This window comes from Homarus americanus, unplaced genomic scaffold, assembly GCF_018991925.1.
Source record: "Homarus americanus isolate GMGI-L3 unplaced genomic scaffold, GMGI_Hamer_2.0 scaffold57980, whole genome shotgun sequence".
In the NCBI taxonomy this organism is placed as follows: Eukaryota; Metazoa; Arthropoda; class Malacostraca; order Decapoda; family Nephropidae; genus Homarus; species Homarus americanus.
The window spans coordinates 3,282,699-3,353,058 of record NW_024716703.1 but is presented as its reverse complement, the minus strand read 5'-3'; the positions used below and the strand labels follow the sequence as shown (position 1 = coordinate 3,353,058).

The window sequence follows — 70,360 nt, the reverse complement described above, 5'->3', positions numbered from 1 at the left end:
ACTCAAAGACATTCAACTTCATTATCTCATCAGAATTAAAGTCAATGGTCACACACAAGGTCCATTACAGACCCTAGCTACCAGCGTCTTGATGCTTATCTGATGTAGGTGATAGTCTCAATCACTTGATGGGTTTAACATGTTCCTGACTTTCATTTGCAAAGTAATGAAACCATAACCAATTGGCAACAGTGGTACCAGAAATAATGGGGTGATTTATCTTTCTGTCTGTCTGTCTCTCTGTCTGTCTGTTTCTCTCTGTTAACCTCTACAGCGCACCTCTCTCTCTGTCTGTAGGCAGCCACGACACACGGGCTATGGCGGGGACTTGCACTCATGATAGAAACATTAACATAATCAACATAATGAGCAGATCCTCTACACCTCAGAGCAAGAGATAAGCCTTATCAGCGAGAGACGATAACAACAAGAGAAAAATGGTGGCCAACTCTTGTATAACAAACTTAGGGCTAGAGAAAATTATCACCACCGTCTTAATGAGGTGTGTGTGTGTGTGTGTGTGTGTGTGTGTGTGTGTGTGTGTGTGACCAACAGGTAGTTCTTGCTAGGGTTTATAATTACCGGCAGCTCACCTTCCATTAACGACACATCGTAAAGTTACACCAGGTTTTTTTTTTTGTGAGAGAATATGACACTTAATTTTTATGATTGGCTTATAAGGGTAACGTAGATGGTGAGAGTCATTTATTGACATCACTTCTAACTCACTTCTTAGTTGGTGAAAAAAAAAACCCACACATGTGATTAAATTCCACTTCATTGGGTAAATACACACACACACACACACACACACACACACACACACACACACACACATATACACATACACATACATACGTACATACATACATACATTCATACATACATACATACACGGAGAACAAAATATTAACGTCCAATCATCATAATTCTTCACGCACGAGAAGGACACAAGGCTGAATTTTTACACCTGAATTTCAATTAGTAGTAAAACACAGGTAAGTATTAATTTTTTTATATTGATAACTATATTTTAATCACCTGAAGATAAGACACCCCAGTTTAATTTGCATGGAGTTTAAGTTTCCTAAGGCTAACCTAACCCAATCTAACCTAATCTAACCTAACCTAACCTAATCTAACCCTCTCGTCTTAAGTACTGTTAGGTTGGTTAATCATCAAGTGACCACAACAAACTGGGGGGCCTATTCTTCAGGTGATTCGATTTAAGGATTTAATTTATGTTTCAAGTGACGAAGAATCTTGATCTAGGAGGGTGGGTAAGGGAGGGGGTTATTTAGGTCCTCAGGTGAGTAGTAGTAGTGAAGGTGTTTGTGTGTTTGGTTCTACCTATTGGCTTTTATCATCCACCTCCTCTGTTTTCCCACACTATCATCCATCCTCTCATCCTTCCTCACTTTCATCCATTCTTTCCCTCACACCCTAACCACACACACAGAGAGAGAGAGAGAGAGAGAGAGAGAGAGAGAGCCTGGAGGTGGGAGCCGGTGTAAGGCACATTAGCATTAGTCAGTCAGCAAACAAATTAACCTTTCCTGGCTTCTACCTCGCCACATATGTCCCCGTCAGGTGTGTGGTGAGTGTGTGACAGGTGTGTGGTGAGTGTGTGTGTGAAGGGTGTGTGGTGAGTGTATGATGGCTGTGTGAGTGTATGTTAAGGGTGTGTGGTTAGTGTGTGAAAGGTGTGGGAGAGTTTGTTTATGCTATGTAAGTGAGTGTGTGACAGCTGTGTAAGTGAGTGTGTGACAGCTGTGTAAGTGAGTGTGTGACAGCTGTGTAAGTGAGTGTGTTAAAGGCGTATGATTAGTGTGGTAAAAATAAAGGTATATGGTTTGTATGTATACTGTATATATGTTTTCCTCTGTAATTCCTGTCTCCATTCTTATCACCTTTCTCTCTTTCTACAGGTAAATTATCACCTTTCTTCCTTTATACAGGTAAATTATCACTTTTCTTCCTTTCTACAGGTAAATTATCACCTTTCTTCCTTTATACAGGTAAATTATCACTTTTCTTTCCACAGGTAAATTATCACTTTTTTTTTTCTATAGGTGAATTATTTATGTATTTATTCCACCATTCCCTTATATCCTCCTCTATACATTATCTTTTTACTCCTATTACCCAAATTATCACTTCTTTGTCTCTTCTCTACATCGCCACAATTATTCCCTCTACACTTAGCATCGTAAATTATTGTTCATTTTTCTTATTCCTTGTTTCATTTTCTCTCCATGTTGTTTTCTTTCCCTGTGTTTAGGGTGGATGAGGGTGGCTGAGGGAGGCTGAGTGTGGATGAGGGTGGATGAGGGAGGCTGAGTGTGGATGAGGAAGGCTGAGGGAGGCTGAGTGTGGATGAGGGAGGCTGAGTGTGGATGAGGGTGGCCGAGGGAGGATAGGGGTGGCCGAGGGAGGAGGGAGGCCAAAAGAGCCTGAGGTAGGCCGAGATAGGCTGAGGGTGGCTGAGGGAAACTGACGGAGACTGAGGTAGGCTGAAGGAGGTCGAGATAAGCTGAGGGAGGCTGAGGAAGGCCGAGGGAAGCTGTAGGAGACTGAGGGGTGGACGAGGGATGCTGACTTAGGCCGAGGGAGGCCGAGGGAGGCTGAGTGAAGCCGAGGGAGGCTTATAAGTCAGTGTCGTATCAGCATAGATATCAAGATTTTATTGACACGTTTTGCCCAAAGGTGAAACATAAACGTGAAGATGTCGAAGAGAGAGAGAGAGAGAGAGAGAGAGAGAGAGAGAGAGAGAGAGAGAGAGAGAGATAATAGTAATTGTTTTAACACGAGAACAGATTAGAGAGAGAGAGAGAGAGAGAGAGAGAGAGAGAGAGAGAGAGAGAGAGAGAGAGAGAGAGAGATGTAACGACTGGGGTATTCTAAGTATCAATTATCAACCAACAACACTTCAATGGCCACCACCACCACCACCACCACCACCACCACCACCACAGTACTACCACATTACCACCACACTAATGCCACACCACCACAGTGCTACCACACCATCACCACCACCACCACAAACCACAACACCACTACCATCACCACCACCTCTTGGTTCAGAGAAACACAACACAACACAACACAACGTAACACAACACAAAACCACATCACAATAATGTGTACACCACAACACCATTATCACTGTGCTTCTTTACATCCTCTCTTCCTCCTCCTCCCTCTCCTCTCCTCCCTCCTCCTTCCTCCCCCTCCTCCTCCCTCCTCCTCCTGGTCCTTCAGTACCCCCCACCCGTTCCACCCCCAGCAGGAGCCATGGCGTGCAACCAAAACCATCATATCCCAGGGTTGTTGGAGAGAGATCTCTAATTACGAGGTGCAGCTGAGGATTCTTAAAGACCACGATGCATCTGGTAGTCCCCGACCTCTTAAGAGTTCTGTGGCCACGGCGAGGAAGGAGTATGTCCAGGCACTATAATTCAGCTGGACGCCTGTGATGGAGTGGTCAGTTCCAGCTTTTTGCGGGGTGTCAGAGGCTGGTAGTGGTGGAGGAGGTGGGCGGTCACACACACACACACACACACACACACACACACACACACACACACATACACACACATTGACCATCCAACCCTCTGCTATGTTGTTGAGTTTGAAAGTTTCTAGGATTGGTGAGTGTTTTTTTTAGTGTTTTTTTTTCTATTTGTTTCTTGTTTTGTTTTGTTTTTATCTTAGTGAGTTTATATTTTCTCTTATCCTGTCTGTTTTATATCTTTTATCATCTTCTTTATTTCTGTATTATTATTTTTGATGGTATTGATGGCTGTATTACCTATGTCTTATTGCTTCTACTTCACACCTTATCTCTTATGACAGGTATACACGGGGGACAAACATTTAATGATAAAGACGAGACAAAGGTTTAATGAAATCATCTGAAGATTCACCCCCCTAAACACACACACACACACACACCACAACCAACTTGCCCTCTGAAGCATCGTTCTTATCTCCGATGATGAATGTCACAAGAATGTCAACAAACATCATTCACATCTACCACACGTACCCGCGAACGACACTCTCAAGCGACCAGACCGTTCGTGAGGGCTTCGTTAACATCCTCTAAGACACGCCCTACTTCTGAATCCAATAGTGACCTCTTTCGTTAGTGAGCACCATGGTAGGTAAGATAATGTTACCATTTAATGAGATACAGTCCTATGGTAGATAAAATAAGGTTACCATGTAGTGTCTAGGTAGGTCGTAGCTAAAGAAAGAAACATTATGACTACAGTACTTGTTCGAAGGTATAAGGAGAGAGGAGAGAGAGAGAGGAAGCATAGTATGGTCCAGTTGATGGTAAGAATAACACTGAGAAATGAAGAATTATCCACGGCTACGTTCAACAATACACAACACACACTATCTCCGTGTGTTACAACAACCACCACCACCACCAACAACAGATAAATTAACGAGTAAGAAAACAACAGACAATCGCGTGTTTCTAACTTAAAATCAACGATATTTCTCCTTGATAACAATATTGTCGACATAACAGATGCATTTATATCCCATGAGTGCTGGTCATTACATCAACTGCTGCTTCCACGTATCATCAACAGAGATCTCCAAACCCGCTAGACTGTGAACACTGAAAGAAACTACGGAAAAAAACCCTATTATAATTCAAGATCAAAGACTTATACATGAATACCAGAGTGAGTACAGACTGAAGTTACAAGCATAGGCATCATAATAAGCCACGCCTTTACCTAGATACGCCACAATACACCTAAAACACCATAAAGGTCCTATACACACATCATAATCATCTCACATATGGCTTACACACCACACAGCAGTATGGGGAGTCTCTTCCTATTAGAATATGTATAATTAAATGGTGGTTGAGGTAACTTTGGTCAACATTATGGTGTAGGTGTTGGTATCGTCTGTCTCCTGCACACAGAGACTAAGTCAGGAACCATATAATGGTTGTGTTAAGGAACGTGTTTGTTTATAGCTGATTGGAATTAGATGATTAATAATAATATTAATGATAGTAATTTTAATAATAATAATAAGAAGAGGAAGAATAAGAAGAAGAAGAAGAAGAAGAAGGAGGAGAAGAAGAAGAAGAAGAAGAAGAAGAAGAAGAAGAAGAAGAAGAAGAAGAAGAAGAAGAAGAAGAAGAAGAAGAATAATAAGAAGAAACCCTATTAGATAAGTTAGCTGGCCAATGGAGAAAGAGTTTGGTATTAGTGAAATCAATTATGCAGTCTACAGTCCATTATTCAACAATACACGTCATGTTATATCAAGGTGTAACTGAAGATAACAGAACAGATTAGATATTTGCACTATGAAGTCTAGAATATGTAAGTATATACATATAAATGCTCTTGCGTGTTAAGTAGAGCTCTAAAGATGCCGAGATTAACTTAATGCAGCTCCTCGCCATCAATTCAGAAGCTGTTGCATGAGCCATTGTCTGTGGCTGACAAGATCTTCACTCAGCCATCTGTCTAGTTAGTCACTAGCAGATGTCAACTGGCGCTGATTGTGGTAACATGGTAGTAGTGCTGGCGAGGTGTTGATAAGCCAATACTAACCTGGATACCTTCCAGGACCTCGCTCACTCCTACACCTTCGGCTCAGAGTTAATCCGCGGATTCTTTGGGTTTGTCGGCCTCTGTTGTTTATAGGTGAGCCACAGATGCTTTCATTTTGGTACTTTACCTTATGGACAGAACTGACTCAGGACTCAACTAGGTATATCATTTTTAGACGTCGGTACTACTACTACTACTACTACTGCTACTACTACAACAACTACTACTACTACTGCTAATAATAGTAACAAAAAGACCTGTCTGTGAGCCTGTCTGTCTGTTCCAGCTATAGCTCCATAACGGAAGCAGTTAGAGACCTGAAACCTTACACACACATTACATGCGTCCCAAGGCTGTGGTCTGGGCAAGAACCAAAAATCTTCCCCGACCGAGATATCATCAAGGTGATTGTGGGAGGTGGTTACCCGTGTCAAGGAGGACAAACTGTGACAGTCAAGGTTATACAGTATATTACCTAACCTGAGTGAAACTGGATAATTTTGCTAGTAGTACAGTATATAAAATGAATCAAACGCCTACTGGCCAAATTTAATTCACAATTCATCAGATTCTAGCGTCTCTGAACACTTAGATCTCATGACTTGATTTCGTTCAATATCATTTTACTCATGGCGTTCTTGGTCTCTGATTGGTAAGTTCCTCTCTTTTCATTGTCATACCTTGGTCTCTGATTGGTTCACCTCTAGTATCAAGCTACCAATGACAGGTCCCTCTCATGAATCCAGCTACCAATGCCATTCAAGGCCTGCCACTCCATTTGCGCCAGTAATTCGATTTTTATTCCAGGAACACCGTAAACCCGTTTGTTCATTGTCATTCATTTTATCTACGACGATGAGAATATTCAGACGACGCAGAAAGCTTATGGACGCGGGGTCGTCTAATTAGAGGTTCTGATGACGCATATCTTAGCGGTGTGCGGCCGTGTTCTCTTCGTCAAATGAAGTGACAACAGCAAACACAAAAGGTGGACTCTCAGGTGCGGTGCTGGTGTGTAAGGGAGAGGACAAGGTGAAGGGGGAGGGAGATGGGTAGGAGGGGAGGGAGGAAGGGAGCGAGGGATGGAGGGAGGGAGGGAGAGGGAGGAAGGGAGAGGAAGGAAGGGGGAAAGATGGGAGAGGAGGAAGGGGAAAAGAGGGCGGAAGAGGGAGAAGGGAAGGAGCGAGTGAAGGAGAGAGGGGGGGAGGAAGAGGGAAAGAGGGAGGGAAAGAGGGATGGCGAGAGGGAAGGAGGGAGGGGGGGAGGGAAGAAGGGGGAAAGAGGGATGGAGAGAGGGAAGGGAAGGGGCGAGTGAAGGGGGGAGGAAGGGAGGGAGGGAGGCAATGTTTAGGATATTATTCAGAATTCGTCCCTCACTCTCAAGTTGAGGGATGGAAACACTCCTCCTCCGTCCCCTGATACGGTTAACAACCGACCACACTTCAAAGGAAGGCGTGTTCTTATTGAATGTAGAGACGAACTCTTGCCAGGACCTGCGTTTGCTTTCCTTATCGATTCTTCACGCTTAAGCCCTGACCTTATACTCTACCTCAACCAGATTACTCTGGGTAGGGGCTCGGTTGAAGATTTTGTACCTTCTATTGTGTTCCCGAATTTCTTGTTGGCAATCTGTGGTCATGGAAGTCCAGGCTTGTCATGCATTGCAAAAATCTTCGGAATGGATTTTGTTGTCGCATTAATGATTGTATCTTCAATGTGTTTAATTTTAGTGTTTATGTCTGCGTCGGGAAAGTCCACTACGGCTCCCCTGGTGAATGACCTCCAATCTGTCGTCTTCAAATTAAATCGACTCACCGGAGCGGCATCCTGCACGCCGATTTCGTAAGAAATACAAATAAGGAAATGGTCACCTCCGTGTGGTCGTCGTAAACTTCCCATTTTGTGTCAGGGTGTAAACTCCCATCGACTAAAGATAAATCTATAGCTTATAGGGTGCCGTATCTGTCGTCTAGTCTAGTTGCATTACCGTCATTCAACATTAATAAGTTGTAATTTATGATAAAGTTCGCTATTTGCTCTCCTCTCCTAACCCCTTTCACTCCCCCAGGTGTGGTGGTCAGCGTTAAAATCCTCCATAATGAAGCCTTAGCGAGGCAATTGCCTCACTAGGGATTCCAGCTCCTCCACACCCAGGGATGTATGAGGATGGACATAAATGGAACAAATAGCTAAGTATGTTGTGCAAAACTTCACCCTGCATGCTACCGCACACAGAGGACTGAACACAATCTTTATCTGAGGAAGTCGCTCTTGGATATAAAAAGCGACTCCTGTAAGACGTATAGTTCCTGCAGAAGAGAGGGTCGTCCTCCCCCCCAGGACCGTCTCTTGTAGACAGTAGACGTCTGGCGCGTGTATCGAATTCAAAAGCGCAAATTTTACGTGTTTATTCCGAGCACTTCTACACTTACACTGTAAAATGGTGAATGTTACGGTTTAAGATCGGCTACGGGAAGCGTCTTTCCCCAGGGTACGAGGTTTCGTCTGTTGTTTATGTTGTCTGGGGAGGCGGCAGGTCGGCTGTCCCCTAGTGAGGCTGACCCCCATGGTGTCCGTAGACCCCATGGAGGAACAGCTGTGGGATGAAGTATCTCTCTCACGTGAGAGATGCTCGACCTTTTGGGTTTTTAGGTTGGGGCCCAGGTGACGGGCTGGCCTGGGCAGTGACCTATTTATCCGGGCGCGAACTTCCGGCGACTTAGGCACGCACTACCTTGGCCCCTCGATAAGGTTCCCGAGCCTTGGGGAGATGGGGGCTGGAGAGGGATGTTTTGTGATATATTTATTAAATTCAGTATAAGGTTTTGTCACAGAGTTCTTAGTGTTCTTCTCTTTGGAAGTAGTTGAGACTGAGGGCGTCTTATTTATGTTTCGTGATCTTGCTACTAATATTTTGTCGGTTTGTACTGGTCGTCCTTGGTCAGCATTTGCCTGGGGAGAGCTGCTGGTCATCTGAACCTTAGATTTGGCCATCTGAGCAAACAAGACCCCAGGTGTAGGGCTTGAAACCCCTTCATCTGCTTTCTAGCTTCCTTATAGTGCAACAACCTTGTAGCTCTCATACTCCTTCATCCAAACCTCACATGTCCGGCCAGAAGTAGCATGATCTGCCTTGCAGTTGTTGCACATCAAGATACCAGACTTACAATCCTCCTCGTGTTCACTGTGATAGGAACAACGGGAACAAACTGCAGTGTTCCTACAGCCCTTAGCGCTGTGCCCATAAGTCTGACACCTGAAACAACGGACTGGGAAGAGAATGTAGGGTGGTGCAGAAACCCTCTCAACCACTACGTGTTCAGGTAGAATCGTTTCCGAAAGATAAAGTTGCAGTCCAGGTATTCCGTCGAGTACCGTTAAGCATCTTAGTAAAGAATCCAGCAGCAATACATCTGATCCTGCATTAACCGTTTAGAAGGCAAAGTAGCCCTTAGGTGTTTCATTCTGGCTGATACCTGACGACGATGTTATTCAACTGAGGGAAGCCCCTGCCCACTAAACTGTTAAGTCTACTATATCCTCTTCACTCAATTGCTGAAGTTCAGGGCTGGTTACAACCCCTTTGCAGGTATTGAGGAAGTTGGGTACGTAGGTCTTTACGTCATGTGAAAGAAAGCATTTCAGTTTCATGGCGTCTTTGACCTGGCTAGTATTTGTCAATTCAAGCTGTAAATCAGCGTTCCTAAGTCGCCGAATGTTTGCCACTTCTCCAATGGCGTCCTTAATGTATTTATTCATAATGAAACCACGAATTCCGTCACAGGAGCGCTGGCCAACTCTCTGATACCTTAAGATACGAGTATTTTCTGGTTTTACGTTCTAGTAATTTCGTCTATCTGCTATTGGCCGTGCATAATCGGGTCCCTGTCCTCCCCGAGAGGAGGTACTACCATAGTTATGGTCTTTTTGGTTGTCCCCCATCTCTCTATGAGGGATGGAGGTTTATAGCCCCCATGAGGCTGGTGAGACACCCCCTAATAATTAGTAAACAGCCTAAGGGAAAAACAGGACTTCTTGTTTATTAACAGGATCTCCGAAAAGGCCGGCAATCGGACCCTTTCCGGGGCTGTTAACTCACGTGAATTTTGTCCAGCGTTTGCGACTCGCAAACACTGGCCTCTGTTGTGCAGTCAGGGGATCACCACCACTCTGAGCTAGCTCCACCACGTCTTCTAAAGACGCCCCTTTGTGGCACTGCCCGCAGGGTTCGGCTTGCACTAATATGCTTGAGTGGGTCACTAGGTGCTACGGAGAGAAGGAGAGGTGTTGTCGGTCCGCTGTTGCCGTCACAAGTGGCAAAATGCCGAGGTCGTCTGGAGTGGGGTGACAGGTTGTGCGGTGGTGGCAGTGTCTGACCAGGTCGGGCAAATTCTTCATTTTTAGTCAAACACAAAATCTATCTAGCCTTGTAACATCGTTGTAATTGTGCTTCTTGCTAAAGTTTCTTTGTTCATAATGAATTTCAGAGTTATTAGAGCAATATTAAAGGCATCACAGCTACATTCCTTTCCAGCAAGTGTCCTGTTTTTGTAGTGACAATAATTTTCTTTGGAATGGACACTTAAAAACCACTTTAGACTCTAGACGATCACCACACCCTGAAGTTAACTTATTTCTGTTTTTTCATTGTTCTTACGGCTGGTAGTTGTCCTGGAGGGAGGGGGAGGGGGTCCCGCCATTACCCCCATACAGTGGGGGGCAGCAGTGTTGTTCGTGGGTGTCGAGTCACGAGTTGATTCCCCGACAAGAGTGTTCTATCCGGAGCTTCGGACTGAATGGATCCACCACGAGGCCGAGGAGGCGAGCAGAACACCAGCAGCAGTTAAGGGCAGCACTGCTCGCTACACTCTGTACTGTAGTCATCAGAGCGCTGTCAAACAAAACACACTCGTCTCTGTTTTACCAAGAAGGAAATGTTTATATCAAGAGTGTTGTTGAAATTAAAGCGGCAAATTTATTAAAAAAAATGTTGATAAAATAAGATAGTATTAGACATAACTACAATAAGTGTTAGTTGTAAATAAACTTCGTATGAGGAAAATTTCTGACCTCAAAATATTAGTGATTAGTACTTCTCCTTATCGTTATTCCTTCTCTTCCTCCTCATTCCTTCTCCTAGTCCTTATTCCTTCTCCTCCTAGGCTTATTCCTTCCTTTTTTCCTACTCCTCTTTTTATTGGCTAAAGACAATTATATTTTTATTTTATTTTCTTATTACCATTTTCTATTGTCAATTTTTTTTCGTATTTTCATACATTTCATGTTTTTTTTACCATATTAATTTTCACTTACAATGGGAATTATTTTGTGATGGATATATGATCCATTTTCTCATGATTTTTTTTATTGTTTATTATTATTCATTGTTTACTTTTAGGGTTAAGAAAATACATTTATAAAAACAGTCTTTATTTCCTGTTGGCAAGACAGTATAGAGAAACATGTGAGAGCCGAGGTAATAAACCATGATAACAAAAGGTAAATAATAAAAAAAACAATAAAAAATAATTATAGAAGAAAATAATACAATATACAGAATACAGTAAAGATAATGAATAAACTAAATAGAAAATACATAGGAAATATCTAAAATAAATACTTTTTTAATCTTATAAATTTTAAATAATGAAATCGATAAAAAAAAATATTAAGACAAAGAATAAATTACTGAATAATAAAATGAAATGGAGAAAGTTATGTGAGAGAGAGAGAGAGAGAGAGAGAGAGAGAGAGTCAGTCGTGTTCATTACATATAATTAATGACCCTTAATTCATGGTGAAACTCTTCCACCAAACTTCTGTGACGTGAAGTACAGATTGCGTAATACATAGTGCGTAGTACAGAGTGCGTAGTACAGAGTAAAGTGCGTAGTATGGAATAGAGATAGTGCGTAGTAGAAAATAATGAGAGTGCGTAATAAGGAGTACAGAGATTAGATAGTATGGGATAAGAGTGTGTGTCGTAATAAGAGTGTGTGTCGCAATAAGAGTGTGTGTGGTAATAAGAGTGTGTGTGGTAATAAGAGTGTGTGTGGTAGTAAGAGTGTGTGTGGTAATAAGAGTGTGTGTGGTAATAAGAGTGTGTGTATGGTAATACGAGAGTGTGTGTGGTAATACGAGAGTGTGTAGTGTGATGACAGGATCCTACCTGCCTTGAACACGACTGACTAATATAGAGGAGTCCTACAGCGTGAGAGGGATAGGATGAAGGACACCAGGAGGACTTAGGTGAGGAAGAATCTAAAGGTAGAGAGAATAAATCGTTCATGGTATATTCCTAGAAATAAATCAAGAGAATAAAGAGCGTTTAATATAACAGAGAGAGAGTAAACAGTAGGAAATAATGAGGAGGGGAAGGAAGGTCAGGAAAAAGGGGTTACACAGCCCATAAGTTTTTGATTAAGGAAGAAATAACTTGGCGGTGGACAGGCAGGGAGGCGAGGCCGGGGGGGATGGGGGAGGAGGGGTTACTCCCCCCCTCCCAATGCATGGTTAGGGTGGGGGCGCTCCTACTGATCACATCTATGGGGTAAGGGGGTTGTGGACAGAAGGGGAGGAGGGGGAGGGAGGGTTAAGGTTCAGTAAAACACAATAAATAAAGCTGGTGTGTTTGATAGAGTGCCCGCGGCCGTCACCACCACCCTCGCTCACCCCCGCCTGCGTCACCTCACTAAAGACAAACACTACTTTTGATTTTCTGTCATTTCCCCATCGGGGAAAATATTATTATTAATAATAATATGAGGCGTCTTCTCTTACACATCTAAGAAAACATATCTAAGTAGTCTTTGGCATATCATCTACAAGGCATTAGAGAACATTGCTTCATCACAAGTGTTACTAGAGGAGCTACGTGGACACAACCTCACTTTGAGCCTTAAGTATGAGGATCATAAAGACCATATTTGATATTTTCCTTTAGCCTCCCTCAGTTAAGGCTCGCCGCGACTTTGTCTCTAGTTGCTCATTTTTTCACCGTCCCCACATCACCGGGTTCTGAGGAGGCGTCAGCTGATGACAGGATCGTCAGCCGATGACAGGATCGTCAGCTGATGATAGGGCCGTCAGCTGATGACAGGGTCGTCAGCTGATTACAGGATAGCCAACTGATCTTCAACTGATACAGTGATGAAATCTGACAACAATAACATCAGCTGATTTTGCGGCGTCAACTGACAACAATATATTCTGCTGATACTAAACACCAGCTGATAACACAATAACATCAACTGATGCAGTTGACGTCAGTTGACAACCATAACATCAACTGATGCAGCTGACGTCAGCTAATGACGTCATCTGGTAAGGGTACCGTCACCTCACAGGAAACAATCCAAATATTGCACGTTCACATATTATAATTCTACAACATGAAGCTGTTCACGTCTGACTAAAACTTATATAAAGAAAAAATGACATCCAATTTTTGTGGTATACTTAAATAATTTAGAGGATTTGTTGTTGTTGTTGTTGTTGTTGTTGTTTTTTGCACACAACATTGTTGGTCAGAAAGACTAAATGTGTTTAATTTTTCTGTTTCACTTCTTTGGCGGATGTTGCTGTTTTGTTTTCCTGAATATTGTTTCTACTAAATGTTGTTTCATTTTTCCTGAATGCTGTTTTTTCTGTATGTTGTTTTATATTTTTTTTCACCAAGACTACTGATGACCAGCTGTCTACACCAGCTGTCCTGGGCTGTTACTGCTTCACCTACACCATCTGTCAACCCTCATTACTTCGTCTATATATTTTTCTTATTTAAAAAATCATAACTAATTTCACACATATTAATTACAATTTCAATAGAACCCAAATAAATGGATAACAGTATTTATTTTTACCCTAAACTCTCCTTTCGGGATTATAAATAACACAGAGGTGATAATCTACCAGTGGTCAACCCAAGACGACTAGCTCAACAGTGCGGCCAGATAAAAGAGGCTCGGCACGTCCAATCCTCCCAGAGGCTCCTCACGCGGTTCTGGTCACGCTGGTGAGGACACACTGATGACTAATTCTGTCTAGCTATCACATATTAACAGCGGTCGTTGAGGCTTCATATCTAATTAAGACTGTTTTGGGGACGAACATCTGGTTGGTCTATCCCTCTATGACGTCACAACCACGTCATTAATCCTCGCCAGTTGCCAGTTAGGGATTATTATGAATTACACCAGAACACACCGCGTCGTGTTTGCCTCAGACGGGAGGAGAGGGACGTCCGGTCCTGTTTGTATGATCACAGTTTATAGTTCTAAAATAATACTCAACACTGATCTGAATACATAGATGAAAATTACAATGAGAGGAGAGGAAGGAGGGGGGGGAGTAGGAAGGGAAGGGAGAGGAGGGAGAGGAGGTGGGGAAGGAAGGGGGGCCAGAGGGAGGTGGGGGGAAGGAAGGGGGGGAGGGGGTAGAGGAGGTTGGAAGAGAGAGGCTGATCTGTACTGATCGAGCAATGGTTCAGTTTCTAGCATCACTTACATTCTGGACTCTCTAGTATGAAATCCTATAAAAGTTAATAATGCTACTAACTAAATAAAAAACAACAACAATTATATTAGATTCGTACATGAAACATAATGTAATTAGTATTATTTCCCTGGTAAGGCTGACACAACAAACTTAGCGGAGAGTTGAAGTGAAAAAAAAAGATAATTAAGATTCTTTAACATGATATAAAGTCAAAAGAAAAGTAACGTTTATAGTAAGTCAGTACTATGTAAGTGCTAGTTGTAAGTGATACTGGTACAGATGTCCACAACAACAGGTGAACTAACGACAGGTGTTGTGGGGAGGAAGTGGATGAATTCTCCAGACCGAGTCACTTAGTCACTCGAGCGTCGGTCGGTGTCTTTCGATACAACGAATAAATAAAAGGAATAATATCACTAAATACATCGCAGATAAAAAGAGGAGCAAACAGCACAATATACATACATGGCTGTGAACATATACACGTGTGTACCACTTGGATGATGTGTACATATATGCATAACAGTAATGACATGTTTGTAACACTGTAAACAAACATATATGTACAACTGTGAAATAACTATATGTGTAACAATGGCAAAGTGTGTGTGTGCACCACTTGAGCGTGTACACACAATATGTATGCGATACAACTGTGAAACCATACACATATAAACTACTGTTACGTCATATAATTACATGTAATGGTGAAGGTACACATGCAGCACATATTTCCTCCAGTTACATAAAGACCATACACACAGATTTGTTTGATAACTCACACAGACTCGCATGATCACACAGGCTCGTAAGATCATTACTGGGAAGAGCTAAAATAACCAACTATTGAGGAACATGCATGGATACGATTGACTTATGAAGAAAAAAAGTTTGAATAATTGTTAACTAAACTTGTATATATTTTCATAACATTATTCTATAAGAAATGGAAATAAAAAATCACCACTAATATGACTGATGGATACGGTTTGTAAAAAGAAGACTTTGATTATTTCTACATCATCAATATGACTCACTGAAGGAAACGAGACTTCTGGGAATATCCTGGACAGAAAACGGATTTGAGACGAATGGGTAACTATAGAATCATGGGTTTGAGGAGAAACTCATATAGAATGGGTTGAAAGCATGCAAGTGAAATAATAAACAGAAAAATGGGTACAATTAATTTCTGAGGTGTTTTGAATAGGAAAATTGATAACATGTCTCAGGACTGAGCTGAGGAGGTATGAGAGGAGCTGTTTATAAGACATGATCCTGGGAGATTTTTTTCTTCTACTTTTGGCACAATTTGTGTCCTGATATGAACTGTGTTTGGCACTGTGGTCATCTTGAAGTTCCTTAATAATTCTGGAAGCTAACCATTGTGATCTGAAAAGTCTTCTGTACTCTAAATATATAAAAATGGGGATTTTAAATAACAATATAATAATTATAGTACAACCTGGACTATGTATAATGTGCTCCGAAGCTGTGGTATTATCGCTAAGGAACACAAGGCGACTCCCGACAGGCAGAAGCGTGTAGCCTTCACTCACAACCGGGGCTCCACGCCTCACCAAAATAGTCTTCTTGGCGCTCCATCCTACGCAGAATGTGTTAAGGTGATTAAGGTCAACACACGACGTAGTTCGAACAGGAAAAAAATAATTTTTCTCTTTCTTTCACTCATACACTAAAAGGCGTTAAGAAAAATAAATTCAGGCCATAACACAATATAGTGGATTCAGACATTCATAAAAAAGCAGTTTCGTCTATAAGACTTATAATAACGCTGTCTGTTCATAAGACTTTCCTAGTATCCAGACGCCCCAGGAGCAGTCGGGAGCCGTGGCAGCCACCCACAGGTCCTCTAATATAAAAGGCACTTATGGGATCTTCAGACACTCGAACCGCCGAGCGCCTATTGTTGTCTGCCGGATAGTCTCTCCTTTCTCTCTCTAAGGTTGTAACTAAATCAGCTATTATGATCCAGAGTTGGCGTCTCACTAAGGTTCATTCTCGCTGTACAGTGAGTACAAGAACGACCACTGGTAAGCCGCCGGCCGAGGTTCATAGCTACTATCTTCTCACTGGGCTGTTGTAGTGCTGAACCGCAGACGGAGGACGACTCGTGGACGAGGAAGAACTTGAGCATTCTGTTTTGGTGAGCTACGTGGTGGATGTCTCCCAAGGTGGAGTGAGCGGCCCTCCAGCGGCCCGCCTGTCTCTGGCCCTCCCAGATCACTGTTGGCACAAAGTGGAGGTTGAGAAGCAGAGATCACAGTCGTCCCTCCCGTACACACACAAACCACCTATGAGGCGCCCTGCTTGGGGGGTAACTATTGCAGGAGACGCCCCAAGCACAGGGCAATCCCGTGGAACACGCCCCGAAGACACGATTTCCGGGACATACCTCTGGAATATACTCCAAAGACACGCCCTTAAAGACACAACCTTAGGACATGCTACTGGGACACGATGCTCCATAGCCTCACACGTCGAGGGCTCCGTGTTATCTGGAGGGACTGATGCCCTTCTTGGCCAACAAGTGTCTCAGTTTCTGCAGGTTGGTTCTGGTGATGGAGTCGTCGGGCTTGAGCCGCAGCGCCTCCAGGTAGCTTGACTCGGCCTCCAGCAGCTTGCCGTTTACGTGCAGCATGGCGCCCAGGTTCATATGTGAAGTCGCCTCCTAGGAGAAACCAAGAGTCCTGATATTACCAATTTCAGGCAGTGATTAAACATAAACTTAAAGAGGCATTTAACTGTAGGTGATAAATACATTAACAGGTAAACTATCTTTACACAAGGACCAAAATTCATTCTTGAGGATTTTGCCTCATGGGAACTGTCTAATTATGTCTATGGCTAACATAAATTCAGGTTAGTTCAAAGTTAAAATAAATGCTCAGTATTAGGTCCTATAAATGCTCACTAAGTAACTCTATCGCCTACCTGAGGTCTAAGGTTGACAGCGAGGCGGTAGTACTCTTCGGCCTGTTTGTTCCTGCCCGCCTGACGGAGGGTGTTGGCCGCGTTGAAGATAATTTCGTACTCTGACGGCGCCAGCTGGGCCGCCTTCACGTAGTGGTCAGCCGCGTCTTCATGGCGTTCCACCTCCGAGAGAAACTGACCTGTGGGAGAGGAGAGGCACCGGTTAGAGGAGGTCACCTGGCAGTAGAGTAGGTCAACGTTTGTAGCATAGGTCAACATAAGGAGAATGGACTGTAGCTGAGGAAATATACAAGTCACACACACACACACAAGCCAGGAACGTCTTATATAACTCCTTGATAATTATAAACGTTGTGACACAGAGATAATGTTCATGTTTCGTTTATACTTTTATACTTATTGATTCGTATTTTCTTAAGGTTGTGTTATCTTGTGCTGAGTATAGAGTTGGAGTTATGTATTACTGTATTATGTTGGATGAGTATAATGAAAGGAATAGTATTATTTTACTTACTTGTATTATTTGTATTATTATTATTAATTTTAAACTCGTGAGAATTTTTTACCACATTGATAATTCTGTTTACAATTTCTGTATTTATAATAGTGTTTTGTTCAGCGTTAGTGCAATAAATTATTACAGTGGTATATGGCGTCAATACTGCCTGGTGAACATATGAACAACAGTGTTACCTGGAGCTGAACAAACGGTAAATGGGAACAAACGGAGCGTGGATGAGGCAGGTCTTAAGAAAGGCAATAAACAGAGTGAACTAATTCCCACCACTTCTCCGGAGGTCTGGGCGAGGAGCCAGTGTTCTCAACTCGACGGCGGCGCCACTGCTTGGATGAACCCAGTGATGCCAGACAAGACAACACCCCCTTCAGCTGATTCAGTGGAGGGAGGGAAGGGGACGGGTGGAGGGAGGATTTTAAATGATCCAGCAAACTAACTGGTTGACTGACTGACCGACTGACTGATGATTGCACTGGTGGTATGATTTTAAGATCCGCTGGAATTCTGAAACCCTGAGAGATTGTTCATATCCTCACACAACGATGGCGGGTAATTGTTCCCAAGCAGAGACTTTAACTTCCTCCACAATTCTTCATTATGACTGAGGATCTCGGAGTGTTAAAACGAGTCCCTGGCGAGGAGACTGTGGTAGGTAAGGTTTCCTGAAGGTTAAAACTAGCTAAAACACGACAAACCACCGCCTGGAGGGGGGGATTAGAGGAGATATATCAATAACTGAGCGAGGAACTTAGACGAAAAGTCGGGGAAGTGCTGGAAGAGAAGTGCAACAAGACTGTGGTGGTGGTGGAGTGGGCGGGTGGTGGCGGTGGTAGGGGGGTAATGCCTGCCACTCCACTCACCCCCGGCCCAGCCAACTCCTCGATCCATCACTCAAATTACTGTCATTTGCCGGGCCCTCCCTCCTCCAGGGGGGAGGGGAGGGCCGGGCAGAGGTAGGGAGGAAACGTACAGACGTACAATTGGGTGAGATTGTTTACATCAGCTGGCCAAGCAGCGACGCATCATCTTACCTCTGACACATTGTGGACACATACACACGCATTCAATAATGTGAGCGTGGGTACTACACGCTTCTGTCATTAATTTACATATAAATAGAAGCTTATATTGATTTATCTGTGTACATTATAGGCATATATATATATATATATATATATATATATATATATATATATATATATATATATATATATATATATATATATATATATATATATATATATATATATATATATATATATATATATATATATAATACTCCGCGAGTTAACAGTTTAACAGCAGTCCACTAAATTACCTCACTTAAGTTTTTCCTTGACACAACTTGTATAATTCCAGGTTTACAAATATTAAGATTATTGAGATGACGGAGGTTTAGTGAAGCTCAGGTGACGACGCTGTTCATACGGCCCAGCTGTTATTTATCTATTTATAATTTCTAGCCATTATCACAATGTTCTGGGTAAATTTAGTGGTTATATGAACATTCGCTGTTATAATAAATATCTAAAACACGAAGGATAATAGAAAAGTAAATAAATATGAAGAAAAAAACTTCGACGAAAAGTATTTGTGTCTTAGGCCTGTAGACCTACAGGTCATACCGTGTATACAATAACTGCATACAGAATATGTATTAATAACGGGAACTACAGAAGTATGAACGACTTGCTGTGTAACAATAGCTAAACAAGAGCCTGGGTCACTGTGGTACAATACGTGTGGTGGTAAATAGCTCCTGACCTTACAACCAATTGTCTGTACATGCTTAGTGAAAAGTCAACTTAGAAAAACAATTTGACATTTATTAAAGCTATATACAAGACTTAAGATCAAATGTTTACCCGCTCTTGTCCATTACTGAGTTATCCCAACAACATAACTAAGTTTATCAATTCGAAATAACATTATCTTAATACACCAAATTATAGGAAGTGGGTGGGTAGTGATGAGGGTAGGTTAGGTGTGGCGTGGGTGGTGGTGATGTGGAGAGTAGGTGGTGATGATGTAGAGTGGGTGGTGACGTAAGGAGAGGGTGGTGGTGAAGGAGAGAGTGGGTGGTGATGGAATGAGAGGGTGGTGGTGAAGGACAGAGTGGGTGGTGATGGAAGGAGAGGGTGGTGGTGAAGGAGAGAGTGGGTGGTGATGGAAGGAGAGGGTGGTGGTGAAGGACAGAGTGGGTGGTGATGGAAGGAGAGGGTGGTGGTGAAGGACAGAGTGGGTGGTGATGAGGTAGTGGGCGGTGTGGAGGCCGCCTCAGGATGCCGCCGTCAGGAGGTAGAAGGGCAACACCCGCCATAATTACGCACCTTAACGACATTTCCCCGAAAGTCAACGACAGGTGATTAGGGCTAAGGACAAGTCGCCATGTCTCTCTCTCATAACCTATTACGCAGAACAGGAAGAGGAAATGATATTAATACCAAATTGGTTTATAATTACCACCCGGCCAGAGGTAAATTTCTTTTAAATTACACCAATTTCCAGCCCAAAAACTGACGGCTGGGACTCGGCCATTCTAGAAATGATTTAAATATAGGTACCCGCAGGTGGTATTGGGTGTGTGGGCAGTCGGGAGGAAATACCCAACACGCGAGGCTGCTCCGCTGGTCTTGTATAACTGTGGATGTTGAAACCTGACGTGTACACACCAACACTCATCTGTGCATAAGATACACAAGCTTAAAGTAGGACAACATTGTATATCAGCGGCAACAAAATCGTGCCCGAGGACACTAATAAAACACAAGTGTGGAAGGTTTACAATATATCCAGTATTACTACCAACTGAGTTAACCTAAACCAACACGTCAACAATGTTTGCTCCTACAATAAGGCCAACAGCGATACATCAGTGAAGGAACAACCAAGAATGACTAAAAAAAAAAAAAAAGTCAGGGGTTGAGGAATTCCGATAGCGTGTGAGAGGTGTGTGTGTCTGTTTCTGAGCGGCGGGTCACACCTCTCTAAATGTTCTGTTGCGGTTGTGGGGTGGCACTCAGGCTAGGGAGGGGGAGGAGGGGGTGAAGGGGAGGAGATAGGTGGGGTTAGGGGGCACTTAGGCTGGGGACCTCAGGTTGTTTGGTGGAACAGATGAACTTTTGGAGACATATATTAGAAGGGTCTTCAACACAACTCTTTATGTGATTTATGTATTTCTCCATATATCTAGTTATCTATTTAGTTTCCTCTCTGCTTATTCAATTATCACTTTATTATCCATGTATCTTTCTATATTTGGTTTAGAAGAGATACATTCACTTATTTTCTAACCAAAATAAGATGACGGCGCCATCTACAATCTGTTATCTTCACTATGGAACCTGAGTCGACTTCCCAAGGACCTGGTGTAAATAATCTCCCTGTGAAGCTCTCAGGAAGAAGGAGAGTTGAATAAAGCATCATCCATAAGCTCAGAAAATGACGATGCTAATGAGAAACAGCTAAAAGGTTAATATGTAACTGGGGATGAACCCTGGGCATAACCTGAGGGAGATAGTACCAGTTTTTCTACCCGTACAGGTGTGAATCCCTTGAGTGAGGAGTGACAGTACAAGGCTGACAAAGATCTCTTCCTCTACGTCTGTCTTATGATGGAGAACTGTAATTTATTTTCCTTCACACCTGTATCAAGAAAAGTGTGACTGTTTGTTCTTCACACTTGTACTACGAAAATCAGCTGTAATATACTGCCCTTCACATGTGTACAGAAATAAAAAAAAAACTTTCTAAGCGTATTTCCTTTTCAATATTTCTCTCTCCATTGTTCTGTCGATGAGTACTGTTAGCGAGCTGACTTCCCAGACCAGAGGGGAACTAAAAGAGATGCTCCTGTAGGCTGACTTTTGTATTTTCTTCTGTTTATTAGATAGAAACCTTATTCACAACATACATCTGATACAACCTAGCTTCGTTTATTGTCATATGTTGTCTATTGTCTTTTCAACGCTTGCGATCTTATATACAGTATATATATATATTTTTAATGTAATATTTTTATTAAGAAATTCATTGTTCTTGATTCATGTCATTGCCCCGAAGAAGAAATAATCATCTAGGTTTACTTATCCTTCTCACGGAACGTTTTATTATGAAGACTCGTAGTTGTTAGGTAATAAGCAACATCCTTACGAGATTTACAATAAAAAAAATCGTAATATTCGAATAACGAAGACAGAAACATCCTGGCGTATTAGTAAACAACAAAGAAAATTCAACTTCTCAAAACAATTACAGAAAGGTCTCAAGATTGACGAGAAGACGAGAAATAAATTGACATCGTGATACTTCTAGGACCCAGATCATGAACTCCCTTGTGTTTTTTTATCATAGTTCCCCCATGTGTTATTCAGGTCCTAAACGTTTTCTTTGTGTTGGTGTCCTCCTCGACAAAGGGACCCTTAGACCTCGAACTCGAATTTAAGTAGAAGATTGACATGGCCGCTGGTAGGCTAAATAACCGCAACATAAATGACACGTAAAGTCGAAACTCCCAGCCGTTTGCTCTCGTATTGCAACATTATGCCACGTAGGGTTGAGACAGACTGCCACTGACACGACTACGGTTGTTCACAATGATGTAAAAGACAGACTTGTGATTAGCCTGGGATTTGTATGATTGGAAACGGTTAATTGGACCTTTGAGCGGGTATATGGTTTCTTTGATCTCCAGAAAGGTATTGTTGTAGGTTTAGCCCTTACGTGATGCTAAACTGAGGGAAGTAATTGTTATGAGAGAGAGAGAGAGAGAGAGAGAGAGAGAGAGAGAGAGAGAGAGAGAGAGAGAGAGAGAGGAAGCAATTTCTATCACGTTAGACAAAAAAAACCCATACCACCAAGAGTGAGACAAAAAGACATACAAAGACGTAGACAGACATACAGGAAACACAAGAAACAAACAGACATAAACAAAACAAATTGTGACTGAAAGGATTACTATCTGTCTCAGCGTTGAAGTCATCATAGGCAATAGCAGCAGCACCACCACCACTACTACCACAACCACCACCACCACCACCACTACCACCACAACCACCACTACTAGTACCTCCGACACTAAAACCACCACGATACTAAGGTGGTGGCTTTATAAACATTACCACTACTCACTGTTCAACATATTCAATAATTTTATTTGTAATTAAGGACAAATCGATGTTAAATTGCTATTGAGTATTACTGGAACTAGGAATTGAATTTAACAAGACTCGGTTGTTGGTTTGTGTAGCTCAGAGATTGACGAACGAAATAATTTATATCCGGATTATTTTTTATACTGAATATTTTACAAGATAATTCACGATAAACATATAGTGTTCTCGTAACTGAAAGGTTAAGCTTGAAGGCTAAAATCGTAGAAAATAATTTGTTACGAATTTATAATAATCTGAGAATATCGAGGAAGCAGGAAAAAATACTAAAAACAAGTAAACTTAAAAAAAAAGTGAAGATCTCAATATTGTACAGAATGAAATATTTAAAACACTTAAAAAATATCTAGATATTTTTGTATCGTATTTACAATGTTGATATTTGTCGCTACAGAGAGACACCACATGTTCCTTTGTATAAAAATTCCCTGAGTTTGAAAGACAATCTCCTATCAAATACCCATTGATATACAGATCAATTAAACTAGCACAACATTGAAAATAGAAAATAAACATAATAGATATATACAAAATAGTCGATATAAATTTGGTTTCTGCTATTGGCTAGTATAATGAACGAGTCAACTACGAACGAGTGACGACAGGAGGACATAAAATTCGTATAAAAATTCCTTCATTGACGGCAAATAGGAGACAGTGTCCTTAAGCTGTCCACTTTTGTCATTGGTCAATATCCTCTCTGTGGCCGACTACTTCTTACACATATTTATGAAGGTCTTGTTGAGGTTTTATCTAATGATATAAAATTAGTGTTTATAATGTCGTGGTTGTCTGGTGGGGTGGTTGTTGTTTGGTGGGATAGTGGTTGTTGTTTGGTGGGGTGGTGGATATTGTTTGGTGGGTGGTGGTTGTTGTTGGTGGTTGTTGTTTGGTAGGATGGTGGTTGTTGTTTGGTGGGGTGGTGGTTGTCGTTTGGTGGGGTTGTGGTTGTTGTTTGGTGGGGTGGTGGATGTTGTTTGGTGGGTGGTGGTTGTTGTTGGTGGTTGTTGTTTGGTAGGATGGTGGTTGTGATTTGGTGGAGTGGTGGTTGTTGTTGGTGGGGTAGTGGTTGTTGTTTGGTGGGGTGGTGGTTGTTGTTTGGGGGTGGTGGTTGTTGTTGGTGGGGTGGTGGTGGTTGTTTGGTAGGATGGTGGTTGTTGTTTGGTGGGGTGGTGGTGGTTGTTTGATGTGGTGGTGGTTGTGATTTGGTGGAGTGGTGGTTGTTGTTTGATGTGGTGGTGGTTGTGATTTGGTGGAGTGGTGGTTGTTGTTTAGTGGGGTGGTGGTTGTTGTTTGGTGGAGTGGTGGTTGTTGTTTAGTGGGGTGGTGGTTGTTTGTGGTTCTTTGGTGGGATGGTGGTGGTGGTTGTGCTTTGGTGAGGTGGTTATGTATACACACTTATGTATATATGTTCTGAACAGTACAGGCCACCAAAGAACATCACACTCCACTAAAAACCCGTTGACCTTGACGGGTAGCGACTCGCTCCACAAAAACAAACTCTCTACTACAACCAGATGAAGAAGGAACAACAATAACATTAATAACAATAACAATAACAATAATGGCTGAGGAACCAGTTCTTTACATAGTTCCCAACGTCTCGACGAGTGGGAAACTTATGCTCTCTCTTCCCGCTTTATTATCATCCAGGCTGACAATATTGATCAAGATGATAGATCAGATGTTCTCGTAGGTGTTGGGGGACGGGCATTATCATTACTTTTAGGGATTAGAGGAGATAACTGTCTTAGAAGAGGTGTGAATGTGTTGATGGTGACAGTGGGCGAGTTGTGCTTCACGAGAGGTGCTGCCATCTGTTGAACAAGTTGTAGAGGTAGAGTGGGCGGGTCCTCTCTGAGCCCTCCTCTTCCTCCCACCTCTCCATCTGAGCTACTTCTTAAAACTGTTTCTTTTTCGTTCTAATTTCATTTTGATTGACTTTTTTATTTCTGTATAAACATAGTAATATATTCTGGCACGTTATTGTCTTGGGGTAATATTGTAATACGGGTGATATTCGTAGTAGGATAATGTGTATGATTGTTCAACGAAATATTGTTAAGAACGATCGAAGAAAAACGGAGATAGCTATCATGTCACCTCATTGTTATTAAAGAAATAATATTAATTTAGTTTTTACAGTTCATGTTTTTAAAGGTATCTGCCAGCGATATTTTGACCATTATTTCTTATTTAGTGAGACGAGAATTGCGTATCTTCGTCCCGTTGGGAGAAAGATAGTGCTATGTTACGTCGTCTCGTTGACTTTATTATTACTGACGTCTACAAGTAATCAAAACACGACAGTCTTAGTTAGACCTCTGACGCAGCGAGACGAGTCTGATGGGAAGATTCACTGAGCCGAATCACTGTGAATCGAATCGTGTTTTACTTAACGGTTGAATGAATCCACAAATTTTAATTAAGCTCATGCGGTGAATTATTGAAATCTGTGTTGAATTTATTTTTCGAACCTTGCCCTACTCGTTTGTTGAATCATCGAATCACTGGAGTTCATTAGTTGATAGCGTTTTTGCTTGATGGCTGAATCACCCAATTATATCTGAACAAATTAATTTGTACTATTAAAGTTAACGTTTAAGAATGGAATCATTTTACACGAGGGATGATTCGGTAGTGAGGCGAATCATTAAAGTCTTTGAGTCGAATCGTTTTCTACTTGGTGATTGAATCACCGAATCATGGTTGAGGTTAATATAGCCAGAGCTGCACTAACTTGAAGGGTCATTAGTCGTACCGAATCGTCTGACAAATCTTGAATCACCGTGAGTTCGAATCATGAAAATATTTTTTAATTATTTTGTTGAGTCGTATCACAGCCGAAATAACTGTTGGATATGGAATAAGAGAGAGAGAGAGAGAGAGAGAGAGAGAGTCTGCCAGCTAGTGAACCAGTCAGCTAGTAAGTCAACTAGTCAGTCAGTCAACTAGTAACATAGTTAGCTTGTAAGAAAATCACCCAACCAGCCCCTTAAGAAGTCAGGGAGGGAAGCTGACAGACACACAGTCACACAGCATGATGGTAGAAGCTGCTTAAAACCAAGTAATACAACAGGTTTATGCTGACGGTGCTACTTACAGGTAAAATGTTGCTTTTATTGAGTGCGAACTACGTGACCGGGATATAAGACTCAGGTGTTGTGTTGACTGGGGCAATCACGCTTTTAATTGCCTGGCAATTAACCAAGGACGATGTTTTTGTTAGGTTAATGAGTACAGTATACACATGGTTTACTCGTATATAATTTACGTATGGTATTGGCATCGTACAGTAAACCTGAATTAGCAGTACAAGGGGGAGAGTTTTTAATCGGAATTAGTCTAGTTGAGTGTTGGATGGTGTGGCATTAGTGGTGGTGGGTGTTGTCCTACCCGGAATTATTGGTTGAGAGTGATGGATCGCAGGGCAGGATTGGTGCTGGTCGTCGTCTAGCGGTGGAGGTGGTGGTGCGGGACCTCATGCATATTCAGAGAGCGGAGGAGCGAGTCAACCTCCTTCTTATCAGTGGTCTAATTATTAAGGACACACTCAAGACACACACTGCATGATTTAGCGCCGCCACCAGCACCACTACCACCACCGGCAGCACACACATCCACCTGGCCCACAGACGCGACATCCTTAACTCTTCCTGGGGGGTTTTGACCCTTACTTAAGACTTCTGTGGGGGTGATTTAGCGGTACGGATCATCGTCCCCTACCCACCCCATCCTCCCCTACCCACCCTCTCCTCCCCCTACCTTCCCCTACCCCCCCCCCAGAGCTCCGGGTCGACTACTGGGGAACCTCTCGTGACGGGTAAGGTCGACGCTCAGGTATCGGAGACTCGCTGACACTTCTACTTGATGACAGTGGCTCTAATTATTGAAGATTTCGAGGCAACACAGTGCTATCCATCTTCCTGACGGTAGGGTCGATGGTCTCAATGGACGAGGAAGGAGGACCCGACCTTATGTTCGTGGGGTCGGTAATGTCCCTGTTGTTCTAGGGTGGGTCTCTGAGGCCGTGGGTGTCTCCCAACCATTATATTGAGATCATCAAATTAACTCTGCCAGTCCCAGGAGTGTGGCTTAAATAAGGTGGTGGTAATAGTGGTGGTAGTGGTGGTGGTGGTAGAGATGGTGGTGATGATGGTGGTGGTGGTGGTGGTGTTGAAAGTGACGGTAGTAGTAGTGATGGTGGTGGTAGTGGTAGTATGGATGGATAGTGGTTGGGGGAGTTGGTGGTTAAAGTGATGGTAAAAACATGAGTAAATGGGGTAATGTTTCTGAAATGAATGGTGGTAATGGTGGTCGCAGTAATAATGATGATGGTGATAGTTATGATGGTGGTGATGATGATGATGATGATGGTAATGATGGTTTTACAGTTTGTAGTGATGGTGACGTAATGTAGCTCGCAAGAGGTGTGTGTGTGTGTATGTGTGTGTGTCCGGTTAGGAGTTAGACAAATATAGAACAGGATCCAGGTTTATGTGTATATTATAATACATGGTGCTGGCCGAATGACTAGACAATGTAATACTCGTGTACATATACATTAGACAAGGCCACGCACATATACACACCTAAATGATATTACCAAGCATATATTTCATCTATTCACGAACGGCCAGATAAAGAGGTATACTCATGCAAACATACAGACATACAGACAGACTGAAACACAAAGAAATAGGTTTGTTTATTTCTTATACTTGGAGGTGATACACGCGACCCCACAGTGAAGGTAAAAGTCTAGTTTAGTGGACAATCCCACCAGTGTTTGTGAGATCATGTCCGTTTGTTTGTCCTTGTGTCATTCTCTCTGTCTCCTTCGCCTCTCACACAGACACAGACACACAGACAGAGAAACAGAAGTCAGTGTTGAGGCAGGTGTGTTGGCCCCAGAGAGCTGTGGAAGGTGTCCTCAGCTCGAGTCGATTTTGATTGCAAATGAGGAGAGTCGCGAAGACCTGTCAGGTGATAGCATCGTTGCCGCCGCCACCCTATTCCTCCTTCTCCACTTCTTCCTCCTCCAGGTATCGTTACCATCGACAACCTCCTCCTCCTCCTCCTACTCCTTCGGGTTATTTTTACCGCCGCGATCCACCGCCGTCTCCTTCATTTCCTCTCCCCCCCCCGCTTACTTTTCCTCTTTTTTTCTCCTCCTTCTTCTCTTTATCATTCTCCTCCTCCTCCTCCTCCTCCTTCTCCGGGTAAAAAAAATCCCTCAGGTGAAAACTTGGAATTACAAAATTTAAGGAATGGGAATTGGAATGTACTACTTTTAAGGGTGGGGACATGACAGGGTAGCTCGATTTTAGGAACGTGAAGATTATGTGAAGATCCTGAAGTGTTGAAGGACGAGGCATTTAATTTACGAAGACAAGATTTACAATTCGAAAAAAAAAATTCCTCTTCAAGCAAAAAAACCAAACAGATTTTTATAGGAATTGATAACTAGAACGCACACACACACACACACACACACACACACACACACACACACACAGGGGTACTCACCAAAATGCTGATGGACGGTCGAGTCGTTGGGTGCCAGAGATTTCGCTCGCTGGAACCACTCCTCAGCCTCACCCAGGCGGTGCTGTAGAAGGGGAGAGAAGAAGGGTGTTACTGGGGAGGTACTGGAGGAGCTTAACTGGGGTGTACTGGGGAGAGAGATAGAAGTTCGAGGGGTAAGAAGTTACTGGGGGAGGGTGGGGAGGATAAGAGGAGGAGATTACTGGGGAGGGGGAGAAGGGGAGGTTGGTGGGGGAAGCATTTGTTATGGTAGTCAAGAGATTACAGTAAAACACAGAACAGACTCTCTCAAAATATAAGAATAAATGATAAAAAATAATGCATAAAATTCATATATAACCTATGTATAACCTATGTATAGCCTATGTATATGTATATATCTGTAGGTAAACACAACTAAATCACAAAAAAATATTGAGTGTTGTCATTTGTTTATAACTTAGAGGGAAGAAATACTGTTGGGTTAATAATAGTTTAGTTTCCCTTAAAATTACAGTTCAATGAAAGAAAACGATCCTGTCATGAAAGAAAATTGAATTAGTTTGATGATTTTGACCCACGAGAAGATTAGGTTAGGTTAGATTAGGTCAATGTTAAGTTAGGTTGTGTTAGGTCAGGTTGGGTTACATAAGGTTAGGTCAGGTTTCTGGTGTAAAGTCTCAACAGTAGCGTGTAAGCTGGTCTCGTGGTGTGGGGTTACGACAAGTTCCTCGAGTGTGACGCTTCATAAAACGAGTCTTTGAAGGCAATGTTCACCTGTCGACACGGCGGAAAGAATTTCTTAATTTACTCCTTCAAGCAAGTGTCATTTACCATCCCAGTCTTGTACCTTCAGTGGGAGCTCGTGGCGTGGCTTCAAAACATCTAAACTTTTCTTGAATATCTAATACTTGTCTCCTATATTAGGACACCAGGAACTCCTTAATCCTTCCGAATGTGTCCTGTTAAAAGATCCTTCGTCCTAATATTTCATTCCCTGGCTGGAGCTCCTGTCCGCTCATCCTTATATTAAACCAACTTAAGGATTTTCTCAAAACATTATTGTGTTTTAGGATACTCTACTGTACATGCATGTGATAGATCCCCATTTTAGGATATCCGAAGGATCTCCTCAGCACCTTCATCCTCGTCTCGTTGGGGGTCCTGCGTCAATATACTTAATGTTTATGTTACGACACCCGAAGGACTCCATTAAAAAATTCAAGATTCATTTGGTCGAATATCCTACTCGATATTGGACTTGATCCCTATGTAGGAACACCCGAAAGGTTCCTTCCTTGGGCCGTGTGTAAGAACTCGCCCGGGTAATATGATCAACAGCAGCAAGGGCGGCAGCGTCAGCAGAGGCGGTGGAGGGCTTGGGACCCGTGTCTCCAGGCCTGGGATAAAGATCTACAAGAAACAGCAATTTAAAGCTCTGGTTCACGACAGTCCGAGTGTCGTGTGGCGCCAGACGGATCAATTATGAAACTATTTGTTATTACCAGGCTTCGTGGCTGCTACCTGAGGGCTGCTACCTGAGGGCTATTACCTGAGGGCTGCTAACTGAGTTCTGTTACCTGAGATTGTGAATGAGTGAGTGATGGAGAGTGTGAGTGAGTGAGTGAGTGAGGAGAAAGAGAGAGAGAGTGAATGTGTGAGAGTGAAAGTGAGTGAATGAGTGAGTGAGAGAGTGAATAAGTGCGTGAATTTGTGTGAGTGAGTGAGTGAGTGAGTGAATGACCTGGACATATGACCTACTAATCACCTTAAATGATGGTTGTACTCTCGTGCATAAGAGGTCAACGCCATTGGGTTAGAATGATTCGTACTCAGGAGGATATAAGTCATCGTACTCACTAAACTACATTATCATACTCAACCGGTTACGTCAGTTTGCGTCATTGTACTCAACCGGTTATTTTATTCCACATCATGAATTACGTCATCATACTCAAGCGATTGCGTCAGTTTGCGTCATTGTACTCAACCGATTATTTTTATTCGACTTTATGGATTACGATTACGTCATTGTACTCAGCGATTACTTTAGTTTGCGTCACTGTACTCAAACGGTAATATGTGTACACTGAAAAAAAATAACGTAGATAACTCAAAGTAGTGTTAAGTATATGCAAATTTGTGTATGTTTTTATACGCTATGAACTCTTTCGGTTTTAATGAGTGGATGTAACGTGGATGATTGTGTGGGGGAAAAAAGGAAAAATATGGCAATACTATGATGTTGCCATATTGGAATATTTGGGTTAATTATTTCCCAACGTTTGTGTATAAGTGATGAACCTCCTGTATAAACTAAGAAATAAACAATAATAAATAAATAAATAAATAATTAAATAAATAAATCAAACAAAAATAAATATATAAAAAATAAATAAATAAAACTAAAATTGTAAATGAATAAAAAAAATAAAAAATAAATAAAAAATGAAAAAAACTAATTAGAAAAAATCCGTTCCTCAACATTTCCTTGATTCATTAATTTTCTTTCTACCGGATAGACAGAGAGACAGACAGACAGACGGAAAGATACCAACGCCCTGGCTGGGATTCTATCAAAACGAGTTTTCTCAGAGCAAGAAAAAATAAGATCACATCAAATAAGTCCGTGGTGGAGTATGTTGGTGGTGGAGTATGTTGGTGGTGGAGTATGTCGGTGGTGGAGTATGTTGGTGGTGGAGTATGTTGGTGGTGGAGTATGTTGGTGGTGGAGTATGTTGGTGGTGGAGTATGTTGGTGGTGGAGTATGTTGGTGGTGGAGTATGTTGGTGGTGGAGTATGCTGATGGTGGAGTATGTCGGTGGTGGAGTATGTTGGTGGTGGAGTATGTTGGTGGTGGAGTATGTTGGTGGTGGAGTATGTTGGTGGTGGAGTATGTTGGTGGTGGAGTATGTTGGTGGTGGAGTATGTTGGTGGTGGAGTATGCTGATGGTGGAGTATGTCGGTGGTGGAGTATGTTGGTGGTGGAGTATGTTGGTGGTGGAGTATGTTGGTGGTGGAGTATGTTGGTGGTGGAGTATGTTGATGGTGGAGTATGTTGGTGGTGGAGTATGCTGATGGAGAATATGATGAATATATGTGTGTGCGTGTGTGTGTGTACTCCCTCCCCTCCTTCCTCTTATGATAAACTAACACATTTTACTCACCATCTTAGCCAGGAGTTTCCCGTAGGTGAGGTGGGCGGGGACGTGGTCAGACTTCACCCTCAGAGCCTCCAGATACCATCGTTCAGCCTCCTCGAACTTTTCCAACTTGAAGAACGCCTCTCCCAGCATATTATACAGACTCTGGTCAAGGAATAATAATAATAATTCTCATTAGTTAGGAAAATAATACCATAATTTGGTTTCCTCTTGAAAACAAATTTCCTCTACCACAGTCTGACTCTAAATTTGAATTCTGGATTTTAGATTTTAATTCTAATTCTGAATTCAAATGTCATGAGTGAATTCATCATCTCTCTGCCAACTAGATCTGTCAGGGTGATTTACACAATTGATTATTAAATTTATCATCACTGGGGAAAAAAATACCCAATATTTACTGAATAATCTACCATTAACTTACACATTCACTGATACTTAAAAAATAAAATAAAAATACTACAGAATTTAAAAAAAAAACTTTTATCTACAAAAAGTAAAACAAAAATCAATTCAGTCAAGATTTAAGTCAATGAAGAATTAAGTCAATGGAGATTTAAAAGTTCGTCTAATGGTTTTGGGAATCATTTAACCATCCTCTGGCAAATTGGTACGAGTCATCCTCATGCTCATTATCCAGGCGTTGAATATGTTGAGTAATCATCATGTTGTGAGGTATACCGACAGAATTTAGTTATGTTGTGAATTATACCGACAGAATTTAGTTATGTTGGGAGTTGTGCCGACAGAATTTAGTTATGTTGTGAGGTATACCGACAGAATTTAGTTATGTTGTGAGGTATATCGACAGAATTTAGTTATGTTGTGAGGTATATCGACAGAATTTAGTTATGTTGTGAGGTATACCGACAGAATTTAGTTATGTTGTGAGGTATATCGACAGAATTTAGTTATGTTGTGAGGTATACCGACAGAATTAGTATATAATATTTTAACCCTAATTGTTTCTCCTGTGGTAAAGTAATCAGAGGTGGAACATAAAGGGAAGAAGAAGAAGAAGAAAAAGAAGAAAGTGGCAGGTGTGTCAGATCGACTAGCTGAGTTTCAGAGTGAATGGAGTCAGTTGGCCCATATCGTGTCAATAAATAAAAGCAAACAAAACAAAACTAAACAAAACGAATAAGTAATTAGAATCTCTCTCTCTCTCTCTCTCTCTCTCTCTCTCTCTCTTGGGGTGAGGAACGAGTCAAGGAGGAACGCCCCTAGAGCCAATCACTGTTATATCAAGATCCAACCAGGGGGGGGTTATATGTAGGGGGGGGAAAGAGTGACCAAACACACAGGGAATGGAGACGAAGCGACGGAATTAGTTTGTTTACCAGCTGAAGATACGAAGCATATTTTTAAACGTTATTGTAGTGATTTTCATTCTTTTCGTTTCTCTTAATTCTACTCTACCAAATAGGAAGAAGGAGAGAGAGAGAAGGAGAGATAACAGGTATAGAAATAGGCATCGGGGCGTTAAATATGTAGATAATTACGTCTCGTTATCTATAGGTCAAGATATCATAGTAATTAAGAACTGTTATGCTATCTCAGATCACGATTAATGAATGTTTACTGACAGCCGGAAATGCAGAATAGCCGGTCATACCAGTTTGATAGTGAGGGAGAGGGAGGGAGAGAGGGAGTGAGGGAGGGAGGGAGGGAAGGAGAGAGGGAAGTAGAGATAACCATTCTTCCCTATACGTCGTCTAGAAGGTTCTACAGAGATATATAGTGACGTGTTATCTCTGCATATATGTCCGATACGACGTAGATATAACATTGTTCCTTGCTATATCATCCATCTATCCATCTATCCACCACCCACCTTCCTAACACACACACACACATCCCAAAGTAAACAACCCCTCCTCCTTCCCTCTCCCTCTATTCCATCTATCCTCCCTCCCATCTATCCTCCAACCCTCCTATCTATCCTCCATCCATCCCTCTATCCCTCCATCCTTAAATCTCTCACTCACCGGCATTCTTTACCACACAATGAGTCCAGCCAGTAGTTAGGATGGACACCAAACCTCGACCAATGAGCGAGCCCGGTGATATGATAATGAGTGATTAAGCACTTGTTTAAGTGATGAGACAAGCAACCATCTGATTGTGGTCAATTTATTCTTTTAATCAAATGTTCGCTTCGTTAAGGCGATATTTTGGTACAAGGTTTAGTTCAGGATTTTTTTTCTTTTCTATTTTTTTTAATCTCGGTGAAAATATTAGTTTTTTCTTTTGTTTTTATTAAGATTATTTAGTTTTTGATAAGTTTATTTTATTTATTTTTATTTTTTTCATTGATTTTTTATTTTTCAGTTTATGAATTTTTTTTTCCTGAATGAATGTCTGGTCGTGAAGGATGAATGAACATCCTTCCTTCAGCTCCACTTAAGTGAAAGAATTAAAACATCTACAGAACACCATTACTTAAACACTTATCAGGTATAATCACTTAACTTGTTCTGCCATTTAATGTAAGTAAGTTAAGTGAGTAGGTTATATATACTGAGTGAAGTGGTTATCCGGTTAAAAGTACAAGATTCGGATAACCTGAAACTTGATGTTAATAATTGTGGTTATTATATCACCGGATAATAAAATAAATATCCGGAGTATATATATAATCATTTTAGAGAGAAAGGATTTGTTCGATACTAATAAGTCGGTTGACAGTAAAAGTTCCGGATAACTGGGGGACTCCTCATGCTAATAATCCGGTTCAGGGAGATGATGGAGATAGGTCATGAATAATAGAGGAGGGAAGAGGCGACACTCTCCTATCTGATAACTACGAAGAATAAGTCCGGATACCTGGTGAACTATGATCAGTTACCGGATGAATAATCTCGGGATAATGATGAGGACACCTGAATACGATTGAATTATTTACGGATATCATGTTTATGGGCACCAATAACTCGCGTTCGGATACGGGTGGAGTATATTCGGATTCCTAAGGTATATAAGTTCGGATAACGGGTAACCAGATAAACTATGAATAGTATTAGACTAATGCTGACCACCCAAGCTCACTCGTGGGCGGATACCGTTAATTTCTGAGACGATACAAGTGGAGTTTAGTCGGATAAGGATGAAAATATTCGGATAAAGGTGGAAAGTTTTCGGATGGAGGTAAATATGGTCAATTAATTATGGATAAGGCTGGATAAGGTCTAGTAACAAAACAACGATAACCATATGAAACAATTGCTGGTGAGAATTATCCGTAGTCCGGTAAAGGATGATGTTCGGATATGTATAAAAACATGACCTGGATTAAGGCTAGTTAAGGGACTATGTTGAGTTACAGAGGAGTCTTGTTGGCCGGATATCAGTGAATACTATGTTAATGTGGTTGAGTGACGGATGAGTGCTCAGGTGGGTGAGTGACGGGTGAGTGTCTAGGTGGGTGAGTGCCCAGATGAGTGAATGACGGGTGAGTGTCCGAGAGTGTAAGTGACGGATGAGTGTCCGGGCGTGTTGGTGATGGTGGTGGTGACGTTTGCTCCACCATTGGCGAGGTTGCTGGCCAGCTCAGAGACCCGCTATTATTTCCATTCTGGACAGACACGACAGTCCTATACACCCTCCCCAGCTCATGCTAAATTCACTCATTGATTTGTAAGTCCCAGGTGTCAATTTTGCTTGTCTTGGGGCGCGGGATAAGGTGTTATGAATTAATCATATGTAATCATCAACAATGTTAGCTAGTAGGGAGGAGAGACGTAAGCCCGAGACAGGTAGAAGAGGGTGAGTTTGGGTCTTGTGTGTGGGTGGAGGATGGGCGTGGGGGGCGTGTGGTGGCGCGGGTGTGGGTTGCGTGCGTGAGGAGCCGCCGCGACGTGTCACTTGATGGCGTGGACTGGGACCAAGCCAGGCTATCATTAAGCACTGTCACCAGACGAAGATAAGAGCAGCCAGCCCAGCCCACACTCACAAGGTCATATGTGTGTGCGTCCCCTCCTCTCCTCTCTCTCCTCCCTCCCCTTACCCTCTTCCTCCTCCTCCTCCTCTTCCTCCTTCGACCTCCCATCCCCCGGCCCTCCCCCCACTAACCACCTAGTCCCCTCCTTGCGCTGTGCTGGCGTGAGAGTGGTGGGGATGAGACAGAGGATAGGGGGAGTGGAGGATAGGGAGGAGGGGGGGGGAGAGGGATTTTTGTTGTTGCTGATATCCCGCTGTCGTGAAGACCACCTCCCACCCTCCTCTAGAGTGACGCGTTCCTCTGATCTTTCTCTCTCTCTCTGTCTTTACTCCTGTATCCACCCAACACACCCACCCACACACCCACATTACCTTGTTCCAATCCCTCACACACACACTCTCCACACTCATCTGCAAGAGTTGTGTTTTGATACCAGCATGTTGCTTCTTTCACCTACACCACATCCACCCCACCCTCCTCCACCCAATCCACCCTCCTCCACCCAATCCACCCTCCTCCACCCTCCTCCACCCACCCTACAATGTCAAAGCAAATCTTAAGACCCCAAATACAAGAGAAAAACTCATTACTGACCCCACACAGGAAGCCAGAGATGCAGGAAATAGATCTGTGTGTGTACATCCTGTTCTGAGGGTGGCGAGAGAGAGACGATTACCTTCAATTGTTTGGCTCATGAGGGAAGGAGGATCCAAGCATATTCAGTATGCCTTCAGAACATAAATTAGATCAACTATAGGTGGATTCAACACTCCTTTAAATAACAAACAATAAGATACAACTCTCTTCAGTAAACCCGGATCTATTCTTAATTAGGGTTCAATTCTCTTGGATATAAGATTCAGTTCTATTTATAAGTTAAGATTCAATCCTCTTTTATATAGGATTAGTATTTATTATTAAAGGACTGAATCCTCTTTGTGAGATCTACCTTAACCCAGCACCTCACTTGTCTTCCAGGAATTATTACTTATGCCACCTTCAGTTTCTCATTAATAATTCCCTCCCTTCTCTGTGTTTAATTCTTCTCTTTCTCTCTCTCCCCGTTTCTATCTCTTTCTCATGTCTCTCCCAACACCTGGAAGAGAACGGGAGACACGAACCTAATATAGACTAATTACGGGGGACTACGATAGGTAACAAATCATTAAGTAGGGCCCAGGTGTACACTCCCCTGATAAACACTCGACACACCTCCATATCTTGACTAATGTGCCACAGATCAACGCCAGTCAGGAAAATTGAAGAAAGTCAGAAATCATTTACGAGTGATGAGAAATGGTGATAGGAGGAGGAGGAGGAGGAGGAGGAGTCAAGGTTTAGCTAACTGTGGGTGGGTTAAGGAGGAGGTACTGGGGTGAGGAGGAGGAGGAGGTTAGGTTAAGTTAGGGGAAAACATTGTATTTCTTGAATAACTCGCAGTATAAAAATTAATTTGTAAAAAAAAAGACTAAATCAAATCCTCAGAATATTTTTTTATATACAAGCGGGAAGTTTATCGGATACTACGAGGAGGAATAAACAAATAAACAAAACACAATCAACACATCAGCATTCTTGACGACTTTTACCTAAGATGGTCTGACTGATAACACACACACACACACACACACACACACACACACACACACACACACACACACACACACACACACACACACACCTCTCTCACACATTCAGACATACAGACATACAGACGCAGAGAGAGAAAATATCAATATGCCGGCTGGACACATCAGATAGAACCACATTACAATAAAGCTGCCATCAGTGGAGGACCTTTGAAGACCAGAGAAGCCTGTTACAAGTCCTACTGTGTGCTGGTCTCTTCTTCTTCCTCCTCCTCCTCCTCCTCCTCCTCCTACAGTCCTGATTTCACATCCTAACCTTCCTCCTCGACTCCTTATTGGCTACCTGGGTGGTGATATAGCCTCTCAGGTGAGTAGTTAGGATGTTGGGTGTAAAAGAATTTGATTTTTATGAGTGTTTGTTTTGGTTGGCTTAGTGTGAGAGAGAGAGAGAGAGAGAGAGAGAGAGAGAGAGAGAGAGAGAGATTATGTTACTAAACAATAAACAAACTTCTCCACCTTGCTGCTATAGTGATAACCATGACAACAAGGGGGAATACTGCATACTGATCTAAATTACTCTGCTGTTTACCTGTTACCTGATGTATAGGTACTGTCATCAACACACATGTACAGTAGATATCCCAACACTGATATCTCCACTCTTCCTACTGACGTCTATGTACACACAGTAACACTTACATTATAATAAACAACAAACCACTCCTCCATATAATGACTTTCGGATAAGGAAGCAGCGTTCTCACTGACCTGGCAAGTTTTGGTAGTTCGGATAATCAGAGTATTATGGATAGTCTGGGATAATCAAAACACTAATGAATAATCAGAGCTAATCAAGGACCTGAGGAGGAGGAGGAGGAGGAAGAGGAGGACTAGAGGAAGTGGAGGAAAAACAGGAGGTGCCACTGACCTGAGGCTGGTAATGTGGGGGCATTCTCTCGACAGCTTCCTGGTACACGTCGATTGCTCTCCCGAAGTGGCCATCGTCAGCGTAGAGTCTCCCCAGGTTGAAGAGTGCTGAGATCTTAGTGGACTCGTGGGTTCGTGGATCCTTTAGTCCTGATCCGTCCAGCTGTGAGCAGTGGCGGTACACCTCAGCTGCCTCCACCCGCTGCCCCATCAGGCCCAGCACCAGCCCCATGTTCAGGTGTGCCACTGTAGGAAAACACAGTCTAGTTTTACCAGTGTACCCGAGAACCACACAGTCAAGTTATACTAGTGTACCAGAGAACCACACAGTCTAGTTATATCAGTGTACCCGAGAACCACACAGTCTAGTTATATCAGTGTCCCCGAGAACCACACAGTCTAGTTATATCAGTGTACCAGAGAACCACACAGTCTAGTTATATCAGTGTCCCCGAGAACAGTGTACCCGAGAACCACACAGTCTAGTTATATCAGTGTCCCCGAGAACCACACAGTCTAGTTATACCAGTGTAGTTATATCCCGAGAACCACACAGTCTAGTTATATCAGTGTACCTCTAGTTAGAACCACACAGTCTAGTTATACTAGTGTACCCGAGAACCACACAGTCTAGTTATGTCAGTGTACCCGGGAACCACACAGTCTAGTTATATCAGTGTACCCGAGAACCACACAGTCTAGTTATATCAGTGTACCAGAGAACCACACAGTCTAGTTATATCAGTGTACCAGAGAACCACACAGTCTAGTTATATCAGTGTACCAGAGAACCACACAGTCTAGTTATACCAGTGTACCCGAGAACCACACAGTCTAGTTATATCAGTGTACCTAAGAACCACACAGTCTAGTTATATCAGTGTACCAGAGAACCACACAATGTTATTTTCCTAATATAAGAGAGAGAGAGAGAGAGATACAATAAGAACGAAGTGAGAGATAAATAAGGCCATGTGAGAGAAAATTAAACCCAAGTGAGAGAAAATTAAACCCAAGTGAGAGAAAACTAAACCCAAGAGAGAAAAAATTAAACCCAAGTGAGAGAAAACTTAAACCCAAGTGAGAGAAAACATAAAACAAGGGAGGAATCACTTACTAGCCATACGAGGTCGGAACTGTATTGCGAGTTTATATTCCTGTAACGCCTCTTCATATCGCTTCTGCTCTTGAAATAGTATACCTCTGTAGGAGAGAGAGATATATGGGAATGTTAGTATGCGCTGAGGAGGTGGGTATATCACGCTTAATATAGGATATACTTTATGTGTTTGTGTGTGTGTGTGTGTGTGTGTGTGTGTGTGTGTGTGTGTGTGTGTGTGTGTGTGTGTCCATATAAATATATACATCAGCTGTATTTACACTTACACACTAATTACAATCGTTAACACGCACACAAATAATAATTAATACTCACAAGTTATAATGCACGTCCGCCATGTTCGAGCGGTAAGACAAAGCTTTTTTATAAGCCCATTCAGCTTTCTCTTTCCTGCCCTGGGAGCTGAGTATGTTGGCCAGGTTACCGTATGCTGTGAGGGAGAGAGAGAGAGAGGGTGAGTATTATTGATGGGAGAGAGAGAGAGAGAGAGAGAGAGAGAGAGAGAGAGAGAGAGAGAGAGAAAAAAAAACACTCATAATTTACATTTAAAAAAAAATGTATCTCAAAGCTAAACTCCGTCACACATAAGTCAGTCAAGTCACCAGTATAAGAAATATATATGTGAAATAATTCCTAAATTTTTTTTTAGTAGGATGAACAAAGCATTTAACTACACTCATGATTCTTTTCGTAAATAAAACACAACAACATTCTTATTTCTTAACAAACAAATCATATTGAACGATAACAAACAATTAAATAAACAACTCGATGATATTCTCAAAACCATAACAAACTTGGTAAAGCTAAGACTGTCACCGTTAACTGTGTGCATTATCCCCAGTAACCTCTTCAGGACAAACAAATCATCCATATCATGACTAAATCAGCTCATGGTGTAGCGTCATCACGAGATCATCTGGTTCGTGACGTCATCGCCGAATCAGCTGGGAGCATGACGTCATCACGGGATCAAGCTGGTTCGTGACGTCATCGCCGAATCAGCTGGGAGCATGACGTCATCACGGGATCAAGCTGGTTCGTGACGTCATCGCCGAATCAGCTGGGAGTATGACGTCACAACGAGATATGCTCACTAACTCGATCAAATTACCAACACGAGACCATGAATAACTAAGACATAAGAACAGATAGACTTAACACACCTAGTTATAGACCCCACAGAAGGAGGTCAAAGGTCATTCCCCCCAAAATACACCATATGGGTTATTTTTGACCATTTAGAGCCTTAAATAAACCACAACACTAGTAAACAAAGCTGAGAGAGAGAGAGAGAGAGAGAGACCAACCCTCCTCTTTGGCGTACACCTGGTCACCCCGCCCTCCATAATCAAGGTTCAGGTAGACGCTCCTAACGCACGTAATCTGGGAAACCCTTTCTGTTGACCTTAAAATATCTCCTCTTCTTCCTCAAACAAAATAGCAATAATAACCTGTGACGGGGAAAACTTGTTTCCTCTGTCTGTCTGTCTGTCTTCTGTCTTTTTTGTCTGTCTATTGTTTTGTGTTTATATATATTTACCTGTCAACCTAATCCCTATTTTTTCTAGCTATATTCCCTTATCTTACCTTATCCTCTGACCCTCACACTCCCTCACCTTACCTCACTCCTGACCATTGCACTCCCTCACCTCACCCTGACCCTCACACTGACCTCACACCACCTTATGGAACCTCCACACCTCCACCATTGCACTCTCACCTTGACCTCACACTCCCTGACCATTGCACTCCCTCACCTCACTGACCTCACACCTCACCCACTCCTCTGACCACTTGCACCTCTCACCTCACCCTGACCTCACACCACCTCACCCCTGACCTCACACCACCTCACCTCCCCTTGACCCTCACCTCTCACCTCCTCACCCCTGACCCTCACACTCCTCACCTCACACCTTACCTCACCCTGACACTCACCACCCTGACCCCACCACCTCACCCTCACCCTGACCCCTCACTCACCCCCTCACACCCTCACCACCTCACCCTGACCTCACACTCCCTCACCTTACCTCACTCCTGACACACTCCCCACCTCACCCTCACACCCCCCTACCTCACCCCTGACCCTCACACTCCCTCACCTCCACCTTACCTCAACCCACACCTCACCTGACCCTCACCTCACCTGGCACCTCACCTGACCCCACCTCACACCCTCACCTCACACCCCTGACCTCCCTCACCTCCACCTCCTCACCCCCACCCTCACCTCACCTCACCCTGACCCCACACTCCCCACCTCCCACCTCACCCACCTGACCTCCCTCACCTCCTCACCTCATCACACCACCTTACCTCACCCTCCCCACACTCCTCACCTCACCTCACCCTGACCCACACTCCTCACACCCTCACTCCTCACCCTTACCTCACCCTGACCCTCACACTCCCTCACCTCACCTCACCCCCTGACCTCACACCTCACCTCACCCTGACCTCACACTCCTCACCTCACCCTGACTCACCCTGACCTCACACTCCCACTCCACCTTGACCTCACTCCTGACCATTGCACTCCTCACCTCACCCCTGACCACACTCACCTCACCTCACCTCACCCCTGACCTCACACTCCCTCACCTCACCTCACCCCTGACCCTCACACTCCCTCACCTTACCTCACTCCTGACCATTGCACTCCCTCACCTCACCCTGACCCTCACACTCCCTCCTCCACACCCCAGCCACTACTGTTTACATGCTGGTCGACGCTTCCATTATATGCACCTCAAGACCCCGAAAGATCGTACACTAAATTTTTCTCACCTTAAGACAGACTGATGCGAGAACATCACTTATTGTCTTGCTTAAGTTAAATTACAAAGATGATTCATTATATGGTGTTAATACTTTTATATATATATATATATATGTGTGTGTGTGTGTGTGTGTGTGTGTGTGTGTGTGTGTGTGTGTGTGTGTGTATAGAAAAAATTATGATAGTGTTAATGGACCTAGGTTCTAATAAATCCGTCTTACGTTAAATTTTGAACGGCTGAACTAAATTAATTGCAAAAAAATCGAATTTGTTTAGAAGAAATGTATACATATCTACCTATACAGCCGTACTAGGGATACAATACTGACATGACACTGATTTCTTTAGACCCATACACATAAAGGTCCACCAAAACAGTGCCTCGTCAACTCTCAATATGACCCTCTCAAGAATTCTAAACCTGGTAGCCACTTGTCCCGAGGCGCCTGTAGCAGTTATATGACACAAGAAAGAACCACTGACGGAGGAGGACCCGAGTTGTATCATGTTGTTTTGTGTTGATCTGACGACAAAATTCTAGATATCTTCAACGTCGTTATATTCTTCTTCACACTTACGGGAGAATCTTAATGCAAATTTCGACTCTAATTTCACAAACTATAAACCGTATATTAAGTCAGATCGACACCTTCTTACATTTCGAAATATGAGAAAAAGGAAATTTAACTTACGAACTTAATATGACTCTTTGGGTTATGAGAATGCTGAATAACATTTCCCCGTGTCAGGCGTGGGGGCGGCGTGAGGCTGTGGGCTGGCTCTGTCCCTTGGCCGCCCTCTGAGTTAAAAGTCGTAATTACTGGTGCAACAGAGAGCCATATAAATGCTAATGGCCTCTGACTCCTCCTCGCCCAAGACCCTCACCGTGGAGTGGGATCCAACACCATGGTACAGGAGGATCTAACACCATGGTACAGGAGGATCTAACATCATGGTACAGGAGTATCTAACACCATGGTACAGGAGGATCTAACATCATGGTACAGGAGTATCTAACACCATGGTACAGGAGGATCTAACACCATGGTACAGGAGGATCTAACACCATGGTACAGGAGGATCCAACACCATGGTACAGGAGGATCTAACACCATGGTACAGGAGAATCTAACACCATGGTACAGGAGGATCTAGCACCACGGTACAGGAGGATCTAACACCATGGTGCAGGAGAATCTAACACCAGGTACAGGAGGATCTAACACCATGGTACAGGAGAGGTTAGGTTAGGTTAGTTTGAGAATAAAATATAGATCTATACACATATACAGTATACATTTAACAGCTATATGAATGAAAATACTGATAATTCGTTTTTGTCTTACGGTTTACACATGACGATACGTAGTCATGTATACAGCATAATGACACTTAAAAAACACTACAGGTCAAAGCCTTCACTGAGAGTCCAGACGGAGATGATTAAACCCCACTATTCCAAGAGCCGTTTGGGCCGGTGTAGCGTTCTCAGAGGGCCCCCATACTCAGAAGGTCCCCATATTCAGAGGGCCCCTATATTCAGAGGGACCCCATACTCAGAGGAACTTCGTATTCAGAGAGCCCCTACTCAGAGGGCCCTAATACTCAGAGGGCCCCCATACTCAGAGGGCCCCCATATTCAGAGGGACCCCATACTCAGAGGAACTTCGTATTCAGAGAGCCCCTACTCAGAGGGCCCTAATACTCAGAGGGCCCCCATACTCAGAGGGCCCCACACTCAGAGGGCCCCAATACTCAGAGGGCCCCCATACTCAGAGGGTCCACATACTCAAAGGGCCCTTGTATATAATGCGCATGAGCAAAAATTAGGGGAATCCTCGTAACATTGCTAAGGTGATCTAAAAATACACCCATTCTTACACTTCAGGAATTCAACCTATATTAACAAGAGATTTAGCTATCGGTGTATTTTAACGAGATAATATCCAATGTATTTTTTTATTTACTTACTGTATTAATATTACTTTAAAAGTCTAATATAAAAAAAAGGTGACAAGTGAGTTCCTCGGTGATATGTCTTTGCAAAACACAAGTGAAGTGAAAGATGATAGAGGAATACAAAACAGGAGGAAGTTGACAACCTAATTTAGACTTTTACACCTACGTATTACAAACAAAGAGTCCGCTGACAATGGCCGCCTCTTGAGAACGCGGGAGCTGCAGAACCCGGACAAAAATAGCACACACAGACACACAAAAACAAGAGAGTAATAAAAATGAGAAGCACTAAGTCGGGACGTGTCTTGTGGTGGTCTACGATATTAGGTGTGTGATGACAGGTGAGCTGGGTGGTGAAAATGAGCTCCCAACCACCACCACCCACCCTTACGCATACACCTGTTATGTGCGTTATCTGGCTAGTAGTGTCAGCCTGCTAGTAGTGTTACCCTCCTAGTAGTGTCACCTTGCTAGTGGCGTCACAGGCGCACAAGTAATCTAAGATGATCAAGCAATTGTCTGCAACACATAAGCAGTTAACTATCAGCTGCTGCAAGAGACAACAAGAACGTAACCCACACAAACAGCGCTGTCGTAGTTGAAGTCACAATAAGGTCGTTGGCCCAACATAAATGACCATAGAAGCGGCGGTTAGTTGTGGGTGATAACTAGGTAGTTAGACAAAGACGAACGAGCGGCCGGTAGTTAGGCCAATGAGTGAGTGTTCAGAGCACGCAAGGGGCCCCGGCGGTAATTATTTCTTTGCATGATTACCAAGCGCTGAAGGTGTCTTTACCAGCTACAAGCACCACCCCTCTGTGTGTGTGTGTGTGTGTGTGTGTGTGTGTGTGTGTGTGTGTGTGTGTGTGTGTGTCTCTCTCTCTCTCTCTCTCTCTACATTTAAGTCAATATCGCCATCAACAGCAACTACAACAACACAACCAACAACAAAAACAACAACAACAATAACAACAATAACAACAACAACAACAACAACAACAACAAAACAGCAGCAACAATAACAATAACAACAAACGAAAACAAATGAAACAACTCCAACAAGAACAAGAATAAACACAACAACGACATTCCTCTCTGTCATTTGAACGTAAACTAAAACGTTCTTTATTGACGTGATAAGATAGAACGTTTTCTTTCGCAACGTTTATAACTCAAGTGTTAATTTTATGACTTAGAGAACGTAAACTTGTGAGTATATGTGTGAGTGTAAGTATATATATGAAGGGTATACATGCTTGTGTGTGTGTGTGTGTGTGTTTGTGTGTGTGTGTGTGTGTGTGTGTGTGTGTGTGTGTAGGTGAGTATACTTGTATAGAGTTGTTCAATACGTTCTTCAGGTGTGTGTTATTGATGATCAGTATTCCAAGCCTACACACACATACACACACACACACACACACACACACACACACACACACACACACACACACACACACATACACACACACACACACACGCCTTGATGAATGAGGGACCTAAGTATAAATCTCTCTCTCTCTCTCTCTCTCTCTCTCTCTCTCTCTCTCTCTGTCCTCTGCGTGACTCCACAACCTCGTTATTCAAATCAGCGTCTCAGAGCCGCTTGTTCCCTGAATTTCAATAGTTTACAAACGTATAATTTCGACCAGTTGGCCCGGTCTGGCGCGCAAGTGGTAGTTAGCTTGGCCTGGCCCGACCACACCACCAGCCGACCAGACCCTTCTCTCTCACACTTCGCTAGCCACACCACCGATCAGACCTATTTCTATCTCTCTTAATTTCGTTAGCCACACCAGCGACCAGACCCTCCTCTTTCACATTTTGGTAAGTCACACCACTGACTATACCACTCTCTCTCACACTTTGCTAGCCACACTGTCGACCACACCACCGAATATCCTGTGAACCAAACCACATCGCCGAAAAGACCACAGGGACCAGCCACATCATCGACCAGATCCTAGGACGACCATACCACTGAACTCCCTGATCCTACTACGACCAAATCACGGATCAACCAGACCACCAAAAATGAGGTCAATATCACCTTAACGATCGACCAAGATGACCTACCAAACTACCGACCAACTCAACCAGAGCCTCGACCACATCCCGGCTCACAAAAAATTATTCTAATTATATAAAAAAATTTTAATCAATCAAGTAGAAAACAAAAACAGTAACAACAATAAAAAAACTTGATAAATAAGGATAAAAACATAGGAAGGGAAAAATGAGTAAAACGAACAAAACAAAAACAAAAGAAATACAAGAAACAAGAATAACAGATAATAGTAATAAAGGAATAACTCAATAATTAAAACATATACTGAACCCTTTAGAGTATGAGTCTAAGGGTGTTCAATCCCCTTTAAAAGGATCCGATCCTATAAGGGAGAGAATTGAACACCCTAAAAGACAGAACTCATAAATATTTAGACATTACCTGGGACACACACGAGGGAGGGAGGAGGGGGAGGGGAGATGGGAGGGAGAGAGAGAGGGCGTAGGAGGATATAGACCAGATGGCCAAGAGGTAAAACAATGTCGGTTTAAACTCTCCTAAACCGGGTGTCTCTTATGTTATTCTCCCGACCTTGAGATGGCGGCTCTTGTGGTGTCACGTAGGGAGAGATGAGAGAGATGTGAAGAATTATATATAGGGAGATAATATTTAATAAACTGGTAGATAAGGGAATGAATAAATATATAGATACATACAGTAATTAGACAAATACACACACACACACACACACACACACACACACACACACTCACACTTTCACTTTCACACACACACACACACTCACACACACACACACACACACACAAAACGTAGTGGACTGAAAAGATTACTATCTGTCTTAGCGTTGAAATCACCACTACTACCACCACAAGTACTACCACTATTACTACCACCACTATCACCACCATCACTACTACTACCACCACCACCGCTAACCCCATCAGGACATTGAGGTCAGGAGTAGCTTTATAAATAGTAAGACACACATACAAACACACACAAACACAAGAGACAAACAGACATACAAACATATATAAACCAATAGTGTGTAAAAAAAAGAACATTTTCTATTCAACAGAGGTTTAGTTTTATAGGACAATCAAGAAATAAACATTGAAGATATATATATAATTTCAAAGTTACAAAAATAATAATAATAATAGAAAAAAAAATATCCTAAAACAAGACCAGACAAGAGACCTTTACGGGTTAGTGAAATGTATAGTGTATGTGTGGAGGACTCCGTAAAGGGGGCAAGGGGGAGGGGGCAAGGGGAGGGGGGCAAGGAGGGGCAAGGGGGGTATTAGTATCAGTCGAGCGTTCCCACGAATTATTCTTTATTTTAATCTCATTATGCAAACTGTCTCTAATGAAATAATTACCGTGTCACTCCCGACGGCTCCTTCTTTTATGTTTCACTTCCTCCAGTAGTAGGAGCAGCCTGATGGGGTGTAGGGGGGGGTGGGTGGAAGAGGGGTGACAGATGGGATGGGAAGAGGGAGAGGGAAAGGAGGAGGAGGAGAGGAAGGGAGGAGAAGGGGTGGGTCTGGGGGGAAAAGAGGAGGAGGAGGAAATGTAAGGGATAGGAGGAGAAGAGAAGGAGAAGAAGAAGAGGGGAAGAAGAGAAGGAAGTGACGGAAGGGATAAGAGGAGAGGAGAGGAAAATTGGAGTGACGGAAACAAAGAAAATGATTGGATAGAAAGAAGAGTCGTAGTGAGAATAAAATAAAACAAAATGAAACGAAACAGAGGATGAAACACTATGGATAAAGGGAGAATAACAACACAATGAACCAGATGAAAGAAAACATTAGAAAACACAGTAATAATAAAGAATAAATAAGAAAATAATTCACATATACAATACTTGAATTTTTTTTGTAAAAGTAATAAAAAAAATCTCGATAAAACGACTAATGTCCCTTTGGTCTCTAGGTGTAGTGTGGGTGGTGGGTGGTGGTGGGCAGGTGGTGGGTGATGGGTGGGTGGTGGATGGTGGGTAGTGTGGTGTGTGGTGTGGTGGGTTAGTGGTGGTGTGGGGTCAGTGGTGGGTAGTGTGGTGGGTGGTGGTGGTGTGAGTGGTGAGTGGTGGTGGTGAGTGGTGGGTAGGTGTGGTGGTGGGTGAGTGGTGGGTAGTGAGTGGTGGGTAGTGTGGTGGTGGGTGATGGGCGGGTGATGGGCGGGTGGTGGATGGTGGGTAGTGTGGTGAGTGGTGGGTGGTGAGTGGTGGGTGGTGAGTGGTGGGTATACGTGTTGACAGGTGAAACTCGCACTCTATTGTGGAAAGTGAGTGATGAGTGTGTTATAACAATCCACTTACGTCACACAGACTCATTAGGACACACTTTACGATATCATGGAGAGGTCACTTGGGAATTCACACCTTGGCATCATAGAGAGATAAAGTTAATCTTGTGTGTGTAATAGTACGGTTGACTTCGTAGCTGACGTCATGAAGGTGCAAAGTGGTGTTGACGTCCATTAGGGTGTTGACGCCCATTATGGCATGTGGCCCACAGTGTGTTCAGGACATGGTAGGTGTGTTGACCATCTGTTGTGTAATACCAGGTAGGACTCCCATGATCACCCACTCACGCGCCTCGCTCCATGTGAACCATTAATGTGGCAGTGAGTCCTTGAGATTAATTCACCATGTTTTACACCATGATGGAATTTCTTTTGGGCGTCCTACAAGGTGTGTGTGTTTGTGTTGGGTTATACAGGGTGAAGGGTTCTTGGGATGGAGAATGTTCACTGTAGCCTGGGTCTGGTGGTCGTTTGTGAAATTATTATAAAAAACAGTGGATGTGACGCTTCCGGTGTTGATGGACGATAATAAAGGGTTTACGAGGCGCCGGCCATAAGTTGCAGAATCATTTATTTTTTGTGTCTTGCCATTAGAGTCGATATTAATTAGTGGTTCATAGTTATGGTAATGGCCTAGTTCAGCAGCCTTGATCTCGTGACCATTATCAGTTTTTGTTAACTTGTACATATTTCACAGCGTTGTAGACGCCGGTTCCATCCCGGGGCGCCCCCAGCTCACCCCGGCTGTAGTATATGTAGTGTACCTAACTTAACAGTTGGGGGAGTGAACACGGTCGAGTGCTGTATCGGCCGTGCTGCACATTTGTGTACCGAGGATTTAGTTACAGTGTGCTGTATCCACACTGTGCCCAACCGACCGTCGAGGCCGTTGAAACCAACTTTCACTGTCTTCACAATATACATTGTAGAACATACTTGATGGCAATATTCTAAAGGTTTTTCGTAATACTCAAGTTGTAATATATCCAGATGAATCAGTTAAGGCAGCAACTGTGGGAAAAATTGGTGACAAAAATTTAACGAAACTTTGACAGGAATATATCCTGTTGAAGAGAAGGCTTAGAGTGAGAGTCAGGTGTCAGCGTCTTCAGTACTGCCAGGTGTGAGGGTAATGTGAACAGCCTCTCTTTGTGGCATAACACACGCCTGTGCACCAGTCTTTTGGATTTCTGGTTTCCTTTAGTCATGTTGCCCTAAACACCTGCATTTGAGTCTAGCGTCTCCAGGTTCAATGAATTATTAAAAAACACATTTATAAAGATATAGACGATAAAGGTATTGGTGACAATCTGCCAATAGTTGTGTGAGTAACCAGTGAGGGACAGAGCAATACCGGCTGTGGACTACAGGGTGTCTGGTACTCACCTTTGGGAGGATTAATGGCGATGCCTGAGCGGTAGAGGTTCTCCTCGGTGGCCCAGTCGTGATTCCTGGTCCACGTTCGAGCGGAAAACAGGAGGAAGATGACCACAAGCGCTGCCTGAAGGAGGCGACGGGTGCGGGCAGTGCGTGCACGCGCGTGTAGGAGATGCGCCCCCCAAGACACTAGGAGACACACACCCATGGAGGGGATATAGAGGATTCGCTCCGCTACCACGAAGCCCACGTAGAAGAACAGGTTGGTGGCCGGCAGGAAGGGCAGAAGGATGAGGGCAAGGCCCATGACGGTTACGTCGCTGGACGTGGTCGCCTCACTGCCGCCAGCCTCGTCGCCTAGCCGCCGCCGCCGGAGAGCCACCAGCGAGGCCAGCGCCAAGAGGCCCAGGGAGGCGTAGAGGGCCATGGAGGCCAGATTCCTGGGGTCCGCCAGGGACGTCACCAGCGGAATGGCCTCCATGGACCAGTCGAAGGACAGGGTGTAGGGGCAGAGCAGCAACCACGCGTTGAACGCCGGCAGGAAGAAGAAGGTGAGGGCTCTGACCCCCGGAGACTCGCAGTCCGCCGCCGGATTATCCGCAGGAGCGAACTCTGGCGGCTGGGACCCCATGATGGCTAGGCGGCAGGAGAGAAGAACCACGAGGGCGGCGCCCAGGGCCACCAGCCCCTCCATCACCCCGCGGTGGCGACGCTGCAGGACAAGACAAAACACTGCTTAATACAATCAAGGTGGAGACAGTCTACCTGTCTAGCGATGTCCAATAATCATTTTTCCCCATCTAAAGCAGGATGACTAATGCAGCTTCTCTACAAATACTGCCATTAACTCACAATTGCCCTAAACAATAACCCCCAAATACCTTACTCAAACATCAAACGGTGAGTTAGGATGATTGGATCACAGTAAATTGCTATCATCACAACACTCATATATCCACGGGAGCAGTGATGCGCTCAGGTTAAGCCTACATAATAATCTCTTCAAGACCCGTGAAATTACTAGTTATTTTTAAGTGAGTGGACGATAAAAAGTCCTGATACAATAATGCATCTCCGAGGTCCAGGTTGTGTTCTTTCTGTCCAAGACATATCAGCCTCCCTAGACAGCTGATGTACTAATTGGCTCATGTTGTCATCCATCATAAAGATATTGGTCATTATTCTCAAAACTCTATCAGTAAAAAAAAAAAAAATATGTATCTACCAGTCTAATTTAAAAGAATTCCACAGCATTAAATATTCTACTTTTTTCTTCTATTAAAATTATAAATTAATGATACAATCTGAGGCAGGAGAGAGAGCTGCGTGTTCTTAATATTAATAATAACTCTAGCTGATCAGGATGGGTTTTTGTCTACTGATCGATGATGATCACTCGAGTGTTGAGTACATGGGATGGAAGAGTGAGGTGTTATTAGTTACACACACACACACACACACACACACACACACACACACACACACACACACACACACACACACACACACACACACACACACACACACACACACACACACACACACACACACACACACACACACACACACACGTTCACATAGTCCAGACGAAAACAACAGGAAGTAATTCTCATACCATAAAAATAACCCCGACACTAAAGTCAGAAGACGGGCGGTAATGTTCGCCGGACGCAGCTTCCATATACATGTCATTGTGTGCAGGAGAGAAACACCGAGCGCTGTTGACCGCTTCGGCTTTTGAGCTGTTTTGCTGGAACGGTTCATTTACCATAACAAAAACAGAGAGCGCCATTGGGTAGGAGAGAGAGAGAGAGAGAGAGAGAGAGAGAGAGAGAGAGAGAGAGAGTATCATCCTGGACTATTCATTATTACTACGTGGAAGGTGGACGCCAGGCAATGCTGGATGCTCGTGCTGTCGCTATTTGTGTTAAGGAGGTGAGTGTAGGAGGAGGAGGAGAAGGAGGAAAAAGAGGAGGTAGGAGTGAGTGTGGGAGAGCGTGGGGTCCATTCATCACCCGCCAGAGCACCGTGTTTAGCTGACTGGTGTAGCCGAGGAGCGCCGTCTGAGGCGTGTCATCAGGAAGACCAACGGCACCGCGACAGGAAATTTATTGTCAGGTATTTAGCCGGTGTGATGTATGTGGGCCGGACGAGCCGACTACCTGAATACACACTCACACGAAACGGAATCTTCGCCGCTGCCACTCGTCCCTTCGTCAGTAGCGGGCGGAAAGATGGACGGACGGATGGAAGGCGAGTACAAGACAAGAACGAGGACTGAACGGGAGGTGCAGGTGCGGCTTCTGGATAAAGAGAGACAGAACGTTTGGAGAAGAGACTGCTGGTGGCGAGGACTGAACACTGCCGCAGCGGTCACTGATGATGGGCTCGGTATAGGAGGGAGTTTTATGCTCTGCCAGGCCAGATAAATAAGGATAAAAGTCGTGGTTTTCTATTACAAGTGAGGTATAGCGCTGTTATGTTCGCCCCTTGACGGAGAGGCGGCGTGTGTGTGTGGGAGTGCTTGACTACACACCCTCGAGAGTCCCTGTATACGCTGCGGTTTACCCACCACTACCACCACCTCCTCTACCCCAGCATACTACCATTACCTAAACTAATCTGCATACACATATGCCGGGCACATCCACGCTATAAATACACGTCGTATGCACTTAATTTACATAAGATAAATAAATACACATGTTGTATGTAGCCCACGCACCACATGCTAAAGGCTGCTTCAGTTATGCTGTTTCAACTCGAGAAATGAAACAGGAAAACGAGGAGTTCGAATCTTGAAATGAAACAGGCTTCGTGTGTTACTTCCTCATACGCGAGTGACATGTTTTGATTGAGAAGAAATAAGAGTATATAAATGATAAGTGACGTTTATAAGTAAGTGTTATTGTATATTGTATCTTCACATGCAGCCTCTCTCTCTCTCTCTCTCTCTCTCTCTCTCTCTCTCTCTCTCTCTCTCTCTCTCTCTCTCTCTCTTTCTCTCTCTCGCGGTGGCCTCCATATTTATCTTCTTCCTCTTTATCCTTCTCCTTGAACCAAACAACAACAACAACAACAACAACAACAATACTTGCACCAAACAACAACAACAACAACAACAACAACAACCTCATTCCTCGATACAGTAGTACTAAGTTATTCATCTCTTTAAATAAACAACTTTATTGACTCTATCTTAAATAACCCTAATTGACTCGAACTATGCCAATTCAAACAACTTAATTGACTCAGCTCTTTAATCAAACAAGTCTAATTGACTCTAGCCAAATCAACCTAATTGAGTCTTTCTTCAAGCCAAACAATTCTATATTTAAACAACCTAACCAATCAATCCTCATCAATCAACTAAACCTAAACAAACCAAACCTAACTTAAGCTATCCTAACCAAATTTAACCTGCCTAAACCACACCAAACTTAACCTAATTTATCCTATCCTAACCTAACCTTACCTAACCTAACCTAACCTAATCTAACCTTACCTAACCTAACCTAACCTAAACCACACCAAACTTAACCTAATTTATCCTATCCTATCCTAACCTAACCTAACCTAACCTAATCTAACCTTACCTAACCTAACCTAACCTAACCTAACCTAACCTAACCTAACCTTCTTCTGATAACTTAAGAACTAATTACGAATCTCTTCCTCCTCCACCACCAACACCAAACAATAGTAAAACGCCCACCAGAACCCACCCAGAGGAAGATAACCATCAGAAGGAGGTCAGGAGGTGGGCAGAACGACCCACTAACCATCTGCCCCCTATGGGTCAAAGGTCACGGGAAGGTGGGTTAAGAAAGGTCAGTTCCCACCAGTGATGCGATCTATTCAGCCTTGACAGAGGTTATTGACAGAAGTTATCGACAGAGGTTATTGACAGAGGTTATTGACAGAGGTTATTGACAGAGGTTATTGACAGAGGTTATTGACAGAGGTTATTGACAGAGGTTATTGACAGAGGTTATTGACAGAGGTTATTGATGTGGTTATTGACAGGGGGGTTATTGACGAGGTTATTGACAGAAGTTATTGACAGAAGTTATTGACAGAGGTTATTGACAGAAGTTATCGACAGAGGTTATTGACAGAGGTTATTGACAGAGGTTATTGACAGAGGTTATTGACAGAGGTTATTGACAGAGGTTATTGACAGAGGTTATTGACAGAGGTTATTGACAGAGGTTATTGAGTTATTGACAGAGGTTATTGACAGAGGTTATTGACAGAGGTTATTGACAGAAGTTATTGACAGAGGTTATTGTGTCTATTGCGTCGACGGCTACTGTATCGCATTTTGTCTATTGTTGTGGCCATTGTATTGTCTATTGTGAGTCTATCTTCGTGTCTATCGTAGGGGTCTATTGTGTTACTATCGTCTCATCTATCGTTTGTCTATTGTTTTATATATCGTGTGTGTATCTTGTCCATTGTGTGGAGGAGGACGTGTGGAGGAGGACGTGTGGAGGAGGACGTGTGGAGGAGGACGTGTGGAGGAGGACGTGTGGAGGAGGACCTACTCCAACACTCTCTATTTACCAACACACTATCTACCTACCCCAACACACTCTATCTACCAACCCCAACACAATCTACCAACCCCAACACACTCTATCTACCAACCCCAACACAATCTACCTACCCCAACACACTCTATCTACCTATCCCAACACAATCTACCAACCCCAACACACTCTATCTACCAACCCCAACACAATCTACCAACCCCAACACACTCTATCTACCCAAACACAATCTACCTACCCCAACACACTCTATCTACCCCAACACACTCTATCCCCTGTTATCTACCTGAAGCTATGTCATCCCTTGCAAGGCGTCGGGAGGGAAGTTCGTGTCCGCCTCAGAGCCACCTTTTTAAGTCTCCTCTGCCACACGTATCTAGGCCCTTAGGACACCCTGAAACAAGAGCGTTTTTCCCCTCACACAGGTACTAGTAAGGTGAGCTTATCCGATGCAACCCTTCCTCCACAATGTAACCCTAAACCATGCAAGGTCCAGGTGAATCTCCAATTATCTTACGTTAATATCTTTCCCGTAACTTAAGAATGAAGGAAAAAATAATGAAAAAACACGTATTAAAACTTGCTAACTTCAGATACGATATAATGATTAAGAGTAAAAACAAACCAGATTCTTATCGGTATCTTTTCAGCTGTTTTAATTTGTCCGGAAAATGTAGGAAACTTTTGAGACTCGTGCACTCGGGTCAACATAGTGTAAAAATTGTTCGTGTCGTTGAGGTGGAAAATCCCATATTAAGTGTTGGGAGATAGAGGCATTCTGAGGTGCTACTAGAACCAGTAAGTGATCTGTTTTACTACCACCAATATGCACGATGGTGTTATTTCTAGGACGAACGACGCAAAGTTATCGAAAAAATGATATAATCTTCAAATATTAGAGAGAATTTCAGTGATATAAGTGGACACTAACTGGTGTTGTCATTTGATATAGGAAAAAAAATGCATTACTTATTGACTCGTAAAGTAATTGACAGCAGGAGTGTGGTGGGTGAGGGAGGGGTGTGGTGGGGGAGGGAGGGGTGTGGTGGGGAAGGGAGGTGTGTGGGTGAGGCAGGGGTGTGGTGGGTGTGTGGTGGGTGAGGGAGGGGTGTGGTGGGGGGAGGGGTGTGGTGGTGGATGGTGTTGGTGGGTGAGGGAGGTGGTGTGGTAGGTGAGGGAAGGGTGTGTGGGTGAGGGAGGGGTGTGGTGGGTGAGGGAGGTGGTGTGGTGGGTGAGGGAGGGGTGGGGGGTGGATGGTTGTTGCTGGGTCAGGAGGGTGTGGTGGGTGAGGGTGAGGGGTGGGTGGGTGAGGGAGGGTGTGGTGGGTGAGGGAGGGATGTGGTGGGTGAGGGAGGGGTGGGAGGGAGGGATGTGGTGAGTGGGGAGGGATGGGTGGGTGGAAGGGATGTGGTGGGTGAGGGGCGGTGTGGTGGGTGAGGAGGAGGGTGTGGGGAGGGATGTGTGGGTGAGAGGGTGTGGGTGGGGAGGGGTGTGGTGGGTGAGGGAGGTGTAGGTGTGGGTGTGGTGGGTGTGGTGTGGTGGGTGAGGTGTGGTGGGTGATGTGGTGGGGAGGGAGGGGTGTGGTGGATTGTGGTGTAGGGAGGGGGGTGTGGGTGAGGGAAGGGTGTGGTGGGTGAGTGGTGTGGTGGGTGGGGGGTGTGGTGGGTGAGGGAGGTGTGGTGGGTGGGGGTGTGGTGGATTAGGGAGGGTGGGTGGGGAGGGGTGTGGTGCGGTGAGGGAGGTGTGGTGGTGGAGGTGTGGTGGGTGAGGGTGTGAGGAGGGATGTGGTGGGTGAGGGAGGGATGTGGTGGGGTGGGGAGGGTGGTGGGTGAGGGGGGGTGGTGGGTGGGGAGGGATGTGGTGGGAGAGGAGGGGTGTGGTGGGTGGGAGGGATGTGGTGGGTGTGGGGAGGGGTGTGGTGGGGAGGGGTGGTGGGTGAGGAGGGATGTGGTGGGTGAGGGAGGGAGTGGTGGGTGATGGAGGTGTGGAGGTGAGGGAGGGAGTGGTGGGTGAGGGAGGGTGTGGTGGGTGAGGGAGAGGTGTGGTGGGTGATGGAGGGATGTGGTGGGGAGGGATGTGGTGTGGGAGGGATGTGGTGGGTGTGGAGGGGGTGTGGTGGGTGAGGGAGGGATGTGGTGGGTGATGGAGGGTGTGGTGGGTGGGGAGGGATGTGGTGGGTGTGGGGGATGTGGATGGGTGGGGAATGTGGGTGGGTGAGGGAGGATGTGGTGGGTGAGGAGGGGGTGGGTGGGTGAGGGAGGGGATGGGTGGGTGAGGGAGGGTGTGGTGGGTGATGGATGGATGTGGTGGGTGAGGAGGTGTGGTGGGTGAGGAGGGGTGTGGAGGGGTGGGGGGGGGTGAGTGGGGTGAGGGAGGGGTGTGGTGGGTGAGGGAGGGGTGTGGTGGGTGAGGGAGAGGTGTGGTGGGTGATGGAGGGATGTGGTGGGTGAGGGAGGGAAGTAACAGGAGGAATGGCAGTATGCATGAGTGTATGAGTAACGACATTTATGAGTGACGACATCTAAGAACAGCAGCAGTAGTAGTGACTGCATGAGTGACAGTATTTGAATGACATTATGAGTAACTGAATAAGTGACAGTTAAGTGAAAGTGAGTGAAAGTGTTTGAGTGACAATGTTGACTGAAATTATTTGAAAGATATTGCTTGGGTGGCAGAATGAGTGACAGTGCTTAAATATTAATTTTTGAGTAACTGTTTAAGTGGCAGTGTGCTGACAGTATGAGTGACAGTTCATGAGTGACAGTATTTGGGTAAGTGTTTTAATGGCAGTATAAGTAACTGTCTGAGTGGCTGGTCGACTGGTATTATCTGAATGATAATCTTTTGAGTGACAATTTATGTGATACTTTTCCAGTGAGTATATTTGAGTTACTGAATTTGAGTGACAGTGTTGAGTGACAACAGGAAATAACAGGTAGTGTGGAGTGACGGGTCTCCCTGGCCGGTCCCTCAGCGGCTGGCTGGTGGGTGTGAGGGCCGTCGATCACTTTTATTTATCGTTTCTCTAACCACAAACTAGTGAGTTACGACTTTGCAAACCCCGCCCACGTTGCAGTGTAATTACTCAGTCGACCAATTAAGGCAGTAACTTACCGTGGCCCCGCCCCTCCAAACACCCAGCCAATGGTACAGCAGCTCTTGTTACTTGCCAGCCAATTAAGGCTACCAGGGCGGGGCTTCCCTGACAGTCCAGCCTGAGAGCGGGGTGGTTGCAACACTCAAGTTGCCAGCACTGTTGTTATTACTAACTATTCGATAATTAAGAACGTGCATAGCTCCACACTTAGCCATTAAAAACACATAATACCATTACTGTGAGTGACTCTGACGCTCTCACACCTACAAAACCACAGGTGAGGTAAAGAGAGCCTCCCAAATTCAAACACCAAGTTAATTAAATTCTGCCATGGGGCATTTTGTAAGGGTGGGTGTGATGTAGGCCCCGCCCCCTGCAAGCTACCACCACGTGCACAACAGTGACATCCTCCAGCCGGGCCCGACACGCGCTGACATCTAGCGGGGGCACAACACACCATCCCTCAACCACCGCCGCCCTCCCACACCCCACACACCCTCTCTATCTCCGTCGCTACAAACCACTCCAAAAATTCACTTCACCCACTCCGAACACCACTCAAAAAACCTCTTGCTATTCAGGGTACATTATCCAGGGCTTTGGCGAGGGTTTAAGGTCTAATCTAAGGGCTGTATAGGACTGGACGGGAGGAGGAGGAGGTCTAGGGCGAGCGGAAAGAGTGTAAGGGCGGCGGGTTGAGCCTAGCGTCGAGAGCTGTGAAGTATCTTATAATTATGGCGTTTTCTTAAGAGCGGGTGTGAGGGTGGTGGTGCGGCCGTCAACCCCACCTTGTGAAACATGCATCATCCACGCCACCAACATCACCCAACCACGCCTCGCTCACCACGCTGGTAAGGTAAGAGAGAGTTCACCATCCTTTTTACCTAATTAGGATGGTGAGGGTAAGTTACTGTGGTTAGGATGGTGAAGGTTGAATGGTGAGGTGAGAGTGGTGAGCTAGGATGGTGAGGATAGTCAGGTGTAGGTTGGTGAGGTAAGGGTGGTAAGGGTAGGATGGTGAGGATAGTCAGGGTAGGTTGGTGAGGTGAGGGTGGGCTAGGATGAGGAAGATGGTGAGGTAGGGATGGTTAGGCGAGGATGGTGAGCTAGTATGGTGAGGATAGTCAGGGTAGGTTGGAGAGGAGAGGGTGGTGAGGCTAGGATGGTGAGCTAGGATGGTGAGGATAGTCAGGGTAGGTTGGTGAAGGCAGGATGGTGGGCTAGGATGAGAAAGATGGTGAGGTGGGGGTGGTGAGGTGGGGGTGGTTAGGCGAGGATGGTGAGCTAGGATGGCGAGGATAGTCAGGGTAGGTTGGTGAAGGCAGGATGGTGGGCTAGGATGGTGAGGATAGTCAGGTTATGTTGGTGAAGTGAGGGTGGTGAGGCTAGGATGGTCAGCTAGGGTGACCAGGGTAGGATGGTGTGGGTAGGATTGTGAAGTTAAGATAGTGAAGCAATGAAGATGAAGAGAGGATGGTGAAGCAAGACAGAATTGTGTGGTTAGGTTAGGATGATGAGTCTATGATGTGGCTGGCATAGGAATGGTGAGGCTAATGTGGATGGAGAATGGTGATACGAGGATAGTGAGCTTAGGATGGAGGTCAGGGAGCCATGAGATAAGGCTAGGATGACAAGATTAGGTTGGCTAGGCTGGGATAGAGAGGCTAGGATATTTTTGGGTCAAGAAACACACTATAAACACACACACACACATACAGAGGTTCGAAAAACAATATCGAGCCAACACTGAACCTACTGATATGAACCCGAAAACCCCTGTTATATGATCCCTGAATCCTTATTAAAAAACACTGGTCTCTCTGAAACAATTACTGAAACGTAGCGAACCAGGGAACGAAGCAATGAATCATTTGACCCGATGAACCAGGCGAAATAGTAAAATAACACTGATATCGAACCTGACATGAACCATCAAAATCAATGAATCATTCTCAGTGAATCACCAGAATCAATGAACCACAAGCAGTCACCCACCATAACTAGTGAACCATGAACGGTGAACTATCAGAACCAGTGAACCATAGGATGATTGAAACCGAAGCAAAGCTATATCGTTTAAAGTGAACCAAAGGAAATAAACCATTACACCACTAGATATCCTTAATAAAGACCAATGAAACCAATGAAACAATGGACCAGTTTAGAGCGAATCGAAATGAAATGTACTACAATGAATCCTTTAAACTGAGACCATATCAATGAACAAATACTAACCTATCCGAAACACCGAACTGAACCAACGAATCCACGAGACACAGAGTCAGAAAGACATACAAATTACAAGGTTTAAAAAAACAACACTAAAATCGACTTAATTTTCAAAGTTACTAAAATTGGCAGCTGTAAGTAAAATTGAGACACTTATGAGCCTATAAAGTGTAGTGGAGACAGGCCGCTACTTAAGTGGTAGTGACTCAGTGTTAATTTTAAGTTTTCTATACTATTTTAATTACACGTTGAGAGATTCACCGAATATAACAGTCCCGGGAAGGAGTGGATTTTGCACCCGTTAGACTATAGTGATATTGGCTCTATATAAGTAACTATATAGCAAATTATATTAAAACAAGATTGTGGATATTTAAGGCTATAAGGCTATATAATTAGTATATAGACAGTGTGTATATTCTTGTTAAATACGGAGAAATATATCAGGTTGTATGAGTTATGTTCGGGCGAGAAGGGTGTATGTGGGTGTATATGTGTGTGTGTGTATTAAGTATAACGACCATACACGGAGCCCACGGTAGTCTGGGTGTCTGGAGGCTGGGGCAACACGACAGGTAATGACCCAGTAAATTAACCTGGGGTCTCTTGCTGCCTTTACTGTGCCCCGCCCCGTCCCGCCCCGTCCTGCCCCGACCCGCCCCGCCGCGCCCTCCTAAACCTCGTGTATCCCTTACCCTATATCACCCCCGCCCCGGTATTCTCCTACCCCGCCCCGGTATTCTCCTACCCCGCCCCGGTATCCTCATATCACCCCGTCTCTATATATACTATGACTCAGGTATTTACCATGAATATATTAATAAATGCTAAATATATGAACAATAACTGAATACACTAATAAACACTGGCTATATTAACACAAATTACACATATGCAATACCGGATATATCTTATTCCGGATTAACTTATTCATTAACGGATATATATATATATAAACCCAGTACAGACATTATAAAACAATATAAAACAACGGAATACAAAACAAAAACTAAACCCGAAGGCAACGAAAGCCAGTGTAAGTGTCATTATTTATTCACATATTAATTTACGCATTCATTTACATACATACATCCTCAAACACACCTGAACTCGGGGTCACGCCAGGTAAAAAAAAAATAATTAATGTTGTTAATTCACTTCTTTCGTGTCGGGTTTATGGTTGATTCCGGCCGGTTGATGACGGTAACTCGGTAGAGAGAGAACTGTCTATCTGTCTGTCTTTACATCTATATTTAAACCTGCCTGTCTGTCTGTCTATCTATTAATTAACACAACATTGTCTTTCTGAACCATAATAACAAGTCTCATTCAAGTAATATAGGGTTGAGTATTATTATTTTAGTTTAAATTGTATTTTAATTTTTTTTCTTAGTAAAATTATCTCTGAAATCCTGAAGTTTTGATGTGTGGAAGCGGTGGATATAGTGTCAGGTTTAATTAGTTATGGTGTTAATTATTTTTTACCACAGATCGCTATTTGTTGTCGGAATCACACCATATATAGGTTATCATTTCACTGTCATCATTATCGTCATTGTTATTGTTAGTATTATCATCTTCATCATCATCATCATCACTGTAGTGTTATCATATCACTATATATAAGTTCTCGCCTCACCATACTTTATCATCATCATTATCTTTCATCATCATCATTATCTTTCATCATCATCATCATCTTGGCACTATCACCACGTCAACATACACGGTACAGTGCATCCTTACCATTACCATCATCACACCCCCATCATGATTACACTCGTCACCATCATTGCTCTAACACCATCATTACTTTTCATCACCATCTCACCATACATCACCATCTTTTCTAGCATCACCACCATTGTTCCTCACTATAACTACCACCATCTTCAGGTCACAACATAACAATATTTACACTATACCACATTAACACACGCACATATTCTCTGCTCTCCTCCAAGATGCTCTAAATTACCCTTTATATTGGATGAGTAAACCCCCCAAAAATACAATTGTCTTTAAATATGTTCAACAACACTGAATATTTTGCAATCTTCACTTGTTTATCTGTCTGTCTGTCTCTCTCTGTCTCTCTGTCATTGTAATTCTGACCTTTGTTTATCTCTCTCTGTCTGTCTGTTTGTCTCTATCTCATCATATTTCTAACCAGAGATACGAACCTTGGGTCTTTCGAACGGTGAGTAAAGAAGTACCTCGTGGTCGCTCTGGGTCGCCTTACTATACGCTCCCACAACGAGTGATCTCAAACCAAACCAAAGATTCTGAAACGTTGCCTCAAAATCTTCGGAAACTCGTGGGTGATCCGGTGGTCTCTTCTCGCTCGTCATTTACATTTAGCCTCGGCATCCTCAGCAGCAATGTGCAAGTCAAATGACAATAACAAGTATGGTAATCCTTATACTCCGGCACGAGAGGAAATGTGGGAGGATGGGGTGGGATGGGGATGGGATGGGGTGGGGATGGGGGGGGGGGAGGGGATGGGGAGGAGTGAGGAGAATGGGGAGGAAATGTTGTGGACTTATAAATTAGGTAATGGTCAAGTTTGTTGTTGTTCTTTGTCTCAGTCACTCACAACATTTGGACTTTAGCGTCGCATCATTGGATTTTCTCTATTCCTCATTTTTCTTCTTTCTTTCTCTTTTTCTATTTTTTGTCTTCTTCGGGTTGAGACGTTTCCTTCCCCGATCGGTAAAAAGAACCCTTGGCTTTTTTAGTAGAGGATGAAGATGTTGATACGTTTAGTTGACAACAGAAACGGCACATGACACCACTAACTCAGGAACATGGATGGATAGACTCATATCATTCCTCTCTCTAATCACCTAAAGATAAGGCACTCTAGCTTATCATACCTTAATGATTAAACACCTCAACCTAACCTAACCTAACCTTAACCCACCCAGGTAGAGTTCGAGTGCTTAATCATCAGGTGAAATTAAACTGAGGTGGTCTAATATCCAGGTGATTCCCTTCTCATTACTAGTACGAATCTCTAATGGCCTCCCGCTGGTCCTGGGCGTTACAGGTAGGACCATAATAGACCAATACACCTGCAGACTCCAACAGGTGTCTAGGAGGACGACCTTAGCTCCTACAACGGCGTCCTTCGTCCTACAGGAATTCTCTTGTCTGTGGGAGGTCAACTACTGTCTTGTTGTGTGTGTGTGTGTGTGTGTGTGTGTGTGTGTGTCTAAGGGGGGATTTAGGTGTTATCTCTACCTGTGTCCTGATAAGATATGAGAGAGAGAGAGAGAGAGAGAGAGAGAGAGAGAGAGAGAGAGAGAGAGAGAGAGAGTATCTTTGAATCGTGTGGTGGAGTAAGATCATCTCTGGTCTGGCAACACCAACAGTCAGGAACTTTTTTTGCACTTCTTCGTTTATGACGCCAATTACGCTCGACTTCGGAGGGACCCGCGAGAGGCAGTGTGTGAGTGTGTGAGCGTCCGAGTATGTGAGCACTTCTATGTGTTATCAGAAAATTAGAATCCACAGATTGACCCTAATCTAGTGTCTGAGTTTGAATATGATCTTCCACATTTTGATACAATAAATGTCATGTAATCTTTCTTCTCGGGCGAACATTTAAGTAAGGGTGAAGGAAGGTGTGTGTGTGTTAAGCAGGAGTCTAACAAATGACCTTAAAGGGAACCAGTGAATCAGAGTGATGAGTGAAGTGCATACTGGGGAAACTACCTGTGTGTTAATTTGAGTGGTGGAAGGTAAAAAAGGGTCTTGGTGGAGAACACACTTTTATGAAGTTAGTCTCTTAATATATGTAAATGACTACAGTGACTCACCCTTATATTCTCAGGTTAATGAACGAATTTACGAAACTTGGAACTGTGTAAGACGGCTTCTGTCTCTAATTTCTCTCATCATTTTCTCTCTTTCATTCTTGCTCTGCTCTCACAACCCACGTCCTCCACCCATCACCCACGTCCTCCTCCCATCACTCACATCCTCCACCCATCACCCACGTCCTCCTCCCATCACCCACGTCCTCCTCCCATCACCCACGTCCTCCTCCCATCACCCACGTCCTCCTCCCATCACCCACGTCCTCCTCCCATCACCCATGTCCTCCTCCCATCACCCACGTCTTCCACTCATACCTTCTACGCTGGTCTGCCTCCACAGAGAACCTCAGTAGTTAACTCATCTTGGATACCTCACCCACGCACACGTCAGTCATTTGTTATGATACTGTGTTTTACATGTGCGTCCCGTGTTTACATGTGCGTACCGTGTTTACATGTGCGTCTTGTGTTTACGTGTGGGGACGGGCAGACAGACAGGTAGACGTCGGAGGGTGAAGGTGCACAGAGAAGAGTAATGACTCTCCGGGATGAGACCAAAGGCAGGGAAAAGGCAACAGATGGAAATGGAAGAAAACGTACAGGTATTAACAGAGAGAGAGAGAGAGAGAGAGAGAGAGAGAGAGAGAGAGAGAGCCGACAGTTGAAAGAAGACCAGTTGTTCTCCGACAGCAAAAACTTTTACAACATTGCAATGCTGAAGCCTCCGTCTAGTTCCAGGTTATGACACCTTTACGACTACGTCTAAATGAATTTTGTGGTGGTGGGGGACGGGCGTCAGGTCTGGCCTACGGCTGCACAATCGATGCTTTATGACCAACTAGTTGCTTCACTCCCTGCCGTTCCTCTAGTCCACATGCCACCGAAGCAATCAGTAGAAATCATAATTAACTTCACCCCGTAATGTATATGAGTGTGTTTATAGATATATATTTAATCTATGTATAAATATATAAACCCTCTTTTCCCCCCCTATAAACAAATAAACACCGATATATTATGAACTAGACTCTAATTACCAGAGTATCTTTCAAGTTTTAGTCAGTCACATTGCTACCTCCTCTCTCCAAACTACCTGTACTCTCCCCTCCTCTTCACACACACACACACACACACACACACACACACACACACACACACACACACACACACACACACACACACACACACACACACACACACACACACACACTTGATCTCTTTACATGAGTTTCCCCTCCGCCTGGTAGCCCCGTTTTCTACATGACTGCCTACTTTCCATGAACGGACGAATTTTTACGAGGTCTCAACGATGCTGGTGATAAAACCTCCTGAAGGGGCTAGAATATAAAGGGTGCAGGGTGTCTCCGTAACTCTCAGGGCGCCAACACACGTGAGAATCAAACCCAAGGGAAAAATTTGCATGCGCTTATACTGTAGATAGTCGAGGGTAAAAAAAAAATATAAAAAAAAATAAAAAATAAATATCGGTTTTGGGGCGTTGTCTCGGCTTATGGATATTACTCTAGGTATTTTTCTTTCTCTATCTCTATTTTTATTGGTGGAGAGAGAGAGAGAGAGAGAGAGAGAGAGAGAGAGAGAGAGGATGACAAATGAGGGAGGGAAAGGTGTGACAAAGAGACAGAAAGAGGGAGATAGATAGGAAGAGAGATAGACAAGAGAGACTAAGAGATAGTTAGAGAAGAAAAGGATGAGAAAATTAATGAGAATATTGTAAGAAAAAGTATGAAAGTACTGAAAACTTTTTGTTATTCTGATCCAAATTATTAGAAAGTTAAAAATCACATGTTGGGGGATGGATAGATGGATAGATAGATAGATTATTTATTGACCACAGCAATACTAATACAAGACAAGCAAAAGGCCCCACACACACACACACACACACACACACACACACACACACACACACACACACACACACACACACACACACACACACACGCACCGTTATATGGAAACTTTCGTTTGACATCTGACGACAGTGGCGCTCGTTCAGTGTAGCTAAAATGAGTGAGTGAGTGAATGAGTGAGTGAATGAGTGAGTGAGTACATACCTCGGTGAGGATGGAGAATAGTTCCCTGGGTCTCATCTTGGCGTGGACGAAGATGTGGTACACAGCACACACAGCCAGGGCGGTGATGCCGTGTTCCTTGGTTAGCATGGACAGGGTGGCCGAAACCAGAGCCGCCCCTAACCACGCCCGCCGCCCTACCCTGCTGCTCATGCCCACGCCCACGCCTCCATTACCACGCCCACAGCCGCAGTAGCGCATGTATGAGAGCAGCGCCCCGAGGAAGAATATAGCAGCGCCCACGTCCGCCCTCCCCACCACGCCCGCCACGGCTTCGGTATGGATGGGGTGGGCGGCAAAGAGAAGGGGCGCGGCGGTGCGGGCTAGGCGGGCGTGGGGCGTAAGCGTGCGCGCCAACACAGCGAAAAGACCAGTGGCAGCCACGTGCAGTACAACATTGGTCACGTGGTATGACCTCGGCTGGAACTCCGACACCATGTAGTTGAGTCTGTCAAGGTGAGACACACAGGTGAGATACAGAGGTGAGACACAGAGGTGAGACACAGAGGTGAGACACAGAGGTGAGACATGAGGATGAGACACTAGATTGAGATAAACACATTTTAACATCAAACTTTCTACCTCAGAACAACACTTTGAAATTATAACAGTTTTAAACTAAACCAAACTTTTCAATCTAGAAAAGGTTTTGACCTCAGAGAAATATCTTCAACTGAACCAAAAGTTTCATAAGTTTACATTTCACCTCATGAGATCTGCCTGTCTGGTGATTGATTTGTTGTGACTAAAATTATCTCCCTTAACCAACATTCAATGAGAAAGATAGACTGATAGCAAATTAATCCCAGAAGGAAAAATACATACCTGTCCATCTATCGTGGGTTAAAACCTCAATTAAACTATTAAATAAAATACAAAACCTGACGTGTTAAGTGCTCTCGTTAAATGCACTTGTTGTTTGACTTAATATATGTAGACAGAAAAAGTTTTTTATATATAAGTAACTGCTGTTATTAGCGTGAAACACAAGTTATAGTGACTTTTTTGTGTTGAACTAAGATTTATAAAATGTCAGACACTTACATATAAAGAAGTCATTGTGGTTTATATTAATACTTTAACTTAATGGTTTACTCTGACTATAAAGGAAAGTACGCGAGTAAAAAAACCAAATATTTTTCATATGTGAACATGAACGCGGGAGGAGAAACATGGCCCTAGGAGACAGAAACCGACCCCGGGAGATAGACCATGGCCCTAGGAGATAGAACCCGACTCTGGGAGATAAACTATGACCATGGGAGATAAGTATGACCCTGGGAGATAGAATCTGACCCTGGGAGATAGAATCTGACGCTGGGAGATATAACCCGACCCTGGGAGATAGAAACTGACCCTGGGAGATAAAGCATGACCCTGGGAGATAAACCCTGGACCCTGGGAGATAAAGCATGACCCTGAGAGATAAACCCTGGCCCTGGGAGATAAGGCATGACCCTGGGAGATAATCCCTGGCCCTGGGAAATAGATCATGATCCTGGGAGATAAAGCATGACCCTGGGAGATAGACCATGGCCTTGGAAAGAGAACCACGACCCTAGACGGCAGAACCTGAGCCTGGGGGGTAAACCATGACCCAGGGAGACAGAACTTGACCCTGTGAGGTAGACCATGGCCCTGAGAGACAAAATCTAACTCTGGGAGGACGGCCAAGACCCTGAGTTATAGAACATGGCCCCCTGGGATAAGGCGCACACACACCCCTGGGGACATACTACATGGCCTCCAGGAGACGACCGAGAGAAGGACGTACCTGAAGGAGAGGACCGTGAGGGGGCGGTAGGATTTGTGGGAGCCGCTGTGGGTGAGGGGCGTCCCCCAGAAGTCATCCCACAGCAGCTGTGAGAGAGGAGTCGTAGGCAGTACATCGGGATTCGTCTTTATGGCGCGGCTGTAATGAGAGAATAATTTATATGAGTTAAATATGTATCATAGAAACTGGACGGGATAGATGTGTAACAGAAAACGGGTTATGACAGAGAGATGTGTAACAGAAAACGGGTTATGACAGAGAGATGTGTAACAGAAAACGGGTTATGACAGAGAGATGTGTAACAGAAAATGTAGTCGTGACAGATAGATGTGTAACAGAAAACGGGTTATGTCAGCTAGATGTGAAACAGAAAACGGGTTACGACAAATAGATGTGTAACAAAAAACCTGATCGTAACAAATATACATAACACAGACATTATGACGTGATATATAAACAAAAACAATGTGTTCACTGTATAACAAACAAAACAAAACGATTTAAATGCATAACAAAAACAGATCACATATATTAAAAGACTTTAGATATACCATAGAGAAAATGAGACACTTAAAAATAAATCACTTTATAAATTCTCTTATTTTATATACATACTATACTAACTCTGGGTTTATATTGTCTTCTAACTCAAACTTTTCTTTATACATTAATATACTGAGGATATACATGTTTATATACATAAGTGAAGTAAATTGTTCTCCTAAGAATATATGAATACTTTTCCGTATATCTCATTTCTATCTCTCTCTCTCTCTCTCTCTCTCTCTCTCTCTCTCTCTCACTCCTTCAAAATCCTTCTACCTCTCTCACAACATTAACATCCATCTCTCTCATCCATCTATCTCTCTCACTCTATTATCCATCTTTCTCTCTTACTACTCTCCCTATATCCATCTTTCTCATCTCTTCCACTACTATTTGGATGCCTCAGCCGCCTCCCATCTACGTGAGGCTTGGCTACGCTTCTCCCTCCTCCAACAAGGGAGATGATACCGTTCCTGCGTCTGTCACAAGGGAGTTGACAAAAGGAGGTCCTAATGCCCTTAAACTTGTCATTGGATTGTGTACATAGAGGATCAACTGAGGAGAGGGAAGGAAGGGTGGGGGAGGAGGGGGAGGGAGGAGGGGGTGGGGAAAGGAAAGTATTGAGGAGGGATGGTGGGGGAAAAGTGTGTGTGTGTGTGTGTGAGTGTGTGTAGTTTTCTTTTATGTTGCGTTGTCTCCCTTCATCATTCATATCCCAATTATCATTTTTTTCCTTTTCTTTATCTCCAGTTATATCTCTCACACCCATTCCATTTCCCTTTCCTCAATGTCTCTTATCTATCTATCAGTTACGTTTCTCCACCCTCCCCCTTATCAGTATCCTCCTCCTCCTTCTCCTCCTCCTCGTCCTCCCCTTCCTTCCTCCCTTCCAATGATCTTAACCTTCGATACCACATCTATTCACGCGACCAGGCCAACCATCCCTCAATCAGATCTAAATGGTTCATGGGTTCCTCTCCTCCTCCTCCTCAACCTCTTCCCCCTCCCCCTCCCCCTCCCCTCCTCCTCTTCCTCCTCCTCCTCTTTGGCCAGCTGGGGGGGTGTGGGGTGGGGGGGGTGGGGGGGAGAGGGGGTTGAATCGCCCGCTGGTGCGTCTCACTTGTACCTCTCTTATCAGCCATCAAATATGTCATGTCCCTGGTAGTTCGGTCGTCACCTCTAGTATGGCGAGAGTTCTGAGGAGTCTTGCTTAAGGGAGGAGGGTAGTGTATGTGTGTGTATGTGTGTGTATGTATGTGTATGTGTGTGTGTCGTCGCGTTGAGGGGAGGGAGGGAATAAAGTGTAAGTGATCGACAATTTGTCCTTTCCACGATTTATCAATTTTCCTCTAGAGAATGAGAGGTTTGTCAATGGGGGGGGAGAGAGGAGGAGGGTGAGGGGGTGAATGGAGGGGTAGGGGTGGAGGGGTGGGTGATGTGGAGGGGTGGGGATGTGTGGGGTGATGGAGGGAAGTAGGGGTGGAGGGGTGGGGTGATGGACGGAAGTAGGGTGGGGGTGTAGGGGTAGGGGTGTAGGGTGGGGGGGGCCAGGGGTGGAGGGGTGGAGGAAGTAGGGGGGTGGAGGGTGATGGAGGGAAGTAGGGGGGTGGAGGGGTGTGGGGTGATGGAGGGAAGTAGGGGGGGATGGAAGGATGTGGGGAGGAAGGGAGGTGAGAGGGACATGTATGAAAAGACGACAGTTGTTCCTCTCGAGTATGAGTGGGACCTCCCAATCAATGCCCAGAAGGATCTAACAGTTGTATGAACACGTCAGCAACATTTCGTGACCCTCCGCTGATCTGTAGTGTGAGGGCTATCAGATTCTCCTGTTGTCAATACTAGTAGTCCATAAGATAGCAATCGTTATCCTTACCATCGTTATATATTCAGCCGTTTATCCATCCATCAACATTATAAATCGTTGCCTTTTTATTCGAATTCTTTAACCGAACAAATTGATTATAATCTCACTTCAAGTAGTTTAGCAAGATTACCTGATAGATACATTTTAGGTCTGTATTTGAATATACAGTTACATATGCAGTTACAGTTATGAGTACAGTTACAGATAGATACAGTTTAGTTACAAAATTCAGGTACAGTTTGTTGAGCTGCAGGTAATTAGCTGAAATTTTAAGTTATTCAATGTCAGATATATAGAAAATAATATTTGTTGTATCTGCATTGAAATAAAAAAGTAAAGTTAACAAATTTTTCTCATTATTATCACCATTGTCACTATTCTAGTCATTATTAACATCATTCTTGTCATCATTATCATTATCATTAGCATCATCATCATCATCATCATCATAATCATCATTACTGTGACTTTTTTCTCCTCACTTTAGGCAGAACACACACACACACACACAGGTAAAAACTTTGAACTAATAACAGTTAACACAACCTCTTTTGCATTACGTCTACTTCCTAATTGACCTTCGTTAACCAACTACTCAATGTGAAAGATCGTTAGCATATTCGTTAATTCTCCTTTTCGTTAATTTTAGTATTTTTTCGTATTATTTCGTTAACCGTGGCATTTATTCTGAGTAAATTCGTTAACATGAGTATTATTTCTTAGTTCTCGTTAATCAGAAGTATAATAGAAGTTGGCAAAATGTTCAGAAGAATGTTGTGACTAACTATTGTAAATATTATGTTTGAAGGAATGTTGATTAAATTTGTTTTTTGCAGTAATGTTGAGTTTTAAAATGTTGCAGTGATGTTGGTTTTGATATTGGAGGAATGTCTGAGAAAACACAAAAAAATAATCATTGAGGAG

At 43.7% G+C, this 70,360-nt stretch overlaps 1 protein-coding gene across 2 annotated transcripts; it reads right to left on the bottom strand.

Annotated features, from left to right (window-relative positions):
• Positions 1-13,980: 13,980 nt before the first annotated feature.
• LOC121858241 (protein O-mannosyl-transferase TMTC2-like) lies at positions 13,981-67,383 on the bottom strand. 2 transcript variants are annotated; one of them, XM_042354540.1, is made up of 10 exons: positions 67,027-67,383; positions 65,235-65,700; positions 49,469-50,171; positions 39,321-39,435; positions 39,003-39,088; positions 37,887-38,131; positions 31,433-31,573; positions 28,269-28,350; positions 17,052-17,230; positions 13,981-16,788 (listed from the first exon to the last, which is right to left on the bottom strand). In XM_042354540.1, exons 2-10 carry the CDS (start codon positions 65,688-65,690, stop codon positions 16,612-16,614), a joined length of 2,184 nt encoding a protein of 727 aa, XP_042210474.1. In that variant the 5' UTR covers positions 65,691-65,700; positions 67,027-67,383; the 3' UTR covers positions 13,981-16,611. The 2 variants fall into 2 exon arrangements, with proteins under 2 accessions (XP_042210474.1, XP_042210475.1); XM_042354541.1 differs by having other exon boundaries at positions 13,981-16,785.
• Between the last annotated feature and the right edge of the window lie 2,977 nt (positions 67,384-70,360).

Excerpts from the sequence above, each read along its gene's own strand:
- LOC121858241 (XM_042354540.1), bottom strand. The coding sequence starts at position 65,690 with ATGGTGTCGGAGTTCCAGCCGAGGTCATACCACGTGACCAATGTTGTA. Across the intron at positions 38,132-39,002 it reads GTTCCGACCTCGTATGGCTA|TGGCACACCTGAACATGGGG; the intron begins GTAAGTGATTCC and ends GTTTTCCTACAG. Across the intron at positions 17,231-28,268 it reads GACCGTCCATCAGCATTTTG|GTCAGTTTCTCTCGGAGGTG; the intron begins GTGAGTACCCCT and ends CCTCTCCCACAG.